Source organism: Rhinolophus hipposideros, assembly GCF_964194185.1.
Source record: "Rhinolophus hipposideros genome assembly, chromosome: 8".
Taxonomy (NCBI): domain Eukaryota; kingdom Metazoa; phylum Chordata; class Mammalia; order Chiroptera; family Rhinolophidae; genus Rhinolophus; species Rhinolophus hipposideros.
The window spans coordinates 2,082,672-2,154,760 of record NC_138054.1 but is presented as its reverse complement, the minus strand read 5'-3'; positions in this window follow the sequence as shown (position 1 = coordinate 2,154,760).

Here is a 72,089-nt window from a genome sequence, read left to right as displayed (position 1 = left end):
CAGGTTGTTCTCATCTTTTTCACATAGCCTTTCAGCACCACGCAGCATTTTCAGCACTTCCAAATAGTAAACTTGGTTAGCTGTTTGTCCAGTTGGTACAAATTCATAATGAATAATCACTGTGATATCATAAAAGGTTAGCTACATTGTTGCAACAAGAACGCAAACTTAATTGTTGGACCTTGTGTTATTGGCGGGGACTGTAAGCAGTGGAGCTTCAGCAGGCAGAGCAGGGAGGGCCAATGTGCCCAGGACCTAGATAAGAGCTTTGGAGAGCATCTGAGCTGGGGGAGAGAGATGCCCAAGAGGGCTTCCTGGAGTCTTTGCATCTGCACCTTAACCAGCACTTCACCAAAATGTGTTGATTTGGGGTTTCACATTGGTTTCCTTGGCCAATATCAATATCCGGAAATCTTTACTTCCTATAATTATTTTCTGGCATTTCAAAAATAAAAATTATTTTCTGGCATTTCAAAAATAAAAATTATTTTCTGGCATTTCAAAAATAAAAATCTAAATCATTCTGGCTGTAGTGGGGAGAACAGACAGGAAATGGGAATGAATAGATGTAGGGAGAAAAATTAGAAAGCCATTTCAGTTTTCCAGGCCAAAAAACAAAGAAACATACAAACAAACAAAAAAACAAGTTCTTTAGACTAGGGCCATCGCAGTGGCAATGGAGAGAAAACAATGGGTTGGAAAGTGAGGAGGGTCCAGTAATGTGCAAAGAGCAGCAAAAGATGAGTGACTCTATGGCCCAGGGCTGGTGGAAGAGACAGCAGACTTGGTTTCAGAGGTCTTACCAGTTGCTGGCTCCAGTCTTTTGAGACATCCAGCTGCTCTAGTCTCTGTTCTTGGCTTTCCTCCATTCCATTTGGATTTCTCTCTCCTGTTGCTTTAGAAAAATAGGCATGAGCTAGGTAAAGGAGGGAACAGATGGATCAATAAGGTGATCAGGGGCTGAGTGAACTGACCAAGGAGTGACAGAGTGACCACAACAATTAGTTCATGTCCTGAAATGTTGAAAGTGTGAAGAGAAACAAGACTGAACCAGAAGAAAAAGAAAGCCCTCCCCATGGGGTGTGCCTCAGAAGGATCCCTCCCTCCCCTACCAACACCAGGGGTTGGTAGGGAGCCAGTTCTTCCAGGGAGCCAGGACCAATTTCAGCTGGAACCCAGAAAGGGGGGTGGGTGGGAGAGGAAGGAGGGGAGAGGAAGGTGGAGGAAGGATGGACTCCATGGAAGCTCTACACCATCCTCTCCTCCCCTCCATGTGTCCTCTCTACACTTCCCTTTCAGTGTCTCAAACTTGACTTTCAGTGGTGGGAGGGCGTGGGGTTCACAAACACCCCAAAAGAGATTTTCTGTAGCAGCAGTAGCAACATCAGGAAATTTCCCAGGAACCTAGAGTCTGGGGTCCTCACACACACAGAAATCCCCAGATCATCCTCTGTTCTGGGCTGATTCCCAGCTGGAGAGACATGCTAAAGGCCCAACCACAGTATGTCAGAACTGAGGGGGTTCCAGAATTCCATCTTTGCCAATGCCTCGGTTTGCAGGTGGGAGAGCAGAAGCCCAGAGAGGGGACAGAATTCTCTCAGGACCGCACCGTGAGTGGCACAGTAGGACTGGAATCTTGCTCCAGGTGCTTACTCTGACAAAACTCCTTTTATTTGGAAGACTCCCAGGTGATGGCCACTCTCAGAATAATTACCAGTCCTGAAATTCACAGTTGCATGTCGTCGGTGCTCAGTGACATTGGTGGACTGAATGAACGATATGAAGGGATACCAAGAGCAGGCCTTGAAGCTGGGAGTGGACCCCAAATCTTGTCTTCTAACAGGAGGCTCACTCCTTTTTGGTCTGAGTGGAAAGGGCTTTGGGGAGGGAAGCGGTGCTTCCATGAATTGTTTTGTAAACAGGACACAGTGGGGTGTGAAAAGAGGACATGAGCAGGTACAATCCAGGAAATTAAGCCCAGGGGAACACAGTGCTGCACACTCAACCCTGCTGTCTTAGGCGTCATATTACCTCCCACCCTGAAAACAGAGGGAACATCTCACAAGTATCCTTGGAGAGGTTGGTCCCATGACCGTTATCTGGCCAGTCAGTGTCATCCATCCTCCACAGACACAGTAATTGGCTCATTCTGGGCATGTGACCAATCAGGTCCCAGGAGATAGGCCCTCGTGTTGGAATCATGGGACAAGTGAAGCTCAATTTCTGTTGGGGTCCTGAGGGGATATGACATCACCCTGTGTCCGTTGGTGGCCATCTTGCTTCCATAATGGGAAAGCCCACCTGAGAAGGACACCAGCACAGAGGGAAGGAAGCAAAGCCAAGAGGGCAGAAGAGAGTTGGTTCCTGCTGGGGTCAATGAACACCCAGGTGAAACCTTGCCTGAAGTTCTCAGCCTTCAGACTTCCTGGTACATAAATTATTTCCTTCTGCTTCGATAGCTTGCTTGTTTAAGGGATTCCTGTCACTGGCTATCAAAAAAATTCTGACCCTTCCTTCCAGCTGGCTAAATGGAGCCCCCTGGCACTGAAACAGTATGGATTAAGGCTAGCTTCAAGGAAGAACTTCCAGATAATACTGCAAGACTCCAGTCTAAAGTGGAGATCCAAATGGATTCAAGCAGGGTCTGGTGAGGGCCGGCTACAGGCTGGGCCACTCATGTTACCCAAATTAATCCTCATGAGATGTAACTGATGTTCCCATTTTAGAGGGTGAGACTGAGTCTCAGAGGAGGGACATAACTGGGTCATGGTGAGGAAGCGTGGATCCAGACTGCACCCCCAGATTCTGCTGCTCGTACTCTGAGAAGCCGCATGGTGTGGCTTGTCCGTGTGACCAGGGCTAAGGCTGCCAGCCCCGTGGCCGGGGAGCTGTGGGAGTCTGAGACTTGGTAACTGCCACCTGGCCCACAAGCAATCCGCACTGACGGGAGGAAAGAGACTTTCTTTCACCTGCACCACCACACCCTCCCATCTCCACCATGCCCGGCATCCCTTTCTTGCTTTGTTGTTAATTACAGGGTCATGCTCACGTGAACACATAGGCAGTCACCCATTCAGAGGCCGGCATTTGAAGCTCCTACAAGAGTCTTGGTCCTCACCCTACCTGGGGACAACTCCTTCCTTTGGGCCTTGGGGCTCACTTGCTTCCATAAAAGGAAAGCCCACCTGCATACCAGCTGTCTTTTGCAGAAAATGCAGAAACCTCAGTCAGTTTGGAACGGGATGTATTCATCACTGCCCTTTCCACAGCTCCCTTGAGACTCAGCTCATGGAGTCCTTTCTCGTCACGAGCGCAGCACTTGAAGGTACATGTCAGGTGAGATATGACAGCGGGGACCTCACACTTCTCAGAGAAGAGGCTGTAGAAGCCCCTGGGGTGCAGAAACAGTGCTTGGGCCACAGCGAATCAACAGGCTTTTGGATGGCGAGAGGCTTCTGGCCATAGTAGGGGTGTGAGTGGTGATGTTTCCTCAGGTGTCCTGAAGACCCATTGTGTGCAGGCTCATGGTGTAGAGAGTACAAAAGGCAGAGGCCTGCCCCAGGGGAGTTCACAGACCAAAGATGGAGAGCTAGCCAGCCAGCCAGAGCACCACAGCACATGAGCTGCTTTCATGGGTGGAGGGTCGGGGGGACAGGGGCAGAGACCCAATTCTACTGGGGAATTAGTTGAGGACAGATAATTTTCCACTGAGACTTGAAGGCTGTGTCATTCCGGTATGTGTTTGTCTGAAGTAACAGAAAACCCTGCCAAGAGTGGCTTAAACTACAAAGGCATCTCATGTTTAATGTTTAAAGATGTGAGAGATGGGAGGCCCAGAGGTGGTCTGGTGGCCCAAAAATGCCATCAGTGACTCAGAAGCCACCACATCTGTACTTACCATGCATGGAATAATAGTGTCACTCCCTCATGGTTGCAAGATGGCTGCCTCCATTCCAGCCATCACATCCCCATAGTTAGAGCTCAAGCCGGGAGCACGGGGGCCCCTCCTTCCCTGCCCATCTCTTTCTTTTCAGGAAGGAACATCTCTCACAGATCCTTCTGCCTCCTGAGTGATCCTGGTGCTTCCCTGTGTGACCCCGAAGGGTGTGGCATGGCCCCTCCTCTGGGAACAGTGAGTAACAAACTGTCTGTTCACTGGCAGTCATTTCCTGATCTGCTGACCTTACTGAACCTCAGATTTTCTTTTAGTACATTTTATTTGAAACCAGCCCTACAAGACACATTGCAGACTCTTAGAGTAAGCATATGAAGAATGAATGAACTTGATACCTTTCTTTTTACGATATCCTCAACAACTCAACAACATTTTAATATATATTAGAGTTCCTTTTCCCCGTAAAATTGTGGGCTCCATGAGAATGGAGTGCACATAGGAAATTATATGGACAAGACAACACACCTGTGGACTCCTAAATATCTGTCTCCCCACACTGAAAGCTCCGGCCAAGGCTTGACCGAGTCCACTTTCTGCCCTCATACCGTGAGTGGAATTTGGTTGGTTTTTGAAATTAGGCTTTTAAACTTATCCGCTTAGCAGGGAATTGCCAGTTCCAAACTCATATTTCTAGTAATAATCAAGTTACAGCAGGCGTGAGACAGCCTGTTCCCTGAGTTCTTCAGTCTCTGTAGATGTTAGCAGGGAAAGAGTCAGCAGTTTATTTCCAAAGCTGCTTCATCTTTGGGAAAGTGAGGGTGCACTAGTGTGGGCAGAGAGAACAAGTGACATCCCGGGAAGGACTCGCTCCAGACTCGTCTAGTTGGGAACATCCATCTTTCCAGGTTACATTTCCAGAGAAGCGCCAGGAGAGGAGAGTGGGCTGGAGCTGCTGTGGTTCTTGGAGCAGACTGCACCAAGGGAACCTCACAGAAAATCCCCTCCAATACTACCGTCCTGGTTGGGATAGGTTCAGTTTTCCTAAGAAAGGTTCCCACTTAAGAGTGGACGACAGAAGTTTGCATCTCTCTCCAGCTCGCTGTGAAGGCAGACAGTCCAGGGCTGGTTTGGCAGGGCTGCTCCAGGAAGCTCCTCTCCCTGATGCCCCGTCATCCCACGGGAGTTGCTTTCACCCATATGGGACAGAACGGAGCTCCAGCCTCAGAGCATGTGTTCTCAGCAGCAGGGCAGAGGGGGAAGCAGAAGGAAGGGTCTGCTTCTCTCTCCTAGGAACTCTCCTAGAAGTTGTGCAGATTGCTTCACTTCCCATCTTGGAGGGAGAGGGTGGTCTCTCTGCAAAAGAGGCTGGGAATTCTGCAGTGCTGGGCGACCATGTGCCCAGCTGTAAGTCAGGTGATACGTTGCTCTGAGAGAGAAATGGGCAAGGTTGTTGGGAGCCACCTGGGTGTCTCGGCCACACACCTTTCAATGTTCCCTCCTACAGTCCCCCACTCCCTATCCTGAATTCATGCTGTAGGAGAGGTTGTCCACCAGAGAACTGCATGAAGTAATTCCTAATTTATGAACCTCATGGTGAGCTAAAACTCATGGGCCAGTGAGTGCTTTCAGCACATTTGCTGGCAGGTCGCTGGTTGGACTTCATTGCTGACGCTGAGGCTCTCTCTCGCCCACGGCGAGCCCACTGTGCACAAGCACCCAGAGGAGTCTTGTCTCATGGCAGCTGATCGTGTCCCTCCCTGCTCGGGAGCTCCTGCTCCTCAGAACAGAACCCCAAGTCCTTCCTGTGGCACTGAGCTGGGGCTCATGAGGGACATCAGAGGCAGCTACTGGGCCAGAGCTCACAGGAGAAAGTCTCCTGAGCAGAGCGTTGCCATCGGAGCTGACTGCTTTCCAGGCCCTGAGCCGGGGGATGTTTAAGTTTGGAGACGCAGAGCCAAATGCACCAGTGGGGGTGGTCCTGGAAACAAGGGGTGCTGGCCAGTCTCCCTTTTCCCAGCCTCACCCTGCCCTACTGTCCTGTATGCAGCTAACATTCCAGCTTTCTCCTGCCCTCATGCCTCCTCTCACCTGCACATTGGGGCCCCACCCTCATGGGGAAATGGGAAGGCCTGCCTCATGTCTTATAATCAGGAAACTCAGCTGCACAGCTAAGTGACCCGGAAGCTGCTTTGTGGCCACACCCCTGCCACTTGTCTGACGCCCCACACAGACTGGTTCATGGGACTCTGCTATCCTATAGCGAACCTCCTGGTCCTAATTAACACAGGCCACAGGACCAACAGTCCCCCTCAGTCCTTCTGAAGACTTTAGGCAACATGAGTCTAGGGAGGTGATACACAATCTCTGCCTTTCGCTTTGCAGTCCAGCTCACAGCCTCTTCCCTCTGGAACCGCGTTCACTGCAACTGGGAGTTGCCGTGAGCATTGTCTTCAGTCACTTTTCCATTGGTTGTTCTGAAAGCCCAAGCACTACATCGCTACATGCTCCTTGGCGTGGAGGGTGCACAGCCCCAATTCTGTGCAGGGAGGTGCAAAACAGTCGGAGACATCTTTGTGGAGCATCCGTTTATTCCAAGATCTGGAAGAACCCAGTACTTTACTAAGAACCACCCACAGCCCACAAACATGGAAGAAGAGAAGAGCAGGGATGAGGAGAAGGGCCCCAGGAATGACAGTCCTGTCTCTGAAGTTTCACCCAGGTGGGGGTTGCGGGGTGGACCTGCAGTGAGGGCGGCTTGTCCTCTTGTTCCCCAGGGGCCTCCAGGCCATCCTCCAAGCTCACCAGGTATTTTGGGCACGATGCTTCTTAAGGGCCACAGACATGCCGGGTACCATCCTGATTTGAATCTTGTCCAGAGAATGCTGGGGCAGCTGGCACACCTCCACCATCCACTGGACCCAGTCCTTCACATGGTGGTTACTTCTTGCACTGCTCCCAGCTGCAGTTTGCGTTCAGCCTCTGGCCGATCTCACACACCATGTGGCCGGCCTCTCTGGTGCTCAGCATTTTCGAGTTCCACATTTAATATACAGGGAGAAAGGCTTGACCTTCCCAGAGTGTTTGACTGTGGCCCTGCCTTGGCTGTCCACCATTTAAGCATTACATTGGCTTTACTTGGTTCCATTTGCCATGTGGCTTCTTGGTGGACTGCCAACAGCAAAGGTGGCTTAAAATAAGGGTCAAGAACCTCCTAGCCACCCCCTGGCTGCCCTGGCTGTGTATGGCCCGAGGAAAAGGCTGGGGTCACACCATCAGGATGCCCAGCATGGAGGGAGTTTTCCATGTTTGTTCCCCTCTGGGGCTCCACTACTGCTGCGGAGGCTTTTGGTGCTATGGGTTGAGGAGGACCCCCAAGGGCCATGGTCAGGGGCTGAACTGGGGGTGGCAGTCTTCGACTCCAGGCTCAGTTGGAGAAAGCTGGTCCTCAACTCTGGGCTGGGTTATGGAGTGCTGGTCCTAGATTCCAGGCTGCATTGGGGAGACCTGGTGCCCGATTCCAGGCTGGGATGGTGAATGCTGTTCCTGGACTCCAGGATGGGTGGGGAGTTCTAGTCCTCGTTTCTGGCCTGGGGTGAGGAGTACTTGTCCTCATCTCTGGGTTGGGTTGGAGGTTGCTGGTCCTCCATTCCAGCCTGGGTTGAAGAGTGCTGGTCCTGGATTTCAGCCTGGGTTGGGGAATGCTGGTCCTCAATTCTGACCTGGATAGATGAGTGCTGGTCCTCAACTCTGGGCTGGGTTATGGGGTGCTGGTCCTAGACTCCGGGCTGCATTGGGGAGACCTGGTCCCCGATTCCAGGCTGGGATGGGGAATGCTGGTTCTCAACTCTGGGCTGGGTTGAAGAGCGCTGGTCCTAGATTCTGGGCTGCATTGGGGAGACCTAGTCCCCAATTCCAGGCTAGGATAGGGAATGCTGGTCCTGGACTCTGGGATGGGGTAGGGAGTGCTGGTCTTCAACTGGGCACTAGTTGAGGAGTGCTGGTCCTGGATTTCAGTCTGGGTTGGGGAGTGCCGGGCCTGGATTCTGGCCTGGTTTGGGGAGTGCTGGTCCTGGACTCCGGGATGGGGTAGGGAGTGCTGGTCCTGGATTCTGAGCTGGTTTGGGGAGTGCTGGTCCTGGACTCTGGGATGGGGTAGGGAGTGCTGGTCCTGGATTCTGGGCTGGTTTGGGGAGTGCTGATGCTCGATTCATGCCTGGGTGTGGGAGTGCTGTTCTCCGACAGCAGGCTGACTGGAGAGCTGTCTGGCTCATTGGCCTTCTGTCCTGATGGCTGAACCTTGTGAGTAGGGGAAGACCTGGGTTTGTTCAAGGCTGAGCAACAGAAGGGCCTTCCTTTGATGGTGGGGCCCTTTACCTGGGCTTTTAGTGCTGAGCCTCAGGTGCCTGCTCATCAGTCTGTCATAGCTCCTGGTGTCACTGACTCCTCAATACGCTCCCACTCAAACCCTATCTTCATTATTCTCTGGGTCACCCAGGGATCCATGTTGTCACAGGGTGACTCTATGTACGGCCTGAGTTCCTCCTTTTGGCCCCAGTTTAGCCATTGGTCCTTCATCAGGTTTTGTAACGTGGCTCTGTCGCTGGGGTTGATGCTCATCAACCTCTGTAAGATCCTGAGGCCCTCGTAGGACATGTAAGAGGGCTGTGGAAGTGCCTTCTCAGAACCCATCGCCGGAGCATGAACAAAGCATCATCCGACGAACGACACCATCCCCATGGTCATCTTATAGAGCAGCACTCCCAGGTTCCACAAGTTGATTCCGAGGCCGTCACAGTTTTTGCCCAGGAAAAGTTGCCCCAGAGCATGCTCGGCTTAAGGCCAGTGAATTTCTGATTGTGGCCAAAGCTGATCAGTTTGATCTTCAGTTCTGAATCCAGAAGCACGTTGTCTGGCTTCAGGTCCCTGTGGATGATGCCCCTCTTGTGGCAAGGCTGCATAGCGGATATATGCCTTGGGCCTCGTTCTCACTCAGGTGGCCAGGATGTTTCAGATAAAGGTGCATGTCCACTCTGGGCACATGCTCCATAACGAGGAAGTCTTTGCTTTGTTTCAATGACCTCAAATAACTTCACAATGTTTGGATGGTTCAACACGCTCATGCAGTGCACTTCTGTGTGCAGGAGCCCTGTTTATGCATGGCTTTGACAGCCACCTCTGTCCCGGTGAGAATGTGCCAGACCAACCTCATCTGGGCAAAGCTGCCCTGGCCAATGGTGTTCAGGAGCTTGTAGTGGCCAATATCGGGCTTTTTGTCAGTGAGATGGCTGTAAGGTCATGCAACATGGTGACTACTAACTACACTAACAGATAATACTACCAATGCTAACTATGCTACCAAACAGTACTAACTATGCTAAGGATGTTAACTGCTACTAACAATTCTTACTACGGCTATGTACTAGTACTAACTAAGCTTCCTAACAATGCTAATAAATGATACTAACTATACTATGCTGATACTAACAATGCTAACTCTGCTTACTAATAATACTAATAAGTCATAGTAAACAATGCTAACTGTACTAAATGTACTAACAAAATGCTAACGATACTAACTACAAAAACTTTTAAAGAAAAAAAATGAGAAAAAGAACAAGGAAAATAAAAAATAGTTAACAATGAGAAAAGAAGAAAAAAATTGAGAAAAAGCAAAGGAAAAAAGAAAACTGAGAAAACAGGACAAAGAAAAATAAAAAAATGGAAAGGTATACAGAAAAAAGAAAATGAAAAAAAGTGTAAAGACAAAAGAAAAAATTCACTAAACAACAATAAAAAAAAAAACCCCCAAGGAGAAAACAAGTTAAATGGTCCAAGTCCAATGGGTCACCACAAATCAGCTTCCTGGGCTACAAGGACAAAAACCTCAGCCCCACCAGGATCTTATATATGATTTTTTGTAATTCCATAACAATGGTGTGTTATAAGGTTGGAGCAAGATACGAACAATCATGACTGGGCATAAGCCACAGTGATTTTTCTCACTTATTGGTGTCAAGACCCCTTTACTCTGGAAAAAAAAACAAAGGACCCCAAAGACCTTTTTGTTTATGTGGAATATTAAAGGCTGATAGTTACTTTATTAGAAGTTAAAATTTGTAGGATGCTTCAGTGACCTTTTCATTTATAATTTGAAAATCTGTCATAATTTTTGTATTTTACAGACCTTATAGTGCCTACACTTAAAATATTCTGATTTGTCTCAAAATGATGCTACAACTTAACAGGTATCACGACATTATAGGAAAATGTTGTTACATAGGACCGAATAATGTACCTTACTAACATCTATAAAGCTGAGTGGAGGTATCTTTTATTCCATTTTTGCCAATAGTTCACGAGCAGATTCCTCATTAGAAACCATGGAGACCAGAGGGCAGTGGGTTAATGTATTCAAAGCATTCAAGGAAAAGAGCTGTCAACTAAGAATCCTATATCTGGCAAAACTGTCCTTTCAAAATGAGGGAGACACTTGGACATTCCCAGATAAACCACAGCTGAGAGAGTTCTTTACCACTAGACCTGCCCTGCATGAAGGGTGTTCCTCAGGTTGGAATGAGAGGACATGGGGCAGTCTCTCAAAGGCTTATGAGGAAATGGTGATCTCTGCTCAAAATAAATGCATGGACGATTATAAAAGCTGGTACTATTGTAACATTGGTCTACTTTGTGTTTTCGATTTAAGAGACTAATGTATAAAAATACAATTATGAGTCTATGTTTTGGGGCACACAATGCATAAAGATGTAATTTGGTGACATCGATAACCAGGTGGGGTCAGAGCTGGGAAGGAGCAGAGTTTTTATATGTTCTAGAAGGTAAACTGGTATAAATTCACATAAGAGGGCTCTAACTTGATGTTATATCATTCAGGTGACAAAAATATATTCTCATGTACGTTTGGTCTTTATTTGGGGTTCTTGGCTTGCAGCACCCTTGGAATTGCCTGAGTGATTTGAGCAATGGGAACATTTTTTTATATTTGGTCTCTTGTCCTCAGTTCCTGAAATCACTTCAGAGAAAGGTGAAATGAGTTTCTTGATAGTCATAAGTCCCTTTTACCACCATTGGGTTTGTGTCAATGGGGTGACTTTTGGAAAGCACCTAAGGATGACAGCTTGTTGCCAGGGAACCTGGTTATGAATAGAGGGTTGGAAATTTCAGTTCCGCCCCTGATTTCCAGGGAGGGGAGTGGGCCGCAGGTGGAATCAAGCTCCAGTTGTGAATGAGTTAATCAATCAGACCTATCTAAGGACGCCTCCAAGAAACCCAAAAGAAGAGCTTTCAAGGAGCTTCCATGTTGGGGAACCAGAACATTTCCATGTCCCACCATGTTAGGCTCCCAACTCCAGAGGGACTGAAGCTCCTTTATTTGTGATTTTGCCCCATGCATCTCTTCATCTGGCTGTTGCTTTGTATCCTTTAGTATCCTTTGTAATAAACTGGTAATCTAGTAATCTGGTTTCCGAGTCCCATGAGCTGCTATAACAAATTAATCAAACCCAAGGAGCAGGGGAGGATGTGAGAATCTATGATTTATAGCTACTCAGTCAGTAGCACAGGTGACACTATGGACTTGGGATTGGCCTCTGAACAGGGCGGGCAGTCTTGTGGGACTGAGCCCTTAATCTGTGGGTCTCAGGCTGTCTTCTGGTAGAGAATCTGATCAAAGCCATGGACCTCACTCCAGAAAAACACATATCCTCTACTGCAGACCCAGTCATGGAACCCCTGTGCACTGGCCACAAAGGAGCAAGCCACAGACAGTGGCATTTAGGACAGCTTGCCCCGACTTTTACATTTTTGTGTGCTTTCACCAAGTGTCTTAACTATTTGGAGTTGTGTTAGCCTGGAGAAAGAGCCTGCCAATATATGCTTCAAGGATGCAGAGATGTATATGGCCCAGGAGATGGTGTGCAACCTAAAAGGTGACAATGTTTTTTGCCACTCCTGGATGAGAGAAGATGAGGTCTGTGTAGACAGCAAGGGCCGTGAGGTGGGGGAAATGGGAAGATGTTGGTCAAAGGGTACAAAGTTGCAGTTATGAAGGATGAATAAGGCTAGAGATCTAATTACAGCATGGTGACTCTAGTTCACGATTCTGTAGTGTATACTGGAAATCTGCTAAGACTAGATTTCAGGGGTTTGCAACACACACACACACACACACACACACACACACACACACACACACACACAGTAACTATGTCAGAAGATGACATGTGAATTAGCTTGACTGCAGTAATCATATTATTATGTATGCAAAAACATCGTGTTGTTTTACATATCATTTGTACTACAAAAACCCCAAGTAGCTGTACCTGGGTTCTGTCACCTCTACTGTGGGAGAAATGACACTCCTGCCAGGGTGAGGCCTAACCTTTAAAACCCTGGCAATTTTTGCTCTTTTGCTTTCCAAATCGGCCACCATGCTGCGAGGAAGAAGCCCACATAGCCACACGAGGGCGGCCGCGGCCCCTGGGCGTCACCTCAGGTGAAGTCCCAGTGTCAGCCACTGTGAGCAGGGCCTCAGCAGAGATGAGCGGGTCCCTGGGCTCTGCCCAAACTGTGAAATCTTAGGTGAATAAATGAAGATTAATGTTTTAGAGCACTGAATGTCAGGGTGGTTTCTTGCACAGCAGGCGACCCAGACACTGCCTAACCTCTCTCCCGACGCGTGCTCCCGTTTCTCAGATGCCCCTCCCCTCCTGTTGGAGACTGAATGTTGGTCTCCTCCAATGAAGATCTCGAAGCCCTAACCCAGTGTGGCTGCCCTGGGAGACAGGGTCTGTGAGGACGTGCTGAGGTGAAATGAGGTTGTAGGGGTGGGGCCCTGATGCGGTCGGGCTACTGCCCTTACAGGAAGAGGAAGAGACCCTGGTGCTTGCTGACACCAGCCTCCAGAACTGTGAGAAAACACATTTCTGTTGTTTAAGCTGCCCCCTCTGTGGCACTTTGATCTAGTAGCTGGAGCCACGGAAACACCCCTCCAGACTCAGAGTCTTTGCACACACTGTTCCTCTTGCCTGCAACGTTTCCCACAGTTAACACCTCCTGACCAGTGTTGGCTCTCAGCAGCTGTCCCTAATGAGGGGGGCATCTCTGACCACCCTCCACAGACTCAGCCAGGCTGCCCCCGTTCATCCCTCTCAAAGCGGCCGGCCCTTACCACACACCATGGACTAGTCTGGGGCTTAGATAGCTTTGAAACATGCTTTGGTTCATGCTGCCCCCACCCACCTTGCAGCTCAGCGCAGGGCCTGGCACACAAAAGTGCTCCATTTTAGAAAAGACGGTGGCTTTGCTCAGGAAGGTCACAGTACCCTTTGACTCAGAAGTTCGCCAGTGGTATAACGCCAGTGGCCAGGGAAACGTGTGCCAGAGCCTGGGCCCTGTGCTCCCGGAGCCCGAGCTGGAATGGGCCTAGCGTGTCTGACAGGAGACTGGATGGATGTGGCCCATGCGCACAACACTAAACAGCCATGGGAATGCATGAGCCCTGGCCGCTCCCAGGAGCAGGGGGAGTCCCCCAGGCAGCCAGTCCCCAAACAGGGCCCGCATCATAATTCATCTGGATGTGGGAAAGCAGGCAAAGTCAATGCCTCAGCTGAGAGGTGCCTGGCAGGACAAGAATATCATAAAAGTCAGGGTACCAGTCACCCTGGGAAGAGGGTTTGTTGTTTGGAGGGACACCAGCGGCTTCTGGGTTACTGGAAATGTCCCATTTACTCACTAGGCTAGTGAATACCGGGGTCTATACTACAGCGATTTTTCAACAGTGTACATACACGTATATACACACATGTATGCATATATATTTTGCATTCATCTTCTGTGTGTGTAAGCCTGGGGTTGGGGTGAAAAGGAATTGATAACCATCTTTGAAGATAAGTCACCAGAAAGATTCCATGGTGACAGCTATATTTATAGGTCCTGGGTGCTGAGTCCCAACAGGGTCTCTCTGTGCTCTGGGAATTCCCAGACCAGCAAGTGACTGGTCACTGTGAGATGCTGTAACTCTTGCTGTACCCTGTTAATGCTGCCCTTGGAATCCCAGCCTGCAACATGGCTGGCTTTGGGGCATGCCTGGAAAGAGCAATGTATCCTGAGTAAGAGAAGGGAGACTAGTTTTGGGTCAGCATTGAAATATAGGAGACTTGGCTTTCCTCCGAGCACTTCCAGTTGTTTGGGGCAGTGATGCCACTGGTGACACCCTCGAGTGTTCACAAACTCCTGGGAACTCAGAATGTGCAGCCTGGTGGCTTTGCCTATGGAGCACTGGATGATGGGTCAGAAGACCCTGTCCACAGGAAGTTGGAGACCCAGGGTTCCAAAGCCTGCTAGTAAATGGAGCCTAGAGTGGCGGGACCATACATCATGGGCTTCTGGGGTACCTGGCCTCAGCTGCCGATGCTATATAACCACCCTGAAGTGCCTTGTTACTTCCCACCTCAGAAGCTAAGCATGGTTGGGCCTGGTGAGTACTTGGTTGGGACACCACCAGCGAATACCGAGTGCTGTGGGTTTTTGCGACCCAGGTCTCCTTTTCTCTCTCTCCTTGTGTCACGGTTATTCCCTTCTTTGGCCACTGGTGGGGGTGCCCACGGGTGGAGTCCCAGTCAGGGTTGGTGGTGTAGGGATTCCAAGAAATAGAGGTCTCAGGGATGACGACTGAGATGATCGCGGGATTCAAAATGAGGAAGCTGTCAGTCATTGGTCAAGTCTGGAGCTGCTGGGCTGATTGCTGTGGAGATGGTGGTCTGGCCTTCTTGGCTGATGCATGCTCTGGTTCAGGAGCTCACCTGCTGGAATGAGTGGTCCCGCAGCTGCCAGGCAGATGTAGAACATTCCATGTCTACATATAATATATTGTAGAATATAATGTAGAACCCTTCCTTTGTCACCTTCAATAAATCAGAGACTTTTTTGTAGATAAACTTTAGTCAGTTATTTTGTAAAAACAATTAAGGGCAAGAAATGGTAATAAATGTAATAGTGTGTAACGGTGGTAATTTTTATTACTATTACTATAAACCTCCAGAGGTTTTTTCCCTCAATAACTTTCATATCGCAATGAAAACTCTCAACTAATTCATTTCATTCTTTTATCACCCCCACCGATGTCTGGCCATCTCATCTACCTGGATTGACCTAAAAGCCGCTAGCCCAAGTGAGAACCGAAAAGTGCTGAGAAGGTCAAGGAGAAAAATGGGATAGACAGGCAAATGCAAACCGCTCCCACTTGCTGGATCTTCTTGTCAGGCCCACCGCTGGTCAATATTTTTCTTGACCTCAGGTGTCCTCTGAGGTGATCCGCGTGTGCAAAGGTTGTTCCCTCTCTCCTGAGGGAGAGAGGCATCTAACACTTCCCTTGAGGAGCCTCTGACCACCAGACCCCACACAGGGCCATGGCCAGGTTGGGCTGTCATCCTGGACCCTCACAGGATGGACCATGGCGGTCCTCTTTTATGAAAAGATTTTCCCAGAGTGCCTACAATGACTGGCTCTGCAAACTATGGCCAGGCCCTTTGCTCCCAACTCGCTAGCCCTCGATATTGAGGGTCTGTCCACGACTATCGGAAGACCCTTGTGTGTGTGTGTCAGCCCATAAGTGCCACGCTCAGGACGGGGTCAGAGGATGCCCTGTGTGGCTCTGAGTCCTCTCCACGGGGAGTCGATCCAGGCCTTTACAACAGCACTCACTCATTGTCTCATCATTGCTGTGGACACAGATCTAGTTGAGCTGGGTTTTCTGCTGCAGGGTCTCCCATGAGGCTGCATTGGAGGTGTCAGTCATGGCCATAGTCATCCTCCCAGCTCCCTCACACAGTGAGAGTGAGGATTTGGCTCCTGGAAGGCTGTTGGACTGAAGGTCTCTGTGTGTCACTGGTTGTTGCCCACAGGCCATCTGCAGGTCATTCCCCAACATGGCAGCTCGCTGGCCTAGGAGAAAATTGGGTCAGCTAGCAAGACTAATCACTCTTTTGTAACTTAATCACAGAAGTGACATCTTTGCTTCTCTTGGCTAGAAGCCAGTCACTGAGTTCATCCCACACTTGAGGAGAAGGGATTACATAAGAATGTCAGTCCAGGAGACAGGGGTCATCGGGCTGTTGTCAAGGGCTGTCTGTCATGTATGTTGTCGTGGAATTTGCATTTCTTATCATGAATGAGTGACATTGTACATCTTTAGATATTTCTGTTTATATTCCTTGTTCATATTTCTAAGGAGTGGGTATTTTTTTACTTATTGATACCTAAGCGCTCTATATATTAAAGAAATTGACCCCTTAATTGTGATATGGATTGTAAATATGTTTTTCAATTTTCTATTTGTCTTTTGGCTATGTTTTTGGTGGTTGTTTTAATATATGTGCACGTATATTGAGTATTACAATTTTAACAGCGTTTTCCTTTCTTAAAATGTGCACACAGTTTTTGGCACTGTATAACATATAATAATATATAATATATAATATACAATATACAATATATAATATATAATATACATGTATTGTAACACTACATATATGTATGTAGGTATATGTTTATACATACATATATACACACATATATATGTATATATATAAGTGGAATAAATTCTACCTAACCTTAATGGTCTGTCTCTATAAAGGATACCATTAGTAAGAGAACTGACTCTGGGTGGTTAACACAAAATATATAGATGATGTATTATAGAAATGTACACTTGAGACATATAATTTTACTAACCAATGTCACCCCAATAAATTTAATCTTTTAAAAAAGAATTCCATTACTAAGAAGACAAATTCAAGATAGGTGCTAGTTTTCAGTTTGAAATGTCGTGGTCTAGTTGTACCAAATTAGACATCTAATATAGTGTCCTGGTAAATGTTTAACAACAGCTGGGGAGGAGGGAGGTTGCTAAAAGGTTCTGATTTGTCGTTTTTGCTGATTTCTGTGGTGTAAATATGTCAACTTCCAGCTACAGATATGGTGTCATTGACGTGGAGCTGGGAACACACTGCTGCATCGAATGGAAATTGGATGTTTTATTTCCAGGGTAAGTATCAGGAAGAAGCCAGATTCCTATTGGTGCTAGCAGCCTGACCTCCCTAGACAAGTGGGCATTCCTGGATGTGGCGTGAAAATAACATGCACAACTCGATGGACAAGTTTCACAGATGCATTCCTGTGGTTTGGTAGTTGTTTTTTAGCAATTTAGTCACTACTTGAAGTTTCTAATTACAGGATTTTTATTTTTGAAAACACTGTGGTCTTGACATAGGTAATCTCCTTAGGGTACATGCTCTGCCTTTTCTGAACAAATCCAGTGCAGTCGTAGTCTTGCATATCCTGACACTTCAAAGAATTAAAATTTTAAGGCTGTAAAGATCAGGAAAAGTGATTTAGACTCCTTTCCTTATTTTACATGGTTAAAAGGAGTGCTGAAGGAATGAAGTATGTTGCTGAAGGACTGACAGCCAGTTATTCTCAGAGGTGGAGCCTAGAATGCATGCATTTTGAGTGGTTCTCTCATCATATTTACCAAAATTTAATATGATTTTATTTATATGGCTATTGGCTATTATTTCATACTGGGGAAAGATGTCGTCATCCAAATAGAAAAATATTGGTCTAGAAAAGTAGCTTCAAATGTCTTTCTGTGAAGTTTGAATTACATAGTTAAGAAAACAAGATTTAAGTGAGATCATGCTAAGAAAAATGTAGGGAATAGCTATTAAGTGCCTACTGTGCTGGGTACCATGCCAAGCATTGTCTCTTGCTGAACTCTCTGTACCACCTAATTCTCTGTGTAATCAAATGAGGGGTCAAGGAACAGTGAAATGATTTGCCCAAGGCTGGTCCCTCAGCCATTAAGTGTCTGAGACAAAATATGAGCCCTTATATGCTTCTTAACCACTCCAATACATGCAGCCTCAAAGAGCTTCATTAGAGATGTCACCAGCAGTAGTTGGAGCTCTAGTAACACTGGAGTCCAATACAGAGAAAGAGCCTCGGATCTAGGATGTGTAAGGGGAGGGGTCCTGTTCTCTGGACAGGTGACCTTTGCGCAGAGGCTGCGTGAGGAGGCAGCCTAGGCCCTGATGTCAGGGCAGGGAGACCGCAGGCCTCGTGCTTCCGGAAAACAGTCACTGAATTGCCAGTTACGCAGAGGTCGTGATGCATGGTGAAGTATGGGCACATGTGCAGTCTGCTTGATTCAACCCCTTCTTTAAAAAAAAGGTCGTTTATAAATTGAAAAGAATGGTTTCTTTTGTTGTTGTACTGAGTTGTATGAGTTCTTCGTATATTTTTGACTATTAACCCCTTGTTTGATATGTGATTTGCAAAATTCTTCTCCCATTCTATAGATTGCCTTTTCATTTTAATTGTTTCTTTTGTTGTGCAGAAGCTTTTAAGTTTGATGATTTTTACTTTCGTTGATTTTTACTTTTGTTTTTGTGCTTGTGGTGTCACATCCAAAAATATCATTGCCGAAGTCAATGTCTAGAAGTTTCTTCCCTACATCTGTCCTAGGAATTTTATAGTACCCGGTCTTACTATCTATTGAGAGTTAAGAAGAAAGGATAATGAAGTAATGTGATAGAGGTGTTAATTGCAGATACAATGACAATCACATTACAAAGTATAAATGTGTCAGATCAACAGGCTGTACACCTTAAATTTAAACAATGTTATATGTTCAATTAAAAAATGAGTATCAACAAGTAGATTGGACAAAAGGTTAAGTTGTTTAATTTATGGCTGGAGGCCTTTCTCCTATTTCTTATTCTTTGTTCCTCCCTCCCCCCTGTCCTATTCCCACATCAAATGGAATGTTAGGAATCAAATAATACTTTTGCCAAGTCCGTCTCTTCTTCTCAGACACAGGAAGTTCAGCAACCATTCAGCAGGGACACCTGGGGATGGGGATGGACTAGAAGTCATACGGAAGTCTCAGGTGCAGGAGGAGTGTGCTTTGGGCTTCTTTGTATCTTTGTTTTGTTTTGATTTTAATTTACTTTTACTAACTAATAAGAGCAAAGGAGCATGCATAAGATGTATATATATGTATGTTTATACATATATATATATATGTACACACACACACACACACACAGAACAAAGGATGATAATAAAACAGATACCTGCAGCACTTCTAATGGGAAAGTGCAGGATTTCAATATATTAAGAAGGACAGGTACAAATTGGGGCGTGGAAGTGGGCTGATATGAAAAGGTGATTAAAATAGAAAGTGGGAAGAAATAAACAAACAAGTGAATCAATAGCACCTATTATGTGATACCATCATTCTCTAGGGAAGAGATGTTGCCAGATACTTCCGAGTGGCTCTGAGGGAAAGTAAGAGGCAGGTCAGAATTGAGGGCGGTGGAGTGGGTGAAAGTCTGCAGGAGCCAGTCAGAGAAATGGGGGTGGCGTCATGAGGTGGCAATTCTAGGGGCTCCCAGGCCTGCCAATTAGGGAGCAAGTGCTGAGTCTCCAGAGGAAGTGAACCCCCTCACCCTCTCACCTGGCCCTCCAGAAGGCCAACGATAGGGTTTTAGGTGCCTTTGGAAACAGGTGGGGAAGAGGGTGAATGATTAAGAAAAACCATTTGAATGTTATACTAGGTCCTATGAACGGAATGTTCATAACTTCTGGGCCTTAATCCTTTAGTGTAGAAGTGTGATTGAGCAAACAGTACTAGTAGATTTAGCAAATAAAAATACAGGGCCTTCAGTTAAATTTGAACCTCAGATTTAAAAAAGATTTTTTTTTTTTAGTGTAATTATCTCCCATGTAGTACTTAGGACAGACTTATACTTAAAAAAAAAATACTCATTGTTTATCTGAAGTTCAAATTAAACTGGGTACTCTGTGTTTTATCGCACGACACTAAGTGTGTGTGTGTGAAAACTCTGCAATGTGAAGGAGGCCAAGAACACTTTGGGCAAGTTAATCTCTCTGAGGCCTGTTTTCCTGTAAAATGGTGTTAATCAGACCTAAGTCACAGGGTCGTGGTGAAGATTAAATAACAAGTGGTAAAGCAATCATTGTGTGTTGCCTTACAGCTGCCGAACCGCCTGTTCCCCCACGCCGATCCCAAAACAACACAAGGAAGTGTCTCAGAAAACTGAGACCCAATGGAATAATATCAGTAAAGCTTCCTTGAGGGAGTGTCCCGGAAAGCTGGGAACCGATGGAACGATACTGGTCACCCTCCCTTATCTGATGGTTTCAGTACAGTGATTCCATCCCCTGGGGTCGTGCATGTGTGTGAAGGCACAGTAAGTGTTGGAGCACAATGGGGACTTTTGGAAAAACAGCCAGTCAGGCACATAACTCATGGACCGTGGTTAAAACAAGCTTTACTTCCTTGTATGATTATTAATAAAAGCTATGCTTTGGCCCGATTCAGGGCTCAGTCCTTGAGACTTGAGTCCCTTGGCCCTGCTTGCACTCTACTCTTGTCTACTGTCTTTCTTAACCCTGCGCCACCCTTCTTGCTTCCCACTGCTCTTGTTGTGCTGCACGCAACATCTGGCGCCCAACCCAGGGCCCGAGAAGGAACGTCAACTCTGAGTCGAAACTCAACGAGGCTTCAAGGCACGGGCTCAGGGGAGCATCCGGACAACTACTGTAGGTCCAGAAGAATGACCTTTGCAGATACCTGGTCGGTGTGTTAAACCATACCATGAGCGGCAGCCCACAAAAGAGAAACCATACTTGGCTGAAACCCTTAGCAGGGTACACGGAGACGGTGGACCCCCCCCCAACAATTGAGGTGTACAACCTCTCCTTCCAACCTGCTCACACCATCACTCATCCAGTGCCCTCGACACCACCGCCCCCCGTTTGAACCGTGATTTGACAGACGATGACCTTACAGATGACCTGTGCCCAACCTCCCACTTGGGGCCAACTGAAAAGGCTGGCTCAAATGGCTGAAAGCAAGTTGATTGAAAAAGGAATTCCCAAAACTGACTTCAATTTGTTTTTATCCACGTTGGTGGTCGTCTGTGTTTCCTCAGATGTGGACAAGAAGACCTCCGACGGGCCATAAATGAAGAAACTTCCAGGTCCGTGTTTCTCCTGCTATAAAAACAAAAAGTGGGAGATGTTGCCTTACAGCTGCCGAACCTTCTGTTCCCCGTGCTTTCCCCATGACATCACCAGGAAGTGTCTCGGAAAGCTGAGACCCAATGGAATAATATCGGTAAAGCTTCCTTGAGGGAGTGTCCTGGAAAGCTGGGAACCGATGGAATGATACTGGTCATCCTCCCTTATCTGATGGTTTCAATACAGTGATTCCATCCCCTGGGGTCGTGCATGTGTGTGAAGGCACAGTAAGTGTTGGAGCTCAATGGGGACTTTCGGGAAAAACAGCAGTCAGGCACATAACTTATGGACCGTGGTTAAAACAAGTTTTACTTCCTTGTATGATTACTAATAAAAGCTATGCATTGGCCCAATTCGGGGCTCCATCCTTGAGACTTGAGTCCCTTGGCCCTGCTTGCACTCTACTCTTCGCTACTGTCTTTCTTAACTCTGAGCCGCGCTTCTTGAATCTCACAGCTCTTGTCGTGCTGGACGTGACAATTGTGGGGTCTAATACATGGGTGATAGTTAATAGGGCCACCACCGGCTGAGATGGCATTGGCTGCAAATTAGATAAGGAGCCTGATGGATTTCAGCTCCACTTGGGCTCTCGGGGGCCCCTGTGCAGGCCGAGTGTGCTCATCCACACCGGGCACCTGTGACAGGGGCTTGTTGCCACTGCTGCTGCTGTGTGTTACTCCAGAGGACAGAGGAGATGGCTGCAGAAGGTTCCCTTCCCTCCCTTCTTCCTCTGACAAGCGTTTATGGGCCAGGTTCTGTGCTAGGACTGAGATGTAGCAGATAACAATAGACAAGGCTCTTATCTTCATGCTTTGAGAGCCTAGGAGAAGGAAGAGGAGGAAGGCAGAGATTAAGCCAGTGAGTATTTAACTAGGAAATTGATCAATTTTATCTTGAAGCATTACAATGGGCTATGTGAGTATGTGACTCATGGGGGACTTGACCTAATGGGGTAGGTAGGTGGCAGGAAGGTTTATGACCCAATGTGAGAACAGAAGGGATAGGAGTTAGCCCTGGGAGCCTTCAGGCAGACAAGAGTTTCAGGGAGCGGGAACAGCCTGTGCAAAGTTCTGGTGCATGGAGGCTGTGACACTTTCTGGGGATGGAGGGGAGGCTGGACTGCCTGAGCTGGCCAGGGAGAGGGCAAGAGGAAGGCCCGGGGTGGAGCAGGCCTGTGCAGACAGTTTTCTCTGCTGAGGAATTGGAAACCAATTTCAAGGAAGGAAGTCAGTGGAGGATTTTCTTCAGGGCACCACGAAAGTTTCAAGTTGCTAACTGCTACATTTTACTTGGTGAATGGAGCTCCCTTTTCCGGCAACTACCACTCTCATTAGTGTCATAAGGAGAGCTATTTAGGGTTGCTCATGAACACCACTTGCTCCAAAGGGGTGGGAAGCAGATCAGCACAGTGGTTAAACATTGGGATTTGGAAGTCAGGCTCGTCTGGGTTTGCATCTTAACTCTATTCATCATAAAAATAAATGAGTAAAATGTACCTTCCTCATAGTTTGTGAAGGGAGTTAAATGAGATAATAAACGTGCAGGGCTTATCTTGGTGACTGACATTTAGGTATTTCATGATAAATGCTAGGGATCATTTGTGTGCAAAGGACAAAAGAGAATGCATATACTATGTATTGGTTTATTTTAAAAATCCATTCCCAAGACAATCAAATGTCCCATAGGTTCATGTAAAGCTCATTCCCAATTATGTAGTAAATATTATGAATGTGAATGAGAAAGTTTCAGTAGCAGTGAAAAAGAGAATCGGCACTTCTGAGATAATTAAGACTGGGGATATACTTGGCCTTGGCATTGACCTGATTCTTCAATGTTGTTAGGTATTCATATTCACCGGCAGGCAACATCAAGCCTATACTCCTGGAAGACATATCATAATCTGATTAATTTAAATTCTGGTTGCCAGCATTCCATTGTTTCAAACCATATGGGGTTCTTTTGTGCTGCCTCTGGCTTGTCCTCAGATGATGACTCTTGATAGAACAGAAATACTCAGGGTTGAGGGGTGGGCAAGGAAACACTTCTGACTCTTTTTGGTTAAGCAAACACATGAGAACAGGGACGCTTAGCCCTCTCACTGTCATATATGGGGACCTGAAGGGGAGAGGAGCTGCAAGTCAGGTGTGGAGGTTGAAGTGGGGGGCGAGCCTTGTGCAAAATTATATCCTCAGGTATGCTGGGACAACCAAGCAGAGGGGCTGCCCAAAGCTCATGTTGGCCCTTTCCCAGACTCACCACCTGATTCCAGGGAAGCCCCTCTTGCACTTTTCACTTGGTATCTTTCATCTTCTGCACTCTACACCCTCCCTTGTCTCTTGCTGTCTTCCATTCTGGTGCTGTTAATGCAGCTTCCCTGCCGTTCACATTCATTTTCCCAAGATCTGTGTTAAACTGTGTGCTCTGCTCCGGAAGTGAGACCTCCCGTGCAGACCAGCTGGTACTAGGCCTCACACGTTCCCTCCATGTTGGCAGGCTTGGCCAGCTCCTCCTGTGGTCTCCTGTTTGCTCCTCCTCAGTCTCTTGTCCCTAAAATGTTTGCACTCCCTCCAACTCCATCCTCTGCTTCTTCCTTTGTCACCTTCCCCTCTCCCCCTGGGTGGCTACATCTTACCATGTGGTTTCAGGTAGCTCCCACATGATCATGGCTCCCACATCTAAACCCTGACCCTAAATGTAGTCCTTAGCTCTAGGCTCAGGCATCCGATTGCCTGTTGGACATCTCCTATCAAATGCCCACAGCCATAAAATACTGACCACTCTCTGAGATGCTTCTCCTCTAGTCATTTGGCCTCAGTGCATGACATCATCATGTAGACAGCTGACTAGGCCAGAAGATCAAAAGACATTATGGAATCTTCCTTCTTCTTTTCCCCCACACCCAAATCAGGTATTCTTGAGAATCAATTGGCCTCTCTGTATTTCCATGCCCCGATCTTAGTTCTGGCAGGACTTACCTCTCAGTGGATGCCTGCACTGTTTCCTGTCTCCTTGCCTCCCTCCAGTATTCCTGCCCTGGTGGTCATTCCTCACAGCATGTCCTAAAACACATAACTGAGCATCTTCAATGGCCCCTGCTGGCATTTGGAATAAAGGCTCCCCTCCTGACAGTGGTGCCATGGCCTTAGGATCTCACTTCTTATTACCTGTTCTACTCACATTCATTCCTCTGAAATACTGAGCTCTTACTTGGTTAACGTCAGACTTTCAACTTCCACCTCTAGATGCGTGTCACAAAGTTTTATAATTTTTAAATCAGTATTAGTATGTGCTGCACATTATTCTTGATTATAGGAATGAGCCCAGTGATCGCATTTATGGAAATGCACTCTGATAATATGTTTTTAACTGACACCTTATAGGAGGCAGTGGATAATAAATGAGCCCTGAAAGTCATGTTGGGGGACTTCCCATGTACGTGGGCACATCCAGTTTCCACACGTGACTGAGCAACATATCAAGGACATGCCCCTGGCTGAGACCTCAGTTGGGACTCGAAGGGGGTGTGGAAATGATAGCATACCCAGCCCCAAGCAGTTTGCAGCCTAGGGAGGGAATATGGCCAAATTCGGACATAGCCAGTCTATACCGGACCCTGGGAGGGCTGTAAAGGAGGTACCATGTTTTCCCGAAAATAAGACCTAGCTGGACCATCAACTCTAATGCATCTTTTGGAGCAAAAATTAATATAAGACCTAATCTTATTTTAATATAATAATAGACTGGGTCTAATAAGACCCAACCTTATGTAATATAATATATAATATTATATAAGACTGGGTTTTATATAAGACCAGATATATAATATAATATAATAATATAATATGATATGATATGATATGATATGATATGATATGATATAATATAATATAATATAATATAATATCATATCATATAATATAATATAATATAATATAATATACCAGGTCTTATAGTAATTTTTGCTCCAAAAGACACATTAGAGCTGATGGTCTGGCTAGATCCTATTTTCGGGGAAACACAGTACCAATAAGCTGGCTCATGTGTGTGGGGAGGTTGGAAGCACAGGGGGCTCAGGAGGGGCTTTGTGGGGAGGGAGCTCCTGGATGTGGTCTTGGAGGCTTCTCCAGTAGGTTTCCCTCTGGGCAAGCCCAAGTCCCCTGGGGGAACTTTTGTGAAATCCTGGTACCCTCACCCCAGAGATGTTGCATCAGTTGAACAGGTGTGATGATAAGCATGCACCTGTTTAAAAATGTCTCAGGTGATTCCAGTGGGTGTCCAGGGCTGAGAACCACAGGATCCTAACAGGGGAAATGAGGGAGAAAGCATACAAAACTGAAGGAACTGAATGAGCTAAGGCTTGGCACTTGTTTCGGAAGAAATGAGTAATGAAGTTTGACTGGAGGAGAGCTGTGTGAGGTGATTCTGAGAGGTAGCTGGGAGTTGTGTGCACCAGGGAAAGAAACCGTATTTACTTTGTCTGAGTGGAGAACCATTGGTGGTAAGTGACTGGAACTCTAACTGAGGAACACTGCCCTGGTCCAGTGACTTTGATGATTGGATGAAGCTGGAGAGCATATTGGCACCTGCTGCATGAAGGTCCAGGTGAGAGAGGTGATGAGAAGCTCACCTGGGAGGATGCTGGGAGTGGAGCCTTGGGGAGGCTGTGGGGAGGGTGTAGAGACACAATTGACATCAACAGTCTTTACGTCTTAATGTGGCTGTTAAATAAGCCAACGATTAAGAGATATCACAGACGATACCTTTACAATGAGCCACTAATCACTGGGGAGACTTATAGGGAGTATGAGATTAAAAGGTTCTTAGGTAAAGGTTAAAGGGTTCGCCAACCACAGGGTTTCAAAAGGACAGAAGACTGACATTCAGCAGGTTGTTGTTTAGAGTATTGTTATCATTAAGAAATGATCACTTCCCCTTACACATGTGACTTACATGTTTTTCTCTTTATTCTTAAAAATTTCATTTAGGGACCTCTCTTTTGCAAAAGTTCTCTGCTATAGTTTCAGTTCTGCTCCCAAACACAAACCCGTGGGAAGATGTGTGTGTTGCCAGTTTTCATGTGGGATCTAACATTGGTCTATCTTCGGATGCCTCAGGCCCACGGCCACCACCAGCATTTCTCCAGAGTGGGGGAATTGATTCCCAAGAGCAATGTTGCCAGGAAATGCCAGGGAAAGCCATGCTTCTAGCAGGGGTGTCATGCTGGGCTGGGCTTTGCGGGGCTTGGAGGAATCTTCCAGAAGCAGTAAGCATGTCCAGTGCCATGGGTGTGGGAACATAGTCACCCTCCCTCATGACTTACTGCTCTTGCCCCTTGGAACTCCTTAGACATCTGTTAGCACGTATTGGAAGAGGCGGAGGGGGCTGGGCAAGTCTCCATCCTGCTTTGCCCTGGGCACCAACACCCTCCCAGTGACATCACTGCAGTCTCTCCATGCCACTCTTCCAGCTCCCTCTGCCTGACCCCAGGCAGCACAGCAGAAGAGTTCAGCACTTTGGCACCAACTGTATATGGGCTTGCCCCTCTCCTTTGCCACTCGCTCACTGATATGATGCCCCAGCAAGGCACATAGCTTCTCTGAACCTCAGCTTCTTTATCTCCCTTGTGTTTCATAGACCCTCAGTGGATTGTAACTTTTATTATTAGCACTCTCCTTTTCTGGAACTTCATGTTTAAAGTGGATAAAAGACAAAACTCCAATTCAAAAATCTGTATGCACTCCTATGTTTATTGCAGCACTTTACACAATAGCCAAGATATGGAAACAACCAAAATGCCCATCGGTAGATGACTGGATTAAGAAGCTGTGGTACATTTATACAATGGAGTATTACGCAGCCATAAAGAAGAAAGAAATCTTATCATTTGCAGCAACATGGATGGATCTAGAGAACATTATGTTAAGTGAAATAAGTCAGAAAGAGAAAGACAAGTACCATATGATCTCACTTATATATGGAATCTAAAGAAAAGACTATGTGAATGAACTAATCAGAGTCAGTTTTGGGGACGCAGAGAAAAAACCGAGAGTGGTTAGATGGGTGTGTGGGAGGGGGTTGGGGATAAGGGGAAAGGTGAAGGGATTTGGAAGCAGCTGGTAACCACAAGATGGCCTCAGGGTTTTTCTTTTGAAAATTAATTTGGGGAAGGTATTCTATAATGTTGTAAAGATTTTGTTGGGTATCCGATGGACATGCGTCCTATTTGGAAGACCACCTCAGGGATACTGTGGATACCTGATCATGGCATTGTACATCAGAAGCTAAACATTAATGAATGCCAACTATAATTTTATATATATAATGTGATGGTTCAGTGTGAGGTCGGAGGGATAGTGGATGGGGGGAGGGGGGTTCACAGTATGAGGGATATAAATGATGAACGTCTAAGTATTACCTTGTTTTGTACACCTGAAACTAATAAATAAATTAATTAATAAAAAAATAAAAAATAAAAAAATAAAGTGGATAAAAGACTATACTTAAAATCTTTGCTGCTTCAGAGTAGTGTAGTCCCACTGGGGGGACCCAGTAGCTTCCTTCCTTCTCCTCCTAACACCAGTGTGGCAGGTCACAGTGACTCCACATCCAGGGACATGGGACACGGAAGCACAGGAGTACAAGGAGAATCCAGACGGAAGTTTCCTGGTCAACATAGAACAACAAAGATGAACCCATTGGGAACGAGGCTACCATGTGGTCATTTGCTTGTGGGTGACCCATTATCAGTCCAGTATTCTGAACAGACACTTGGCCATCACCATGCCTGAGAATGCATCAAAGTCAGAGGGGAGCTGCACACAGTTTATAAAAACACAGGGCTTTTTGAGTTATAAGTTTCCTTGGGAGCCCGAGGCAACAGGTATTGATCATAAAACAACTAAAACTAGTTACAGAGTTGAACTTGTTCCAAGTTTGTGTGTTGTGCAATTTCATATGCGTGCTGGCAAACATCCAAGGGGAATGCAGGAAGGAGTGAGAGTGCATGGGGCAGCAGGTGAGGGGCTGGGTGAGCTTAGGGGTAACGAGGGCTCTGAAGGAGAGATCCACGACTTGTTCCACAAGGCTGGGACTAATTTTACAAGTGCTCCCAAGAGAGGACAGGATGTTCCTCAAGCTGCACAGTGAACAGTCGGAGGGGCTCTGTTCCCTTTATTTCCTTGGTTGACTGTGACCACTGATGTTTTCATAACTTGCTCCTGCCCATCTAGCTGAGCAGCAGAAGGGAGAGTAGACACTCCGGCAGGTTGCGCCAACCTGTCGTGCACAGGACATCCATTGTGTCCTTACGCCAGCACTCGCAGAGGCCTTCAGAGAGCGTATACAGGAAGAAAAGGGCCCGGACACAAACCTTCCTTTGCGTGGAGGAAACAAAGGAGATTTCAGCTTCTGAATTGTTGAAAGGACTGCAATCCTGTTCGTAAAGCCAACTAACTATGGAAAAATATCTACAGGTTGATGCCGTGGAAGCATATTTATGAAGCAGAAATGCATTTTATACCACCACAGTCCACAAGGAAAATCAGAATATTTTCCTAAATCAAAATTTATTGGATGCTGACTCCTCACTTAGCCAGGGTGGTCAGACATTCTACCTGCTGTAGCATGGTGCTGCCTGCACAGTCAGGTGAGGTCCCAGGATCTGATTTCTCAGGCCTAGTCACCATCAGCCATCTGGGTTTGCACTTCTCCTCTGCCACTTACTAGTTGGTAGTGGGGAGAGTTCCCGGTCTTCAGCACACATTGGGCAATATCTGTGTGGTCACCTGTCTGGGCTGGGAGCCCCACACCCAGGACACATTCTCCTAGGTGGTCCTTGCAGTCATGCGTCCTTGAGGTTCTTCCTACCTCCACAGAGGAGATCCCGCCCCCAAGTCCTTTCTCCTAAAGGAACCCCAAAGCACTGTTCTCTTCCCCAGTCATACATATATACATCAAATAGGATATCAATTCTTCAGGAATTCATAGTGTATATTAACACATAACCTCTGGATCAAGGAATAGATAGGTCTTTTCTCACACAGCAACTTGTGTTAGTTCCCCACACCTCAATTCACCACAGGATGATGTGCCGAGAGCCACCAGATGTACCTATGCATGTGGGCTTTAGTGTTATGAAACACAGAGGTTACATAGGAGCTGCTGGCATACCACCTGTCCTCTTCTCTGGGTAAAGGCAGGGGGATGGGGGGGAGAGAGAGAGAGAGAGAGAGAGAGAGAGAGAGAGAGAGAGAGAGAGAGAGAGAGAGAGAGAGAGAGAGAGCAACAGACAAACTGACTGAGAGACCTTTGCTTGGAAAGGTCTCCAGGTTTATAACTCTTGGAATGTAAACAGATGTCTCTGGAGGAGATGTCTCTAACTCTCTCCAGAAGTTTCTATCTTTAACTTCCAAAACTTGTTTGCCATTCAATCATTCTTTAACCCAGCCAGTAACTTTTGCTCAAACAACTCTGACCATGCAGAAACATGAGACTATTCATGCAACAATATCTCTCAACAGGAAGTGGGAAATTTGTTACAAGAGTTAGATAAAACATGGGTGACAGATTAGGGTCAAGAATAGGAGGCACAATTAGAAAAAAGTTGACCTGGATGAAGGCAGGGAAGGAGACGAGATAATGTGCATTCAGATAATTAAAAGTGAGCATTTAGGCATCCTAAATAGATTCTGTGATCTGAGAACTTTCTAAATCAGTTGGATAATGCCTCATGAATCAGGTTTAAAAGACCTCCCCTTCCCCACGGCAACAATAACAACAAATAAAAGGGTATTGACGTGCTCTGAGGAATTCTCGTGGAAGGTGTAATTTGGTAGTCAGAGGTTAAACATGCACATGTATGTATTTCCATACTAGCACTTCCTGAGTGCTTTGTATATGTCAGCAATTGTTTTAAGTACTTTACATTTGCAACTCAATTTAATTCTCTAAATGCCTTATAAAGGGTACCATAATTATTCCCCTTTAAAGATTAGGAAATGGAAGCAAAGAAAGTTTCAGTAACTTGACAAAGATCATACACCTAGGTAAGTAACAGAGTCATGCTTTGGACCCAGGCAATCTGAGTCCTTACTTTTTACCTTCTATCTCTTGGGTAGCCTAGTATCCAGCAGGACTCTTTGGAGGTGGGGTGGGGAAGTGTTTCAGATCATAGATACTATTTTCCTTCCCATTACATGTATTAATTTCTACAGGTTTCCCCATAAGCCTCATCAACAAAAACTTGGTTGTCATCTGAGGTTAGTCTCAGCTGTCTTTCTTTCTGGTGTAAATACTGAAGCTTCCTTCTGTGTTCCATCCAGGTGCTCCTAAGGGAACTAGAACTTCAGCAGAGAATTTGCTGAGCAGGGGAGATTCAGGAGCAAGGTCCTTACCCTAGAGGGAATCCCACGGTCATTGTCAGAGGCCTCAGCATTGCAGTTCTTATTCAGCTTTCCAGGTGGCAAAACACAAGGAAACTATTCAAAGATGCCTGACCACTGCTTGGCGGCTCCATGTGAAAAACCAGGTCTAGTTATGAACCCATTCCCCCATCCTGAGCACTGTACCCCTCAGAAAGGAGGTATATCTGCAGTTGTGGTGGTTGCTCCCTAACCTTCTGTAGGAAGACTGAGTTGTATGTTTGCTTTGCTCTTCTGAATCCTAAGAGCATTAAGTGAAAGAAATAAGCAAGATATCTAAAGAATGCTCATTTATTTTAGTTGGCTTAATTACCTCCATTAAGCTTAATTGCCATAATTGTTGCTTCCCTATCATCATTGTTGTTCCTGCGGTCTTTATAAGGATCACCAAAGGCATTGTGAGCTTTGTGCAGTTGTTTACCTGGTGTTTGATGCTATTTGTGTTTCGTAATATTTACTTCCTGCTCCTCAGGGATTGCATAGTTTGCTCAGGAACCTGCTTTTGTTTCCTACTCTTTGAGAATAGGGCAAAGAAATGCAACAGTTCTCAGCCTATGATAGCATGAGGAAACTAACCGTAAGATACAGTAAATCATAGAAAACACACAAATACTCCTTGGAAACTTGATTACTAAAAATAGCTAACACTTTTAATACTTCTTGAGATTTACTGTATGTCAGGTGCTTTACGTACAGTCTCATTTCTCACTTGATCTCTGAACAACTCAGTGAGGCAGAAATTATTATCATGGTTTTGCAGATAAGAAAGCAGAGGCCCAATGAAACAAAGAGACCAAGGTTACAGAGTTAGGAAATGGCAGTGCTGGCTTATAAACCTAAGTGTATTTTGAGTCCAGAGACATCCTGTTAATTCAGTCACTATAGTAATTAGGGTGCTAGGCCTCATTTTCTTTTCTTTTTAAATTATTATTATTATTATTTTCAGATATGGGAAGCAGGAGAGGAAAAAATCCATATCTTGGGTGGCCCAAAATATTTCTCATACGGTTCCTGATGGTTTCACCATCAGAAGTCTTTCTTTTAAAAAAATTATTATAGACAGGTTTTTTTCTATATATTTTTTGTTAACATGCTTTTATTTCTTAGATTTTTCTATTACATAAAAATATTAATGCAAATACACTTAAAAAAAAACAGTTATTGTTGGGTAGCCCCAACAAGTCAAACTAATTTCATTTAACACACTCATTTTTTAACAAGGCCCCTGTTGAAATGCTCATGGGTTACCTGGGGATGGTAATGCCCTATGTTTCCTAGAGTCAGTTACCCAATTATTTCATTTTCTCTTAGCAGATTTTTAGGCCCATAGAGAATGGCATCTAGGAAGAGGTGAGTCTGGTGTGATAAGAGGGTCAGGTGGTCCACCTATGATCAGATAAGGTTTCTTAATGGGTGACATTTGGCACAAAAATGGGGAAAGAAGCATTTGATCATGTCTCAAAGGATATTCACTATATTTTTCTCCTACAAAGCCTTCTTCTACTTTCCTTATTTCATTGATTTCTTTATTTCCCAATCTCCTCTGTTGTCTTAGCTGGATATTTGGGGGTTAACCTTGACTTTCTCTCTCATGGCTCCCAGTCCCCAATCGAAACTGTGACCAAGTGCCATTTATTTAATTGACATGCTTCAATCAAACCATCTCTTCTTCCTTTCCACATTTCCCCATCTCCAATTTATTTTCCACAGACCTCCAGCATATAGAATACAAGTTTGCCTAAGTCACTCCCTGCTTAAAAATTTTTTGATTCCAAAGGTCTGCTAGATGAAGTCCAAACTCCTTATCATGGCACACAAGGCTTCCTGATCTTGCTTCTCTCACCTACTCTGCATCTTATTTTTTCCTTCCTGCATCCTGTGTTCTGGCCATACCCAATGACTGGCAAATTCCCAATGGGCCATTCTCTTTTATTCTTTTAATTTTCCTATGTTGTTTCCTATAACTAGATTATTTTTCTCATTTTTCATCCAATCTACTTACATATACCAACTTATATTTTAAAGACAGTCAACCCTCACCTTTTGCAGAAAGTCTTTCTTCTTGAGTATCCACTTAAAAGACTAGAAAAGGCTACCTCTCTTTTGCCTCATTTTGTTCTGTGCATATTCATTCAACCACCGCCATCACCACTACCACTACCACCGCCCTCCTCCTCCTCCTTCTCCTGCTCCTCCTTCTGCTCCTCTTTCTCCTCCTGTTCCTCCTGCTTCTCCTGCTCCTTCTCCTTCCCCTCTCCTCCTCCTCTTCCTTCCTCTGCTCATTCTCTTCTTCCTTCAAGCTCTCACCATTGAGCAATTACTCTCCTGTCATTGATTCACCAAATGTTTATTGAATGCCTCCTATGTATCAAAAGCTGTCCTGGGTACTGTATATATAATGATGAGAAAACTGGATATGGTTCCTGCTCTCCTGGAGTCTAGACTATGAGAGAGAAATCCTTTTTTTTTTTTTTTTAATTTATTGGGGTGACAATTGTTAGTGAAATTACATAGATTTCAGGTGTACAATTCTGTATTACGTCATCTATAAATACCATTATGTGTTCACCACCCCGAGTCAGTTCTCCTTCCATCACCATATATTTGATCCCCTTTACCCTCATCTCCCACCCCCCAACCCACTTACCCTCTGGTAACCACTAAACTATTGTCTGTGTCTATGAGTTTTTGTTTCCCATTTGTTTGTCTTGTCTTTTGTTGTTTTTGGTTTATATACCACATATCAGTGAAATCATATGGTTCAATAAGTCAGACAGAAAACAGACTTTTTGTTTCATTAACTTTCCATATTGCTTTCTGTTTTCTATTTCACTGATGTCCTCTCTGATCTTTATTATTTCCTCTCTTCTGTTTATTTTGAGTTTCATTTCTCTTCCTTTTCTAGTTTCTTAAGTAGGAAGCTGAGATCTTAAATTTGAGAGCTTTCTTCTTTCTAATATAGGCATTTTGGTGCTCTAGATATTCCTCTAAATACTGTTTTGTCTGTATCCCACAATTTCTGATGTGTGTTCTTTTTCATTCAGTTCAAAATATTTTCCATTTTCTTTTCTTCTTTGATCTATGGGTTATTTAAACATATGTTATTGTGTTTCTAAGTATTTGATGACTTTCTGGATAGCTCTCCATTATTTGTTTCTAATCTAATTTCATTGTAGTCTGAAATATACTTTGTTTGAAACTTATGACTCAGAATATTGTTTATCATGGTAAATGTTCTGTGTGTATTTGAAAAGTACGTATTCTGCTGAAGTTGAGTGGAGTGTTCTCTATCAATTATGTCAAGTAGGTTTATAGTGTTATTCAATTCTATGTCCTTACTGGTTTTCTAATTCTATTGATTATTGAGAGCGGTGCTGAAATCTCTGAGTATAATTGTAGATTTGTCTGTTTCTCCTTGTAGTTCTACTAGTTTTTACTTTGTGTATTTTGAAGCTCTCTTATCAGGGATCTACATATTTAGGATTATTAGACAATGTTGGTGATATCCAGAGGTTAAACTCTTCCTTCTTCTGCATTCTCTGGCTAATACGATCATATTCAGGACTTCAATTCTAATCAATACTTCATATTTCCAACTGCTTTCTGGATAAATGTAATTGGATATCATATAGGGGCCTCAAATATAACATAACACAAACCAATCTTGGCATCTCCCTAAACATGCTCCATTTCCTGTGTTCTTCGTATTAGTCAATGATGACTAAATTAGCCCTTAACAGAATCTAAATAAAATTTAAACAAAATGAGTATTTATTTTTAATACAAATGACATTTAGATAAAGGCAGCACAGGACTAGTGTGGAAGCTTAGTGTTCTTTAGAAAGTCAGTATACTTCTATTTTTTTGTTCCATCAGTTTAAAATGTGATTTCATCACAATATTATCTCATGATTCAAGGTGGCTTTTGGAGCTCTGGCCATCACATCCAGTTTCCAAGTAAGATGTATGAGAAAGAAGTAGAGGGGTAAAATAATGTGCATTCCAGTTGTCCTTTTAAGGAACTTCTCTGCACAGCCCACCTAGCAACTTCCACTTATTTTTGATTGACAATGCTCATGGTAACACTGAGGTGCAAGAGAGGCTGGGAAATGTAGTCTTTTAGCTGGGCACAATGCTGCCTTGAATGAAATTGGGGGTCTGTGACTAAGGAAGATAGGGAGAGTGAATAATGGTTTGGTAGTACCCCAAGCCCAATGATTTTCTTTAGCAAGAAATCTAAGATTCATCATCATTTCCTCTCTCTCCTTTTACATACAAGCAGCCATTCATTTTCACACTCACAAATTTAGCATATCCTCTCTAGTTATGGTGTCTTCAATCCATCTCTCATTGTCTTTCCTGAATTATTCAACACTTATTAATTTCCTCCTTCCATTTATGTCTTTATTCCACATTTTTGCTAGAAATACTTTGCTAGAGACAAACGACCAAAATGTTTCCCTGATTTAAAAAGCTTCCTTTAGCTCCCACTGATTATAGAAGAAAGTCCAAATTCTCTAAATTTACTTTATATTATAAATTCTTCTTTGTCTTGCATAGAAATTCTTAGGATTTTCCCCAAGCACATGTTCCATTCACGACACTGAGCCCAAGGTCAAAGGAGCAAGAAAGCTTGGTTCTATCCAAGAATTGTGACACTCTAAATCTTGAGCTCTTTGCATATAGCTCTCTATGCAAAAACAAAGAGAACGGGAAGTGGGAGAGGTAGTTAACGTGATTGTTAGTCAAGCAATAACTTACACTAGAGAGAGACTCTCTAGAGAGGCACCTAAACCATAGATTGGGTGGAAATAAGACTCTCAACTGAATGATTGACTAATCTTGATTTCCAATTTGTTTTTTTAACTTTTATTTATTTTAAGTGTGTTTTTCCAGGATCCATAAGCTCCTGGTCAAGTAGTTGTTTCAATCTAGTGGAGGGCGCAGCTCACAGTGTCCCATGTGGGGATCAAATCGGCAACCTTGTTGTTAAGACCATCACGCTCTAACCAGCTGAGCTAACCAGCCGCCCCCTTGATTTCCAATTTGACATAAAAATATTAGCTTGGAAAGTAACATTGAGATGAGGATGAAAGCTATCTCAGGGGCTATTAGAATAATATTCATTGCACCTTTCTAATAAGAAGTGATACACATACATAGTGGAAATTTTGGAAAATAAAGACACAAAGAAAACATAAAAAAAAAACCCACTAGCATTTCAACCACCCAGATCTAAGCAGTATATTTATTTCTGTTTCACATATATACAGGTACATTTATTTATGTAGGTCTGTTTATATAATTTAAAATATATAATTTTTAAAAATTGAGATAAACTCAAAAACAGAGCTGTAAGTTACTTTTTTTCATTGAAAAATTGTGAACATTTTTACATGCTTCTAAATATTTTTCTACAATTTGATTTTCAATGACTATGTAGAACACCATTGAATAATGAAAAAAATTCCTTTGTTGGACCTGAAATTGTTTCTGATATTTGTTAATACAATGAAAAATCTCGATATATTTTTCTTTTGCACATATCTGGTTGTTTCCTTAGATACAATTCTAAAAGTAGAATTGTCAGGTAAAGTGTAAAGTGATGTAAGTATTATTTTATATCATTTTGATACTTTCTGATAAATGGTCCTCTAGGAAGACTGTACCAATTTTCACTTTTACCAACAAAGAGAGGTAATTCTCCTCACACTCCATATGTTTTCATTTAAACATATTTCTGTTTTTTTTTCTTTGAAGCAATTTTTAAATTAAATTTATTGGGGTGACATTGGTTAATAAAATTATGTATATTTCAAGTGTACAATTCTGTAATTCATCACCTGTATATTGTATTATGTCTTTACCATCCAAAGTCAAGTCTCCTTCTGTCACCATATGTTTAACCCCTTTACCATTTTATACCTCCCCTCTTCCACCTTTTCCCTCTGGTAACCACCATACTGTTGTCTGTATCTATGAGTTTTTGTTTATTTGTTTGTCTTATTTGCTCAATTGTTGCTTTCAGTTTATTTTCTACATATGAGTGAAATCATATGGTTCTTGACGTCTTCCGTCTATTTACTTCGCTTAGCATGATATTCTCAAAATCCATCCATGTGTCACAAATGGCAGTATTTCATCTTTTCTTCTGTCTGAGTAGTATTCCATTGTGGATATGTACCACATCTTCTTTATCTAATCATTTATGAAAGGACACTTCAGTTGTTTCCATATCTTATCCACCCTTAATAATTCTGCAGTTAACATAGGGGACATATATCTTTATGAATAAATGTTTTCAGACTTTTTGGGTTGATACCCAGAAAAGGGATTCCTGGGTCATTGTGTAACTTTATTCTTAATTTTTTAAGGGACCTCCATAGTGTTTTCCATAGTGGCTGTACCAATTTGCATTCCCACCAACAGTGTATGAGGGTCCCTTTTTCTCCACAACCTCTACAACACTTGTATAACTGGTCTTGTTGATAATAGTCATTCTAACAGGTGTGAGGTTGTGTCTCATTGTGATTTTGATTTGCATTTCCCTAATAGCTAGTAAAGTTGAGCATCTTTTCATATATCTATTGGCCATTTATGTGTCTTATTGGGAGAAGTGTCTGTTCAGGTCTTCTGCCCACTTTTATTTTTATTTTTTTCTTATTTTTTAAATCAGTCAGGTGTACAAAACAATGCAATAGTTAGACATTTCACCCCTCACAAAGTGATAACTTCCCATCCCCCAATCTATTGCCCCTCTGACATCATATACATCTGCTACAATTCCATTCAATCTATTCCTTATGCTATACTCCATATCCTGTCACTATATATATTAAATTATAGTTGACATACAACATTATTCAAATTCAGCTTCAAGTGTACAGTGCAGTGGCCAAGCGCTCTACACCATCCATGAAGTGGTCTCCCTAATAAGACGTGTTCCCATCTGACACCCTTCAAAACCTTTATAACATTATTGATTATATTCTCCAAACTGTCTTTCATATCCCCATTGCAATATTGCAGTTAGCAATTTATGCTGTCTAATCCCTTTCCCTTCTTCCTCATCCCCACCGCCCTCCTTCTGGCAACCATCAGTTTTTCCTCTATATCTCTAAGACTATTTCTGTTTACTTTGCTCATTTATTCAGATCTTTAGATTCCACATATAAGTGAGATCATATGGTATTTGTCTTTCTCTGACTGACTTATTTCACTTAGCATAATGTTCTCTAGGCCCATCCATATCATTGCAAATGGTAACATTTCATTCTTCTTTATAGCCGAGTAATACTCTATTGCATAAATGTACCACAGTTTCTTAATCTAGTAGTCTACTTATGGGCATTTCAATTGTTTCCAAATTTTGGCTATTGTAAATAGCACTGCAATAAACATAAGAGTCCATATATTTTTTTCGAATTAGCATCTTGGATTCTCTGGATGGATACCTAAGAGTGGAATTGCTGGGTCATAAGGTAGTTCCATTTCTAATTTTTTGGGATACCTCCATACTGATTTCCATAGTGGCTGCACCAATCTGGAATCCCACCAACAGTGCACCAGTGTTCCCTTTTCTCCACAAACTCGTCAGCACTTGTTGTTTGCTGATTCATTGATGATAACCATTCTGACCGAGTGAGGTGGTATCTCATTGTGGTTTTTATTTGCATTTCTCTAATGATTAGTGAGGTTGAGCATTTTTTCATATGTCTGTTGGCCATCTGAATGTCCTCTTTAGAGAAATGTCTCTTCATATCCTCTGCCTGTTTTTTATGTGGGTTGCTTGTTTTTTTTGGTGTTGAGCTAAACGAGTGTTTTATAAATTTTGGATATTAATCCCTTATCAATGTATCATTGACAATTATCTTCTCCCATTCAGTAGGTTGCCTTTTTGTTTTATTGATGGTTTCCTCTGTTTGTGAAAAAACTTTTAAGCTTGATGTAATCCCATATGTTTATTTTTTCTTTTACTTCCCTTGCCTGTATCAAGGGGATATATCAGTAAAAATATTACTCAGAGTAATGTGTGCAAATTTACTCCCTATATTTTCTTCTAGGAGTTTTATGGTTTCGAGTCTTACATTAAAGTCTTTAATCCATTTTGAATTTGTTTTTGTATATGGTGTAAGGAGATGGTCCAGTTTTATCAGTCCAGTTTTCCCAGCACCATTTATTAAACAGATTGTCTTTACCTCTATGTAAATTCTTGCTTCCATTGCCATAAATTAAATGACCATATATGAATGGATTTATTTCTGGGTTCTCTATTTTGTTCCATTGATCTATGTGTCTGTTTTTATGTCAGTACCATACTGTTTTGATTACTATAGCCTTATAGAATGATTGGATGTTAGGTAGCATGATACCTCACACTTTGTTCTTATATCTCAAGATTTCCATGGCTATTCGGGGTCTTTTAATGTTCTATTTCTGAGAAAAATGTCATTGGTAGTTTGATAAGAATTGCAGTGAATCTATATGTTGCCTTAGGTAGTATTGACATTTTAACTGTATTAATTCTTCCTATCCATGAACATGATATGTGTTTCCATTTATTTGTATCTTCTTTGATTTCTCTCTTCAGTGTCTTACAGGTCTTTTATTTCTTTGGTTAAATTCATTCCTAGTTATTTTATTGTTTTTGAAGCAATTGTAAATGGGAATGATTTCTTGATTTCTCCTTCTGATAGTTTATTATTGGTGTATACAAATGCAACTGATTTCTGAGTATTAATTTTGTATCCTGCAACTTTACTAAATTCATTTATCAGTTCTAATAATTTTTTGGTAGAGTCTTTGGGATTCTCTCTATATAGTATCAGGTCATCTGCATATAAGGACAATTTTAGTTCCTTTTTTCAAATTTGGATACCTTTTATTTCTTTTTCTTGTCTGATTGCTGTGGCTAGAACTTCCAGAACTATGTTGAATAAAATTGGTGAAAGTGGGCAGCCTTGTTCCTGATCTTAAGGGGAAAGGTTTTAGCCTTTCCCTATTAGTAAGATGTTAGCTGTGGGTTTATCATATATTCCTTTTATTATGTTGAGATATGATCCTTCTATTCCTACTTTGCTAAGAGCATTTATCGTAAATGGTTGCTGGATTTTGCTATGCCCACTTTTAAATTGGATTTTTTTTTTGTTGTTGTTGTTGTTGTTGCTGAGTTGTATGAGTTCTTCATATATTTTGGATATTAACACCTTATTGGAGATGTTATTTGCAAATGTCTTCTATTCAGTTGCTTGCCTTTTTGTTCTGTGGTTTATTTTGCTGTACAGAAGCTTTTTAATTCGATATAGTCTCATTCATTTATTTTTGCTTTTACTTTCCTTGCTTTTATGTCAAATTCATACAATCTTCTGTAAGACCAAGGTCCCTAAGTTTGGCATTAGTATTTTCTGCTACATATTTTATGGTTTCAGGTCTCATACTTAGGTGTGATCCATTTTGTGTTATTAGGTTGGTGCAAAAGTAATTACAGTTTAACAGATTAAAAATAATTGCAAAAACTGCAATTACTTTTGTACCAACCTAATAATTTTTGTGTTTGGTGACAAACAGCAGACTAGTTTCATTTTTTTGCACATGGCTTTCCAATTTCCCAGCACCATGTATTGAAGAGGCTTTCTTGTCTCTGTTTTATACTTTTGGCTCTTTTGTAGAAAATTATTTTCCTGTGTATGTTTGGATTTATTTCTGGGATCTCAATTATGTTATTTTTTTGTTTAAATGTATTGGGGAATATTGGGGAACAGTGTGTTTCTCCAGGGCCGATCAGCTCCAAGTAAAATCATTGTCCTTCAATCTAGTTGTAGAGGGCACAGCTCAGCTCCAAGTCCAGTCACCATTTTCAATCTTTAGTTGCGGGTGGTGGGAATTGAACTGGCAACCCTGCTGTTAAGAGCCCATGCTCTAACCAATCGAACCATCTGGCTGCCCCCTCAATTTTGTTCTATTGATCTATCTGTTTTTCTGCTAATACCATGCTGTTTTGATTATTGTCACTTTGTAGTATAATATGAAGTCAGCGAGTGTGATGTCTTCAGCTTTGTTCTTTTTTCTCAGGATTGCTTTGGGTATTCAGTGTCTTTTTTGCATCCATACAAATCTGATGATATTTTTGTTCTATTTATTTGAAAAATGCCATTGGAATTTTGATGGGGATTACATTAAATATACACATATGTACCGGGGGTGCCAAAAAGTGTATACACATGACATGTATTCATCTTTTGTTATCAGTTTATATTATTACAATTTTAATACAGTTTTTTTCCTTTTTAAAAATGTGTATACATTTTTTGGCACCTCTGTATATATTTTGTGTGTCATATGACCATTTTAACTATGTTGATTCTTCCAATTTATTAACATGGAATATCTTTCCATTTTTTTGTGTCTTCTTCAATTTCTTTTAATACTGTATTGTAGTTTTCAATGTATAGGTCTTCTACAGCCTTTGTTAAGTTTATTCCTAGGTGATCATACTGTTTTTATTGCAATTTCAGAAGGAATTTTTTCCCTGAAATTTCACTGTTAGTATAGAGTAAGCAATGGATTTTTGTACATTGAGTTTATATCATGCAGTTTTACTGTATTTGTTTATTGTTTCTAATAGTTATTTTGATGGAGTCCTTAGGGTTTTCTATACAAAGAATCATGTTATCTGTAGAGTGACAATTTAACTTCTTCATTCCCAATTTGGATGCCTTTTATTTCCTTTCCTTTTTCCTTTTTTTTTTTTTTGCCTGATTGCTCTAGCTAGGACTTACACTACTATGTTGAATAAGAATGGTGAGAGTGGGCATCCTTGTCTTTTTCCTGATCTTAGAGAAAAAGCTTTTAGTTTTTCACTACTGAGTTTGATATAAGTTGAGAGTTTGTCATATATAGCCTTTATTATGTTGAGCTACTTTCTTTCTCTACCTATTTTATTAGATGTTTATCTTGTCAAATGCTTTTAATACAGCTAATTGATATGATCATCTGATTTTATTCTTTATTTTGTTAAGGTCAATTTGCATATGTTGAACTATCCTTGGGTCCGTGGAATGAACTCACTTGATTGCATTGTATGATACTGTAATGTATTGTTGTATTTGATTTGCTTGCATTTTGCTTATGACGTTTGCATCTGTATTAATGAGAGATATTGGTCTGTATTTTGCTTTTTGTGTGTGTGTGTGTGAACATTGCCAAGTTTTGTACCTGGGTAATATTGACCTTGTAAAATGAATTAGGAAGTATTGACTCTTCTTCAATTTTCTAGAAAACTTTGAGAATGATAGACATTAAATCTTCTTTGAATGTTTGGTAGAATTCACTAGTGAAGCCATCTGATTCTGGACTTTTGCTTTGGAGAGGTTTGTTGATGGTTGTTTCAATTTCCTTACTGTTGATCTGTCTTCAGATTTTACTCTTCTTTGTGATTCAGTCTAGGATAGTTATATATTTCTAAGAATTTGTCCATCTCTTCTAGGTTTCAATTTCATGACATATAGTTTTTATAGTATTTTTATGTAGTCCTTTGTTTTTCTGTGGGGTCCATCGTAATTTCTCTTTCATTTCTGATTTTGTTTATTTGAATCTTTTATCTTTTTTCCATAATGAGTCTAGCCAGGGTTTGTCAATTTTACTAATCTTTTCAAAGAACCAGCTCTTGGTTGCATTAGTTTTTTCTATTGTCTCCTTAGCCTCTATTTAATTTAATTCTGCTCTAATTTTTATTTTCTTCATTCTACTGACTTTAGACTACATTTGTTCTTCTTTTTCTAGGTTTTTTCTTTTGTAATCATAGGTTGTTTATTTGGGATTCTTCTTGTTTCTTGAGATATGCCTGTAATGATATAACCTTTTCTCTTATTACCACTTTTGCTATTAATATATTTCAAAAGTTTTGATATGCCGTATTGTCATTTGTCTGTATTTATGTTTTGATCCCTCCTTTTATTTCTTTTTTTACTCAGTTGTTCTTTAGTAGCATGTTGTTTATCTCCATATATTTGCAGTGTTTTGCCCTTTCTTTTTGCAATTGATTTCTAGTTTCAAAGCATTGTGGTCAGAGAATATACGTGGTATGATTTCAATCTTCTTAAATTTGTCCAGGCTAGTTTTGTATCTCAACATAGTCTATCCTTGAGAATGTTCCATGTGCACTAGAGAAGAATGTATGATCTTGTGGCCTGGGATAAAGGACTCTGTAAATGTTTATTATATCCATTTAGTTTAAAGTGTCTTTTTAAAAAATTTTTTTCAAAATTTATTGGGGTGACAATTGTTAGTAAAATTACATAGATTTCAGGTGTACAATTCTGTATTACATCATCTATAAATCCCATTGTATGTTCACCACTCAGAGTCAGTTCTCCTTCCATCACCATATATTTGATCCCCCTTACCCTCATCTCCCTCCCCCCACCCCCTTACTCTCTGGTAACCACTAAACTATTGTCTGTGTCTATGAGATTTTGTTTCTCATTTGTTTGTCTTATTCTTTTGTTATTATTGGTTTATATACCACATATCAGTAAAATCATATGTTTCTCTGCTTTTTATGTCTGACTTATTTCTCTTAGCATTATACTCTCAAGATCGATCCAAGTTGTCACAAATATTCCTATATCATCTTTTCTTACAGCCAAAGAATATTCCATTGTGTATATATACCAGAACTTCTTTATCCATTCATCTATCAAAGGACATTTTGGTTGTTTCCATGTCTTGGCCGCCGTAAACAAAGCTTCAATGAACATTGGAGCACATTGGTGTCTATATGTATAAATGTTTTCAGATTTTTTTGGTAGATACCCAGGAGAGGCATTGCTCGGTCATATGGTAATTCTATTCATAACTTTTTGAGGAACCTCCACACTGCCTTCCATAACGGCTGCACCAGTCTGCATTCCCACCAATAGTGTATGAGGGTTCCTTTTTCTCCACAGCCTCTCCAACACTTGTTACTATTTGTCTTGGTGATGATAGCCACTCTGACTGGGGGGGGGGGGAAGTGATATCTCATTGTGGTTTTTATTTGCATTTCTCTGATGATTAGTGATGTTGAGCATTTTTTCATATGTCTATTTGCCATTTGTATGTCCTCTTTGGAGAAATGTCTCTTAAGTTCCTCTGCTCATTTTTCAATTGGGTTGTTTGCTTTTTTGTAGTCGAGCTTCATGAGTTCCTTTTATATTTTGGATATTAGCCCCTTATTGGAGGCACTGTTTGCAAAAATCTTCTCCTATTCAGTTGGTTGCCTCTTTATTTTGTCGATGGTTTCTTTTGCTGTGCAGAAGCTTTTTTTTTTTTTTTATTAATTTTATTGGGGTGACAATTGTTAGTAAATTTACATAGATTTCAGGTGTACAATTCTGTATTACATCGTCTATAAATCCCATTGTGTGTTCACCACCCAGAGTCAGTTCTCCTTCCATCACCATATATTTGATCCCCTTTACCCTCATCACCCACCCCCCACCCCCTTACCCTCTGGTAACCACTAAATTATTGTCTGTGTCTATGAGTTTTTGTTTCTCATTTGTTTGTCTTGTTCTTTTTGGTTTATATACCACATATCAGTGAAATCATAGGGTTCTCTGCTTTTTCTGTCTGACTTATTTCACTTAGCATTATTCTCTCGAGATCCATCCATGTTGTCACAAATGCTCCTATATCATCTTTCCTTAACGCCGAATAATATTCCATTGTGTATATGTACCACAACTTCTTTATCCATTCATCTATCGAAGGACATTTTGGTTGTTTCCATGTCTTGGCCACCGTAAACAAAGCTGCAATGTGCAGAAGCTTTTAACTTTCATATAGTCCCATTCGTTTATTTTAGCTTTTACTTCCATTGCCTTTGGAGTCAAATTCATAAAATGCTCTTTGAACCCAAGGTCCATAAGTTTAGTACCTATGTTTTCTTCTATGCAGTTTATTGTGTCAGGTCTTATGCTTAAGTCTTTGATCCATTTTGAATTAATTTTGGTACATGGTGACAGATAGCAGTCCAGTTTCATTCTTTTGCACGTGGCTATCCAATTCTCCCAGTGCCATTAAAGTGTCTTTTAATGCCAGTATTTCTGTACTGATTTTCTTTTTGAATCATCTATCCATTGCTGTTAATGGGGTATTTAGGTTCCGTACTATAATTATGTTTTTTGTCAGTTTCTCTCTTTATTTATTTTATTTATTTATTTTTTTAAGAACTCACTTTCTTCATTTATTTCTTAGTTCAGTGTGATTTGATTGGAAGGCAAATTAGATTAAACTAAAGAAAAGTCACATTGAAGAATGTAAGAAATATAAAGTGGCAGTAGAGTTTAGAGCAGACATAATGATATTAATTAATGAATCTTCATGAACTGTTTTGTTTTTTGTAGGAACTTTGTATCATAGAGGTGTAAAGTTTTTTTTTTTTTTTTTACTCCCACCGTATTTTATTTTATTTTATTTATTTATTTATTTATTTATTTTTCAGTTTAAAGCAGGATTTTTTTTTTTTTTTTTTAGTTTCAGGTGTACAAGACAAGGTAATACTTAGACGTTCATCATTTATATCCCTCACTCTGTGAACCCCCCTCCCCCCATCCACTATCCCTCCGACCTCACACTGAACCATCACATTATATATATAAAATTACAGTTGGCATTCATTAATGTTTAGCTTCTGGTGTACAATGCCATGATCAGGTATCCACAGTATCCCTGAGGTGGTCTCCCAAATAGGACGCATGTCCATCGGATACCCAACAAAATCTTTACAACATTATTGAATACCTTCCCCAAATTAATTTTCAAAAAAACCCTGAGGCCATCTTGTGGTTACCAGCTGCTTCCAAATCCCTTCACCTTTCCCCTTATCCCCACCCCCCCCACACCCATCTAACAAGTCTCGGTTTTTTCTTTGTGTCCCCAAAACTGTTTCTGATTAGTTCATTCACATAGTCTTTTCTTTAGATTCCATATATAAGTGAGATCATATGGTACTTGTCTTTCTCTTTCTGACTTATTTCACTTAACATAATGTTCTCTAGATCCATCCATGTTGCTGCAAATGATAAGATTTCTTTCTTCTTTATGGCTGCGTAATACTCCATTGTATAAATGTACCACAGCTTCTTAATCCAGTCATCTACTGATGGGCATTTCGGTTGTTTCCATATCTTGGCTATTGTGTAAAGTGCTGCAATAAACATAGGAGTGCATACTGATTTTTGAATTGGAGTTTTAGATTTCTCCGGGTAGATGCCTAGGAGTGGAATTACTGGATCATAGGGTAGTTCCATTTTCAGATTCCTGAGATACCTCCATACTGTTTTCCATAGTGGCTGCACTAATCTGCAATCCCACCAACAGTGCACTAGCGTTCCCTTTTCTCCACATCCGCGCTAGCATTTGTTGTTTGTTGATTTATTGATGATAGCCATTTTGACTGGAGTGAGGTGGTATCTCATTGTGGTTTTTATTTGCATTTCTCCGATGGTTAGTGAGGTTGAGCATTTCTTCATGTCTTCTTGCCTTCTGTATGTCCTTTTTAGAAAAATGTCTCCTCAAGTCCTCTGCCCATTTTTTAATTGGGTTGTTTGTTTTTTTGGAGTTGAGTTGAGTAAGTTTTTTATATGTGATATTATATATGTGATTTTATATGTGATATTAATCCCTTATCAGATATATCATTGGCAAATATCTTTTCCCATTTAGTAGGATCCCTTTTTGTTTTATTTATGGTTTCCTTTGCTGTGAAAAAACTTTTTAGTTTGATGTAATCCCACATGTTTATTTTTTCTCTTACTTCCCTTGCGCAAGGGGATATATCAGTGAAAATCTTACTCCGGGTAATGTCCATGAAGTTTCTTCCTATATTTTCTTCTAGATATTTTATGGTTTCAGATCTTACATTTAAGTCTTTAAGCCATTTTGAATTTATTTTTGTATATGGTGTAAGGAGGTGGTCCAGCTTCATTTTCTTGCATGTGTCTGTCCAGGTTTCCCAACAGCACTTATTGAACAGACTGTCTTTACCCCATCGTACATTCTTGCTTCCATTGTCGTAGATTAGATGGGCATATAGACATGGATTTACGTCTGGACTCTCTATTCTGTTCCATTGATCTATGTGTCTATTTTTATGCCAGTACTGTAACCTTGTAGTATAGTTTGAAATCAGGTATCGTTATACCTCCCACTTTGTTCTTATTTCTCAAGATGGCTGAGGCTATCCGGGGTCTTTTATGGTCCCATATAAATTTCAGGATTATATGTTCTAACCAATCTGTATTTCTTAATACCTTCGCCTTTTTCATCCTGGTCCCAATCCATTCCCATCTATCACCCTGATAGATTTAGTACTTATCTGGCACCATACCTAGTTATTACAATATTATTGACTATATTCCTTATACAATACCCTACATTTCCATGACTACTGTGTAACAACCAATGTGTACTTCTTAATCCCTTCCCATTTCACCCATCCATAACCCTCTCCCATTTTAAAGACGTCCGTCTAAGATTCCTTGTGATACTGAGTTGGTGGTGATGAACTCCTTCAGCTTTTTCTTGTCTCAGAAGCTCCTTATCGGTTCTTCAATTCTAAATAATAGCTTTGCTGGGTAGAGTAACCTTGGTTGTATGTCATTGCTTTTCATCACTTGAAATATTCACTGCCACTCCCTTCTTGCCTGAAAAGTTTCTGTTGAGAAATCAGCTACCAATCTTATGGGGGTTCCCTTGTAGGTAACTAATTGTTTTTCTCTTGTGCTTTTAAGATTTTCTTTTTGTCTTTAACCTTTGATGTCTTGATTATGATGTTTCTTGGTATTGGCTTCTTTGGGTTTATCTTGTTTGGGATTCTCTGCACTTTCTGGGCTTGTATGTCTATTTCCTTCACCAGATTAGGGATGTTTTCTGTTATTATTTTTTCAAATATGTTTTTAATTTCTTGCTCCCACTCTTCTTCCAGTGCCCCTGTAATGCGAATGTTGGTATGCTTCATATCATTCCACAGGCCCCTTTATGCTCCTTTTTCTTTGCTGTTCTGGTTGGACGTTTTCTGCTACCTTATCTTCTACATCACTGGTTGGATCCTCTGCTTCTTCTAATCTACTGTTGATTCCCTGTAATATATTCTTCATTTCCATTGTTGTATCCTTTGTTTCTGACTGGTTCTTTTTCATGGTTCCCATATCCATTTTTTTTCTTCCTATCTCTCTGTTGAAGTTCTCTGTGAGATCATTGAGCATTCTTATAACCAGTGTTTGGAACTCTGAGTCTGATAGATTGCTTATCTCCGTTTTGCTTAATTCTTTTTCTGGAACTGTGTTCTGTTCTTTTATTTCAGACATGTTTTCTTGTCTCCCCATTTTGGCTGCTTCCCTGTGTTTGTTTCTATGTATTAGGTAGGGCTGCTATGTCTTCTGGTCTTAGTAGAGTGGCCTTATGTAGTAAGTATGCTGTGGGATTCAGTGGCACAGTCTTTCTGGTCACCTGAGCCATGCACTCCAGGTGTGTCCCTTGTGTGGGCTGTGTGTGCCCTCTTCTAATAGTGGAGACTTGGTTGATAATTGCACATCAGTGTAAAGGACTGACCCTCGGGCTCACTGGTTGTGAGGACTGGACTTGACTGCAATGGAAAGTTGTGCAGGGGCTGATCCTAAAGAGCAGGATCTGCCTCAGCAGGACTTTGGTGCTTTACCAATCTGCCCCTTGGGTGTGTCATACTTAAAGTCAGCTGGGTAATACTCCAGCTCGTTTTGAAGCTGACCTCGGGGGTGCCAGTCCCAGGATTACCTTGGAGGGGCTCTGCTGTAGGTCAAGTTCAGTAACAGCCCATATCCCATCCAAGGCCACCCAGCAGGAGCCAGAAAGAAATATGCAGATGGATGCCACCTGTACTGTGCTTGGAAGCGCCTTGAGAGACCAAGACGCAAACCACAGCCGGTTGCTTCTAGTGCCGAGCTTAGGGCTGCTCAGCTGGAAGTATAGAACAAACTCAAGCCAGATGCTGCTTGTCTGGGTTCTGCAAAACTTTGAGAGACCCTAGGAAAGTCTGCAGCTTGAGCTAAGGCAGGTGGTCTGCATGAAAAAGCCACTGGAAACAGCCTGGGTGTGCCCCAAAGTTGGGCAGGGCAGGGTCTTGAATTGTCAGGGTGAAGTGAAGTAATGATCGAGACTCAGATATGGTGGCTGCCTGTGTCTGTAAGCAGGGAAGGGGAAGGGCTCAGCAAAGAAGAATGACCTCCACCAGCTTCCTCGTCCAAAAGAAAGCTGCCTCTCCGTCCCCCGTACCAATATAAACAACTCAGTCCTCTCCAGCTCCCCCACCCCATATGTCCCTGCCACCTCTCCAGCTGTTGCCCCAGCTCTGGAGCTCAGAGTGAGAGATTCCATTGGTGGGTAAGTCCACACACAGTCCCTTTAAGAGGAGCACCTGAGAGTGCAGCCACACTGTCTCACTCAGTTACAATCTCCGTTGGTTTTCATAACCAGAAATTATGGGGACTTCTCTCCCCAGCACTGGAACTCTGGGCTGGGGTGAGGCTGGGACCTCTCACTCTCTGAGAGATGGTGGGGACCCCCCGCAGCCGAAATATCCCTCCTGATCTTTAATGGTTGCATGTGGGTGTGGGACCAGCCCGTTCTGCATCTCTGCTCTTCCTACCAGTCTGGAGGTGGCTTCTTCTGTATGTCCTTTGTTGAAAGGCTTCAGTTCACCTTGATTTTAGGTGATTGTCAATAATGGTTGTTTTGTAGATTAGTTGTAATTTTGATGTGGTTTTGAGAGAAGGTAAGCCCAGCGTTTACGTACTACACCATCTTGGTTGTGTCCCAGAATATCTTCTATTTCTCCTAAAAGAAGAATGATAGAAGAGACAATTGGGTGTCATTTACCCAATGACACAATGATAATGATTAGGAAATAATGTTTTGAAAAGTGACATGTACAACTAATTTTTTCAACATAAGTTTTCTGAGCATCTACTACAAGCTAGACACTTTTGTAGGTGCTTGGCGGATAAATTAGTGAGCAAAAGAAGGATCCCTGCCCTCATGTAGCATGAATTTCAATGAGGGAAATTAAAGAATAAACAACAAGTTAGATTGGTGCATTTTATAATACGTTAGAAGGTTATAAGTATTATGGAGAAAGAAAAATAGCGGGGGAAGGGAATTGGGAAAAACTGACATTTGAGCAAAGACTTGAAGAGGGTAAGAAAGTTATCTTTGTATATGTGTAGGGGAGGCTGTACCAGACAGAGGGATTTTGTTATCTTTGAATATATGTGTACACCTACATAGTACGTCCATATGTACACCCTACACAGCAAAATTTCTCCTTGCCTACTGAAGAGTACTGAGTACATACCACAAACACACACCACATCTCTTTCTTTGAAGAAAGAAATAAGAAAGAATAACATGTAGGGATTAAAAATTGTTTTGCAAACAAACAAACTCTCGGACACGGACAAAAGAAGAATAGTTACCAGAGGGTAAGGGGGTGTGGGGAGGATGAAGAGGGTGAAAGGGGTCAAATATATGGTAACAGGAGGAGACTAGACTTTGAGTGGTGAGTATACTGTAATGTACAGGTGATGTGTTGTGGAATTGTACACTTGAAACTTATATAATGTTATTAACCAATGTCACTGCAATAAATTTAATAAACAACAAAAACAATTGTTTTGCATGGAAACAATAGGTATGTGGGGAAATTACAGACACATATACCTTTGTGCACATGCTAATGGTTGATGGGAAACTAAACATTTCAATCTACCTCTCCCTTAGCTAAATGAAGGATTTACATGTTAATTTCTCATAGTTGCATGATTCTATTTGTTCTTTCTGAATTTAAATGCAAAGAAACAAATTTTGGGAGAAAAATCCAAGAAAGGAAGTAACAGGAAGAGGTACATAAGAGGGGAAAAGAGGCATAAGCCTGAGAAGACCTTCCTTCCTGCCTTCCTGTGTCAGGAATGTGGTCCCAAATAGACAGGGCTGCAGGGCCGGGGAGCAGGAGTGTGCAGCAAAGAGCTATGGGAGTACTTGGTGCAGACCAGGCTCCTGCTTGGCTCTTGGCCATTCTCCAGAGGTTGTCTCATCTGATGGGCATCTTGGGGAAGCAACCCCAGGCAGTGGCTGCTCTACTGTGCCTGCCAGTTCCACTGCCAGTTGGCCATGGGGGAAACCCTGTGGAAGAATTCTCTGACTGAATTTTTCTCTACCATCCTGCTCTACACTCTACCAGTGACAAAGTGTGACAACCTGTGGTAAATCATCACCGTTTTACCTTTAATTTGCCATGGAGACATCTCCATACCATAACTGGAAGATCATGTGGTAGGAAATCAATTAACCTGTGCAAATGGGCATTTCTCATCCATATTTGTTATTGTTAATGATGGTTATTGTTAATGTTGTTAGTTCTCATGGATTTCTCTGAGACTTATGAAAAAAATGAGCAATGAATTAGGAGGAGGAGCAAGACATGTGCTATGTAGGGTTGCACGATTCCTCTAGAGCAATGTGTATTAGACTTCTACACTGAAATGAAAAGGTAGGGCTGGTATAACAGGAGGGCTAGAGTTGCCCCAAAAGACCCACCACAAAGTAAAATACCATGAAGTCTTGTGTTTTATATTTGGATTTCTTACAAATTATGCATAGCCCTGTAAGTCATCAATACTTTAATATAAAAATCTTAAACCAAAAGGAAATTTTGTAACTCCATGTTTCCCTGAATCATCTAGTGAAACTTGTTCAGGAAAAGATGTTCTAGGTTTATTGCATGGATTTAAATATGCTGGTGTGTCTCTGCTATCTCCAGTGGTAAAGCCCACTCTAATTGGAGAAGCATATCTGAATCTTTGAAAAAACTAAATTCTGGGCACCAAAGTGAAGGGAGGTTTGGGTGAGAGTTATTAAACTTCATCTGCTGGTTGTCCCTGATTCTGCTTAGGTTTGACTAAGTTCCCAGGATTTGGTTATGCTATGGGCAAAGATAGAGGAAGTAAAAATTGAGAGCCCTGAAGATAAACTAATTCCAGCCATTTGTCTTCTCAACATTCCAGCCTTCACTGGCAACTTTATATTTATTAGACATTTTACAAAAGTCTGTTTATTTAAATGCCCAAATGTTTGAGGATTGTCAGGTTACTGTCAGTATATTACTAGAATGGTGTTTTTTCTTAGATTTAAGGTTGATATTTATCAGTCTTGTCATCCCAAGACAACACCTGACAGTAACAAATTTGACTTTTTCCCTGCATCTATTACTGACACTTGAACTTTGCCCCATGAATGTAGATGCTCCCTATGTGAAATTGTTAAGTTCTAGTTCCCATTTTACTAAAAGGAACAGAGGGATCTAAAGTATTGTTAGTGGCTGACAAGATGCCACTTTTTTGGCTATTTTCCATAGCATTCAGATTCATATCTGAGCTCATCATGCTTTGTATGTTTTTCCCCACATGCTGGGACAGGTCTGTTTTCAGAGACAAGCTTCCGGACTGGAGAAAAGAGGCTTGTTTTTACACATGGTCATCAGCGCAGTGCAATCTCTCTTCAAAATGGGAAAGGTCCCCTGTCTGGGGACGTGCTTCCCTATGGCCGGTCTTCATCCCTGGCCACAGAAGCCTACTCTAAGTGATTTTCACTCCATCCCCAACCTTGGACTTGCCCTTCAACAGAAAGAAAGACATCTTCCTCCCCCCTTTGGATGTGTTATTTGAATCCTTGGCAAAATGTAGCTTATAATTTTTTAAATTAAGATGACTGTATTTGAAAAGGTGGTGACAACTGAGCTCCAGGCTCATCTAGTTTACCACATGCTCCAGGACAGGTTTAGGTCTGGATTTCAATCAGGTCATAACATGAAGTCAGGATCTGTGATAATCTAATTATTCACAAGAACAGAGCCCTGTTGAAATAAAGGGAGACACTCTAGTCACCAACATCTCCAGTGTCCTTTTACACTGTGCTCTTGGATTGAAATTTTTCACCAGTAGATTGAAACTTTAAGGTTTCTTTCATGAGACTTGTTTCTTACTTTGCAAGAGATTATCTTTCTCTTTGGCAATACTAATATTTTGGGTCACTTGGGCAAATAATGTAGGGTATGTGAGGATTCCATCTGGCAGAGAATTGGGCAATATTTAGTCAAAAGGAAGCCACCAGAACTGTACAACTTGCATGCTGTCCTGAAAGATGAGCTTCACCTGCCCTCAGAGGGTGCCTGACACCTTCACATTTGAAATTCCTGGTCTAAGGCCTTACCTTCAGAAGGTCACATGGAAGATACAACTGTCTTACCAAAGAGCTTAAGTAGTAGGCAGTAAGGTCTTGTAGGGCAGAGATACAAGTGAACTAAACTGGATCAAAGGACTATAGAATCTGAGCCAGGGACTCTCAGTGGAAAAGTCAGACATGACATAGCAGAGAGAGGTCACACTCAGTCATGGAGAAAAGTGGAGAATCCTACAGAAGACAAACTAATTTCAAACAGATTCTGGCATGCATTAGTTTGGATGGCTTGCTTTCCAAAAAAGCTGAAGGTCATCTCTTTAAGTACAGGAATTTGTAGTGTTAATTGTTTATGACAGTCATGTACTACACATTCCCTTACCGTGAGTTTAATCTTGCCAAGATTTCAAAGAAAATTCTTGCCTCATTATATATCACAATTAATCTTGGGCAGTCTCAGTTTGTGCTTGTGATTCCAAAGTAATTCATTGTTCGCCTTTCACTCTCAAAAGTGTACTTCTTTGGACAATAAATGGTATGATAATTTTAGATAATCCAAGCAAATATTGCTGCTTTGCTCTACATTCATAGAGATACCTCTAGCTTTGAGGTGCTCCTCTCCTACATTTATAACTGTCCTTTAATACCTTCCAGGTGACTCTTTAGTATGCTTATACGCTCTTCTATCTGCTGGAATGTGTAAAATATAGTTATAACTGTTTTAAGGTCTTTCTCTACTAATTCTTTCATGGATGTTATTTTTGAGTCTGTTTATGTTGGTCAACATCCCCCAATCCTCCTCCCAACCCCAATATGAAATGCATTTCCCTGCTACTTGCATGTCTGGTCATTTTTTTTTATTGGGGTGACAATTGTTAGTAAAATTACGTAGATTTCAGGTGTAAAATTCTGTATTACATCATCAATAAATCCCATTGTGTGTTCACCACCTAGAGTCAGTGCTTTTTCCATCACCATATATTTGATCCCCCTTACCCTCATCTCCCACCCCCCATCCCCCCTACCCTCTGGTAACCACTAAACTATTGTCCGTGTCTATGAGTTTTTGTTTCCCATTTATTTGTCTTGTCTTTTGCTGTTTTTTGGTTTATATAACACATATCAGTGAAATCATATGGTTCTCTGCTTTTTCTGTCTGACTTATTTTGCTTAGCATTATACTCTCAAGATCCATCCATGTTGTCACAAATGTTCCTATATCATCTTTTGTTACCACCAAAGAGCATTCCATTGTGTATATATACCACAACTTCTTTATCCAATCATCTATCCAAGGACATTTTGGTTGTTTCCATGTCTTGGCCACTGTAAACAAAGCTGCAATGAACATTGGAATGAACATTGGAGCACACGTGTCTTTATGGATAAATGTTTTCAGACTTTTTTGGTAGATACCTAGGAGTGGGATTGCTGGATCATATGGTAATTCTATTCATAATTTCTTGAGGAACCTCCACACTGTCTTCCATAATGGCTGCAAAAGTCTGCATTCCCACCAACAGTGTATGAGGGATCCTTTTTCTCCAGATTCACCAACACTTGTTACTTTTTGTCTTGTTCAGGATAGCCATTCTGACTGGGGTGATGTGACATCTTATTGTGGTTTTTATTTGCATTTCTCTGATGATTAGTGATGTTGAGCATTCTTTCATGTTTATTTGCCATTTGTATGTCCTCTTTGGAGAAATGTCTCTTAAGTTCCTCTGCCCATTTTTCAATTGGATTGTTTGTTTTTTTGTTGTTGAGTTCCATGAGTTCCTTGCATATTTTGGATATTATCCCCTTATCGGAGGCACTGTTTGCAAAAATCTTCTCCCACTCAGTTGGTTGCCTCTTTATTTTGTCGATGGTTTCTTTTGCTGTGCAGAGCTTTTAAGTTTGATATAGTCTCATTCATTTGTTTTAGCTTTTACTTCCTTTGCCTTTGGAATCAAATTCATAAAACGCTCTTTGAACCCAAGGTCCATAAGTTTAGTACCTATGTTTTCTTCTATGCAGATTACTGTTTCAAGTCTTATGCTTAAGTCATTGATCCATTTTGAGTTAATTTTGGTACATGGTGACAGATAGCAGTCCAGTTTCATTCTTTTGAATGTGGCTTTCCAATTCAGCCAGCACCATTTATTGAAGAGGGTGTCTTTTCTCCATTGTATGGTTTTTGCTTGTCAAAAATTGTCTGTTCATATATATGTGGATTTATTTCTGAGTTCTCAGTTCTATTCCATTGGTCTATATGTCTGTTTTTCTGCCAACACCATGCTGTTTTGATTATTGTAGCCCTGTAGTACAAGCTAAAGTCAGGGAGTGTGATACCTGTAGTATTATTCTTTTTCCTTAAGATTTCTTTGGCTCTTCGGTGTCTTTGGTGGTTCCAAACAAATCTGACAATTTTTTGCTCTATTTCTTTAAAAAATGCCATTGGGATTTTGATGGGAATTGCATTAACTCTGTACATTGCTTTGGGTAATGTGGCCATTTTAACTATGTTGATTCTTCCATCCATGAACACAATATGTTTTTCCATTTCTTTGTGTCTTCTTCAATTTCTTTCAAAAATGTCTTATAGTTTTCAGCATATAGGTCTTTCATATCCTTGGTTAACTTTATTCCTAGTTATTTTATTCTTTTTGCTGCAATTGCAAAAGGAATTGTTTTTTGTATTTCTTTTTCTGAGATTTCATTGTTAGTATATAGGAATGCAATGGACTTTTGTACGTTGATTTTGTAGCCAGCAACTTTACTGTATTCGTTGATTGTTTCTAACAACATTTTGGTGGAGTCTTTAGGGTTTTCTATATATAGCATCATGTCATCTGCAAAGAGTGATAATTTAACTTCTTCATTCCCAATTTGGATGCCTTTTATTTCTTTCTCTTGCCTGATTGCTCTGGCAATTACTTGCAACACTACGTTGAAAAGCAGAGGTGACAGGGGAAAGCCCTGTCATGTTCCTGAATGTAGAGCAAAGGGTTTCAGTTTTTGATCATTAATTATGACATTAGCTGAAGGTTGGTCATATATGGCCTTTATTATGTTAAGGTATTTTCCTTCTATACCTAGTTTATTAAGTGTTTTAATCATAAATGGATGTTGTATCTTGTCAAATGCTTTTTCTACATCAATTGATGTAATCATATGATTTTTTTCCTTTATTTTGTTTATGTGATGTATCACATTGATGGATTTGCGGATGTTGAACCATCCTTGTGCCCCAGGGATGAACCCCACTTGGTCGTGATGAATAATCTTTTTAATGCATTGTTGTATTCGATTTGCTAGAATTTTGTTTAGGATTTTAGCATCTGTATTCATCAGAGATATAAGTCTGTAGTTTTCTTTTTTTGTGTTGTCATTACCAGGTTTTGGTATCAGGGTAATGTTGGCTTCATAAAATGAGTTAGGGAGTACTGTCTGTTCTTTGATTTTTTGGAAGAGTTTGAGCAGGATTGGTATTAGATCCTGTTTGAAGGTTTGGTAGAATTCACTAGTGAAGCCATCTGGTCGTGGACTTTTGCTTTTGGGAAGGTTTTGGATGACTGATTCAATTTCGTTATTGGTGATCGGTCTGTCTAGATTTTCCAGTTCTTCATGGTTGAGCCTAGGAAGCATATATGTTTTTAAGAACTTGTCCATTTCTTCGAGGTTATTAGATTTGGTGGCATATAGTCTTTTATACTATTCTTGGATGATCCTTTGTATTTGTGTGGTGTCCGTGATAACTTCCCCTTTTTCATTTCTGATTTTGTTAATTAGTGTCTTCTCTCTTTTTATCTTAGTGAGTCTAGCCAAGGGTTTGTCAATTTTCTTAATCTTTTCAAAGAACCAGCTCTGTCACATTTATTTTTTCTATTTTCTTTTTGTTCTCTATTTCATTTAGTTCTGCTCTGATTTTAATTATTTCTTTTCTTCTGCTGACCTTGGGTTTCATTTGTTCTTCTTTTGCTAGTTCTTTATGGTGTAACATGAGGTAATTTATATGGGGTTTTTCTTGTTTCTTGAGATAGGCCTGTAATGATATCAATTTCCCTCTTAAAACTGCTTTCACTGCATCCCCCAAATTTTGGTAGGATGTATTTTCATTGTCATTTGTTTGTCTGTATCTTTTGATTTCCCCTCTAATTTCTTCTTTGTCCCGGTTGTTCTTTAAAAGTATGTTGTTTAATCTCCATGTATTTGTGTTTTTTTCCTGCTTTCTTTTTGCAGTTGATATCCAATTTCAAAGACTTGTGGTTAGAGAATGTGCTTGATATGATTTCAATCTTCTTAAATTTGCTGAGACTAGTTTTATGTCCCAATATATGGTCTATCCTTGAGAATGTTCCATGTACACTCGAAAAGAATGTATAGTCTGATGTTTTAGGATGTAGTGCTCTACATATATCAATTATGTCCATTTCATCTAATGTGTCATTTAGGGCTGTCATTTCCTTATTTATTTTCTGTTTGGATGATCTATCCATACCTGTCAATGATGTAATTAAGTTTCCTAGTATAATTGTGTTTTGGTCAATTTCTCCCTTTAGTTCTGTTAGTAGTTGCTTGGTATATTTCGGTGCTCCCTGATTGGGGACATAAAAATTGATGATTGTTATGTCTTCTTGTTGTATAGTCCCCTTTACGATTATGCAATGTACATCTTTGTCTCTTGTTACCTTTTTCACCGTGAAGTCTGTTTCATCTGATATCAGTATGGCTACACCTGATTTTCTCTGGATACGATTTGCTTTGAGTGTCAATTTCCACCCTTTCACTTTGAGTCTATGCTTGTCCTTGTAGCTGAGATGTGTTTCTTGGGGACAGCATATGGTTGGGTTTAGTTTTTTGATCCAATCTGCTACTCTGTGTCTCTTTATTGGTGAGTTCAGTCCATTTACATTTAGGGTGATTATTGATAGGTGAGGATTTCCTGTCATTCTATCTTTAGTTTTCTGGTAAGACTGTGTCTCCATTGTTTCTTTGCCTTTTTGTTGTTGTCTATTATTTCTGTGTGGTGGTATTCTATGATGTTTCCCTTTGTTTCTTCTTTCATTACAGTATATTTCAGTTCTGGAGTTTTTTGAGTGGTTACCCTTAAGTTTATGTAAAAGAAAGTTTGATATCTAGAGTATTCCATTTTCTTCAGCACGCTTACTTTCTATGTTCCCATATTCCAGTTCAGACCTTTACTGTCCCCCCCTTTTTATTTTGCCACAAATTGTCTCTGTTGATGGTGGTCGAATAGCCTCCTTTAGTATTTCTTGTAGTGCAGTTCGTATATTAGAAATTTCCCTCAGCTTCTGTATGTCTGGAAAGGTCTTCATTCCTCCTTCATATCTAAAGGATATGTTTGCTGGATATATTATTCTTGCCTCATAATTTCTCTCTTTCAATAGTTTGAATATTTGGTTCCACTCCCTCCTGGCTTGTAGAGTTTCTGCTGAGAAATCTGATGATAATCTAATGCGCTTTTCTTTGTAGGTTACTGTCTTTTTTCCCCTGGCTGCCTTGAGGGTTCTTTCTTTGTCGTTGATTTTAGACAGCTTCAGTACAATGTGCCTTGGAGAAGGCCTGTTGTGATTGTGGTAATTAGGTGTTCTATTTGCTTCTTGGATTCAAGGATCCAGTTCTGCCCACAAGTTTGGGACGTCCTCATTGACAATTTGTTTGAATATATTCTCTGTTCCCTTCTCTCTTTCTTCTCCTTCTGGTATGCCGATTATTCTTATATTGCTCTCTCTGATGGAGTCAGAAAGTTCTTGTAGAGTTCTTTTATTTCTTTTAAGTCTCAAGTCTCTTTCTTCTTTCATCCATGTCATTTTCAGGTTTCTATCTTCGATGTCACTGATTCTTTCCTCCATCTTGTCAACTCTACCACCTAAGCTGGTTATTTCATGCTTCATTTCTTCTGTTGAGTTCTTAATCTCCAGAAATTCTATTTGGTTCTTTATTGGTTCCCTAAAATTTCCATCTCTTTGGTATAATGCTCATGTTGTTCTTTGATTTTGTTTCTGCATTCATTAACTGCCTTTCTGTGTTTTCTTGCATCTTGTTGAGTTTTTTCAGATCTGAAATCTTGAGTTTTCCATCATTTAAGTCACATATTTCCACATCTTTAAGTTTCTTTTCTGGAAACTTTTCACTTTCTTTCTGAGCTGTTGTTGTTGCCTTGGTTATTCATGGCAATTGCTGATTTATTATTTCCCTTCCTAGACATCTACAGGAGTGGCTTCTGCAACAGGTTGATAGGTAGACGTCTTTCTTTTGTTTTCCAGTATTTGTTGGTAGGATGTTTTATTTTCTCTCCGACTGCAGCCTTTTTTTGTCTCTCACACAGTAGTGCTGTGTTTTCTCTGCACCATTCCAGCTTCTCACACATCGGGGGCGGGGGATTCCCTGTGAGACGGGCTTCTCCTCTGTTAATCGTTCATCTGGTCACAGGGCGCAGTGTCCCTGTGGGGATGCGGAGAGCTTTTGAAGTTCCAAAGCTCTTCTTGCACCAGATTCAGAGCCGGTATGTTTCAGCAGTTCTGTTTACTCCTGCCGGAATCCACCCAGATAGGTGGGGCCAAGGGCGGGGTGAGTTGTGAGAGGTGTCCCGGAGCAATGGGGGTGACCACCACCACAGCTGGTCCCGCTTTTACAGCTCCCTCCCTTTTGCGGGAACTAGTTGGACTGCGAATCTGTATCTCTAGTCCACAGTTCTCAGAACAGCAAATATTCTTTTCTTTTGATCCCATACTGCTACTGTTATGCTTCTAGCACCAGTAGGTGGGGGCAGGGCGAGCTCTGTGAGGGTAGGGAAGGGGCTGATCGTCTCTGTGCCTAAGGCTTCAGTTCTATGCTCGGCAGTGAGGGCTTAAACCACCGTTTTCAGCCTTCTTCCCTCAGTCTTTTCTCCAAGGTCTCTGCCGTGAACGTTAGGTTCAGCCGTGTTATATGCTGTGCCCTCAGCCCTGTGGGCCATAAGTGGAGCCTTAGCAGTCTGAGTTCTTCCCTCTCCCACAGCTGTGGTAGTTCTGGGATGCAGCGAGCTCAGAGCACTGAGCTGGGTCTGCCGTCCTGCACTCGCCGTCCATCTCTGCACTTCTCCCTTCCCTCATCCCTCACTCACGGGATTCTCCCACTTTAGGTGAATTCAGTAGTGGGCCTCTTTTTCTGTCCTGTCTGCTTTGCAGGGATTCCTTTGTGGAATTATTGTTTTATGATTAGTTGTAAATTTCATGAGAGATTTACAGAGAGTTACCTCACGCAGCCATTTTGATCTCAAAAATCCATGTCTGGTCATTTTTGAGTTGATGTCAGACGTGGTAACTTTTATCTTGTTGGGTGTTGGGTATTTTTGTATTCATTTAAATATTATTAGGCTTTGTTCTGGAACACAGTAAGTTACTTGGAAATAGCTTATTCTTTTGAAGTTTTCTTTCAAGCATGGTTAGATGGGAGCAAAGCAACCTCTGTTTTAGGGATATTTTTTTCTCTTGTAAGGGCACCAAATGCCTCAGGTATTACAAGTTTTCTTTTTTCCCACTCTGGTTGTGAAAACGTCAACTATGCTTTGTCTTATATAAACTCTGGGATGGTTATGCCTGCTCATTTTTAATACGTCTCCCTCCCATCATAAGTAGTTTCTGCACATCCATGCCCTGACCAATACTCCACTGAAGAGAAGAGAGGAAACCCCTTCAGATCTCTCGAGCTCTCCCTCTGGGTACGTCTCTCTCTGTGTAGCTTTCTATTTTCTGTGAAGTTCTCCTTTATTACTCTACTCTGTAAATTTAGACCCCTTGGTTTCTTTGAATTCTCAACTGTGTCTCCTTGACTTAGGGAGACTTTCAGCCTTTGCTTAGGTTCTGTCTTCCTGCACTGTTACTTAACTGAGAACTCTCCAGTCAGTAAGCTGGAACAATCCTAAAGCGTATCTTGTTCATTTCTCTTCTCTCAGGGATGACTGACTCATGCTGCCTATTGTCCAATGTCTGAAAATCATATTTTTCTCTTTTGTGGTTTTTGTTGAAGGCAGGAGAGTGAATCCGAATCTGATCCCTGTTACTCCATCACAGCCAAAAGTGCACATCCTGAATTTAGAGATGCTGTCCTTTCCATTTCTTTAGTACTGATGTATTCTCTTCTCCACTTTCAGTGTGAATGTATCTTTTATTTCTGTTTTGCTACTGTTTTCCTATATCTTCATCTCCTGTTTTGTCCTCATCTTCTATTTCGCATCTTCTGTTTTTTCTTCACTTATTTAGTTCTTAACTAGCTTTTATTTTACTGTTCCCAGCTTTTGCACTAGGAGGCTGGTCTTTTCTCCAGACACTTCTGTAAAAAGTTCAGAAGTTTTCACATGATGTGCAATATCTTTCATAATCTGTCACTATGTCATCTCTCTATTTTTGACTCTTATCATGCCTACCTTATCCTTCTATAATCTAGTCAAAACAAAACCCATACCTTATTTCAAATTAACCTCACCATCTAAGGGATCAGACCATAACTTTCTTTTCTGTGATGGACTGACTTCTCTGTCAGTCAATTGACTTCTACCTTCCCATTGTCCACAGTTGTTGCACAGTTCTCCACTGCTGCAACTTTACCAGCAAGACATTTTGTGTTCCTTTTCTCCTTCCGTCTTTCCTTCCTTCCTTCTTCCCTCCCTCCATCTCCCCATCTTCCCTATCTGTTATCTATCTATCTATCATCTATCCATCTTTCTTTCTACTTATTATCTTTCTATCTGTCAATCAATCTATCTATTCATCTATTATCTATGTGGGGACAGAGCCCCAGAGAGCAGTTTCCAAGCTCTCAGCCTCATGTGTAGGGGTGCTAGCTCGGGTAGTAGATGGCCTTCAACTGTGGCTAGTTGGCTGTTAGCTGTAACCATTGAGTCATTGGCCACTAATATAACTCCCGTGGCTATGTTAGGGAGTCAAGTTGAGAAGAGTCAAGAAGAGTTGAGGAGAGTCGAGGAGATTCAGTCGGTTGGCAGCAAAGTGGACAGCAGGTCGCACGTCATGTGAACCCAGCCTCCAGTGAGACCATAGTGGTATGACTCCCCTACCTATGGCTCCGTGGGTGTTCCTTTTTGGCCTCACCCCATCCTGCGTTCTTACGTGGGGAGCGGGAGCAAAGACCCTGCTTGACACCCCACACGACAATCTATCATCTATTTATCTATCAATCAATCAATGAATCATCTATCAGCTAATGAATCCATTTGTCTCTTTAGGAAATTAAATACTTCAATTTTATATTTACTTTGTTTAAATCTTAACAATTAGCATTCTCTTTATTCTTCTTAGTTCCCTGTTGAAATCCTGAATTCTGAAAATGTATTGGATCATCTTTGTCTTACAATCGCTAATATGTGTCTGAAAAGAACTCTTTCCAACATATGGAAAGTCTTTTTCCCTCCTTTTCTTCTTTTTCTAATTTAATTTATTGCACAAACTTTTATTGCCCACCTATTATTTTTAATATATTCTTTTTGTTGAAAAGCTTACACCATAGTTGGGAAGATGACTATAATACAATATGGTAAGTACCATGACAGAGCACAGGGTACCATGAGAGGGCAGAAGATGGATGCCAAGTCTAAATTTCCTAGAAGAGACTTTTCCAGAGATAGGAGTAAAAGGGGTTAGCAGGCACAGTATGAAAGGTATGAAAGGATTTCTATTGTTTTGTTGTTTGTTTGTTTCTAAAAGGGCAACCTTTAGAAAAATGATACATATGAGAGTAAAACCATTTGAAATAAGATACAGAGTTTGTTTAGACTGCATTATAGAAGGATAAGGTAGGAATGATAAGTATCAAAAATGGAGAGATGACGTAGTGACAGATTATGAAGGATATTGCATGGCATGTGAAAACTTTTGGGCATTTTACAGAAGTGTCTGGAGAAAAAGTTAAAGCTTTTTGCTAATGAGGTAATAGGACCAGATTAAATTTTATGATGATCATTCTGGATGCAATGTGGAGAATGGATTATGTCAGAACAAGCCTACAGGAAAAATGATAGGGAGACTTGGTTTATTTCAGATAAGAAATAATGATGCCCTAAGAGTGGCACTGGGAATGAAGACAGAGAGAGAGAGAGAGAGAGAGAGAGAGAGAGAGAGAGAGAGAGAGAGAGAGAGAGAGACAGAGAGAGAGACAGAGAGAGAGAGACAGAGAGAGAGACTAAATCATAAAATATACAAAGAAGAAGCTGGCAGAACTTGGTGGCTGGTTGGATGCAGAGCGAGAAAGAAAGAGAGGAGTCAAAGGTCTAGTGGCTGTGAGATTACCTGGGCTATTCACTGGAATGGAGGGTACCAAAGAAAGAACATATTTGGAGTATAAGATAATAAGTTCAATTTGAACTGCTTGTGACATATAACTGTAGTTATCTGGAAGCTAACCAGATATATGACTTTGCAGCACAGTAGAGATATTTGGAGGTGATATAGGGGTCTTCACTTTATATATAATAGGTCTAGATGGTGGTGGATACCCTGGAGTGGAGGCAGGTAACTCTTGTGGGACAAAATTGTACTTGTATTTGCTATTTATGTACTTTCAATAACTATATTCCATTATTTTCTACTTCTAAAGAGTTATGAAAACAAGATCTCTATCATCGTCTCTCTTTCCCATTACATCTGACATCTAGAAGAACATTTAACAATGAATCAAACAATTTTCCATTTATAATTGCAACTTGCACATCCACATTATTTTTACTAGCTGAAAAACTACAGCTCTGCATAAGGCTGCATGCGGTTTAAAACTATATAGACGTAAACCCTGCCCCTCTGGTGGAAATATGGGGGCTGAATTAAATACAGTCTTCAGTGACTTTTTGGAATGTTTTTACTTTAAACCTCATGACACTGAACTTCTTTGTTACATAGAGTGTCCTGTGATTTCCCAATACAATTGATATCTTTCTGAGTTTCTTGACCTGTATTCTTTTTTTTTTTTTAATGTGTCAAATCTTTTTTTTTTTTTTTCACTTTTTACAGCCTGCTTTATTTTATTTTATTTTTTCATAAATTTATTTATTTATTAGTTTCAGGTGTACAAAACAAGGTAATACTTAGACGTTCATCATCCATATCCCTCACACTGTGAACCCCCCTCCCCCCATCCACCATCCCTCCGACCCCACACCGAACCATCACATTATATATATAAAATTATAGTTTTGACCTGTATTCTTATATTGGTCGGTATTCACGTATTGCTTAAGCTTAATCTTATCCATTGATTTTTTTTTTTTTTGGTTACCTATTCATGTAAAGGTGGAATTTTTAGAACTTTGCCCAAGTCTCTCAGTGCGGTAGTAGAACACAACCTTTGAATTCAGACAGACCTTGTTTTGAGCCCAGCTCTGTTACTCACTAGCTCTGTGATTACAGGTAAACTCTTTCACCTTTCTAATACTGGAGTTCTGTATCTAAAAAAATGAGGATGAAATAAAGTTCTCATAGGATTGTTGCAAGGATTTAATTTTATAATACACTTGAAGTCCTAAACACTAAAACATACATGTGCTCAGTAAATTGGACTTTGTTGTTTATGTTGTTCTTGGGTGCTTAGCATCTTTGCTAGTAATCAGTCTATTTCAGTCCTACCAGTCCTTAGAGGCTACAGCCCTGGTACTTTGCATAGGGCCCACACTGGGGGCATATTCAAAGATGAGGAAACCCTAATTACCATCCTCAAAGAATTCACCCTAAGGTTTAATCACTATCATTTCCTACTTTACATTTGCCTGTGGTACTCACCCTCTCTCTCCATCCAGAGGAAATGTTTTTAAAACTTTTTCGAGGCTTCTTTGGACTTTGAGAGACTTCTGGTCTGTGATGAGGGGGCTTTCTCACTCCATGTTGCCATGGATCGCTTTGTTCAGGTCTCCATCAGGGGAAAAAGAAAAAAAACAAACAAAAAAACAAACACTAACTTAGGAAAATAACATTTTGCAGGAACTTGGCAATAATAACCCCTTTGTTGCCAGAATTCTTGTTCATAGTGTGTTTGGCTCAGAAGGCACTTGATTAAATGCATTTTCCTATAAATTCTCAGTAGTATGCTTATTTTTACTGGTGGTTAATAACTCCCCTATCTCTAAGGAAACCAAATTTCACAGTTTGCAGAATAGGGAAATCAGCATGTGTAAATAACATGTTGCTTTGTTGGTATACAGCCCCCCATTTCTCATCATTCTTGAGTGACAATGGACTTATCTATATGTTTTTTTCACTTAGTGATTTGTCATTTAGTATTTTTCTCTTACCTGATAAACCAATATACCCATTTAATAAAAACAATACCTATTTTTTTTTTTAATGCCGCTATGAGTCATACACTATACTCAGAACTTCAGATTCATTATCTTATTTAATCTTCATAGCTCTTTGAAGTAGGTATTAATATTATCATTTAAAAGATGGAGAAAAAGAAGACTCAAAGAGGTTAAATGCTTTTTTTAAAGTAATTGAGCTGGAAAGTTATTGATGTGAAGAGTCATCTGAAAGGTGTTTGATGCAAAAGCTCGTGATCTTTTCTTCATACTCTGTACACTTTATTAAGGAAAGGTGCTATCGTTTTCAGATATTCTCTACATAGCTCTCACAAGACAATGCATATCTAGAAAATTATTTATGTATCTGTTCAGCACAACACATCACACTTGAGCATTTTCTGTTTAATCAGTGCAGGTACATTAGGAATATAATTCAGAAAGAGAGAGGAAAAGTTACTTCCCCTCTCTTCCTCACCAACTGTGTGGTGCTAAGTAAAATATTTGAATTCATTTTTCTCATGTTTTTGAATTACCAAATATATTTACTTATATAGATACATAGTTTCTTAGCCACAACTTTTTATATATTTGAAAGAAAAAGTAAAAATAGACTGAAAGTTGTGAATTGGAGTAAGGAAAAACATGAGATGCATGAGTTGGTTGCTCTTAAATATAACTTATGGTTCAGAGATAAAAATGTGGAGAGGAGAGGATCCAAAATGGGTGAATAGATAAACATTGTGCTTGCCTCCTCCCATGATCATATTAAAATTACAACTAAATTATAGAACAATCAACCTAGAGAGCCATTTGAGGTCTAACTAAACAGAAGTCCTATAACTAAGGATATAAAGAAGAAGCCTTTATATTGAGACTGCGGGGGCAGGGGGTGCGTGGAGACATGGAATGGATGGCCACACACCAGTGGAAGGAAAGTGAGAATTGGGAGGGATTTCTTAGCCCCAGAGGTTTTCACCTAGAGGAGTGAGAGACCCCAGCCTCACAATGGGCTCCCCAGCTCAGGATACTGGTGATTGGCAGAGGAGCCACCATAACATCTGGCTGTGAAAAACAGTGGGGATTCCATCCATCTGGATGAGACGGAAAGCTGAGGGGAACCCAGGCATCTTTTTAAAGCATCTGTACACAGACTCACTTATTAGCAGGCACTCACCCTGGGCTTCAGCAGGGGCCAGTGACTCAGGAGGAGTCAGAGATATACAGGGAGAGACTGAGTAATGTGGCTACAGAGTGAGGACTAGAGGCATCAGTTGCAATTTTCCCTGTGTAGACATTTTCTTCTGTGTAGCTGGCAGGCAAGTGCAATCTTTCCTGTGTTGAGCCCTCCCCAACATGGCCAAATATGAATCTGCATGGGCCTGGAGAACTCTGCTGACTCCACTCTGGTGACTTCCTCATCCTGCCTTACACAACTTGCATACTACATGAGGATTTATCAGTAACTGAGCCTTATGAAACCTGGCATGTGGCAGCAGGTGTTGAGAGGCCCTGGGCAATTTTCGGAGCTACCTCAGGCCCAGTAATGATGGCAGCCCACCTCAGTTGACAGCGTGGCCTGTCTTAAGGGCCTCCAGGTCAAGTACAGGGAATAAGCAACAGCAGATTAATTTGTAGCTCGTACCAGCTAGTTCACAGCTGGTCTCATGAGTGGCTGATCTGTGCCTGCACTGGAGCCCCTCCCAAGAAACCCCAGAACTAACATACCTTGAGATTAGCTCCAAACCATAGCAGAATACCACACAATTAGCCCCACAAGCAGCACACCAGAGAGTGCTGGGGTGAGTCCCGCTCTGCAGGATACCCCCCTGCACCACAACCCATAAGCTATAGATGTGGCCAAACCCTAGAGTCAGTCAGCCTGAGGGTCAGTCCCTCCCACTGACATGCTAATAGCAATCAAGGCTCAAGTACAATAGAAGGGCACACAAAAGACACATGAGGGACACTCCTGTAGTACCTGGCACAGATGATCAGGGAGACTGTGCCACTAGGCCTCACAGAGTACCAACTACATAAGACCACATGGCCAAGACTGAGAGATGTAGCAGATCTACCTAATACATAGAAACAAACACATAGAGGCAACCAAATGAGGAAACAAAGAAATATGCCCCAAATTAAAGAACAGGAGATAATTCCCTCAAATAAGTAAATGAAATGGAGACAAGCAATCTACTAGATACAGAATTCAAAACACTGGTTATAAGGATACTCAATGAACTTAGGGGAAGAATGGAGGAACTCAGTAGAATTTCAACAAAGAAATAGTAAGCATAAAAAAGGACATAGAAACCGTAAAAAAACAAATCAGAAATGAATACGATAACTGAAATGAAGATTGCACTGGAAGGAATCAACAGCAGACTAGATGAAGGAGAGAATCAAATCAGTGTTTTGGAAGACAAAGTAGCAGAAAACACCCAATTGGAACAGCAAAAAGAAAAAGAATCCAAAAAAATGAGGATAGTTTAAGAGACCTCTGGACAATATCAAGTGTGTCAACATTTGCATCATAGAGATACCAAAAAAAGAAGAGAGAAAGCAAGGGATTGAAAATCTATTTGAAGAAATAATGACAGAAAACTTTCCTAACTTCATGAAGGAAACAGACATACAAGTCCAGGAAGCACAGAGAGTCCCAAACAAGATGAACCCAAACAGGTCCATACAAAGACACATTATAATTAAAATGGCAAATGTTAAAGACAAAGATAGAACCTTAAAAGCAGCAAGAAAATGGCACTAGTTACTTACAGAGGAGCTCCCATTAGATTATCAGCTGATTTCTCAATGGAAACTCTTCAGGCCAGAAGGGATTGGCACAAAATACTCAACGTGATGAAAAGCAAGGACCTACAGCAAGACTACTCTACCCAGCAAGGCTAACATTTAAAATTGAAGGAGAAATAAAGAGCTTTCCAGACAAAGGATTTCATTCATCACCACCAAAGCAGTATTACAAGACATGTTAAAGGGACTTTTTTAAAGAAGAAGGTCGAAAACAAACAAACAAAAGAAGATAAAAGGTGTGAATTATAAAATGGCAATAACTATGTATCTATCAACAATAGATTTAAATGTAAACAGATGAAGTGCTCCAATCAAAAAACATAGGGTAGCTGATGGGTAAGAAAACAAGTCCCATACATACATATGTTGCCTATGAGAGACCCACTTCAGATTGAAAAACACACATAGACTGTAAATAAAGAAATGGAAAAAGATATTTTATGCAAATGGAAACAAAAAAACAAAAAAGCTAGAGTAGCAATACATATATCAGACAAAATAGACTATAAAACAAAGGCTATACAAAGAGAAAAAGAGGGACATTACATAATGATAAAGGGATTAATTCAACAAGAGGGTATAACTCTTTAAACCATTTATACACCCAACATAGGAGCACCTAAGTACCGTGTTTCCCTGAAAATATGACCTAGCCGGACCATTGGCTCTAATGCATCTTTTGGAGCAATTAAAATAAGACCGGGTCTTATATTATTTTTTGCTCCAAAAGACGCATTAGAGCGGATGGTCCAGCTAGGCATTATTTTCAGGGAAACACGGTATATAAAGCAAACATTGACTGACATAAAGGGAGAGATTGACAGTAATGCAGTTATAATACAGTGGACTTTAACACTCCATTGACACCAATGGATAGATCTTCCAGACAGAAAATCAACAAGGAAACAGCAGCCTTAAATGACACACTAGATCAGGTGGATTTAATTGATATTTTCAGAGCATTTTTTCCAAGATAGATCACGTTAGGCCACAAAGCAAGTCTCAATAACTTTAAGAAGGTTGAAATCATATCAAGCATTTTCTCTGACCACGATGGTATGAAACTAGAAATCAATTATAAGACAAAAACTGAAAAACACAAAACACATGGAGGCTAAATAACTAGTTACTAAATAATGAATGGGTCAACAAGGAAATCAATCAAAACATACCTTGAGAAAAATGAAAATGAAAGCACAACAACCCAAGATCTATTGGACATGGGGAAAGCAGTTCTGAGAGGGAACTTCATAGCAATACAGGCCTACCTCAAAAAAACAAAAACAAAAACAAAAATAAACAACAAAAAAATCCAAGAAAAATCTCAAATAAACAATCTCACCTTACACTTAAAAGAACTAGAGAAAGAAGAGCAAACAAAGCCCAAAGTGAGTAGAAGGAAGAAAATAATAAAGGTCCGAATGGAAATAAACAAAATAGAGGCTAAAACAAAAACAAAAGATCAGTGAAACCAAGAGCTGTTTTTTTTATATAGAAGATTAACAAAATTGATGAATATTTAACCAGACTCATCAAGGAAAAAATGAGAGGGCCCCCCAAAATAAAATCAGAAATGAAAGAGAAGAAGTGACAACTGACACCACAGAAATACAAAGGATTATAAGAATATATTATAAACAATTAGGTGCCACCAAATTGAAAATATGGAAGGAATGGATAAATTCCTAGAAACATACAATCTTCCAAGACTGAATCAAGCTGAAACAGAAACTCTGAACTGACAGATTACTACTAATGAAATAAAATCAGTAATCAAAAAAGTCCCCCCCCCAAAAAAAATTCTGGACCAGATGGGTTGATAAGTGTCTTTTACCAAACATTCAAAGAAGAATTAACAGCTATCCTTTTCAAACTACTCCAGAAATTTGAAGAGGATGGAATGTTAACATGATCATTCTATGAGACCACAATTACTCTGATTCAAAAGCCAGACAAAGACATTTTAAAAAAGAAAATTATTGTCTGTGTCTGTGACAATAGTTTAGTGGTTACCAGAGGGTAAAGGGGGTGGGGGGAGGGAGATGAGGGTAAGGGGGATCAAATATATGGTGATGGAAGGAGAACTGACTCTGGGTGGTGAACACACAATGGGATTTATAGATGATGTATTACAGAATTGTACACCTGAAATCTATGTAATTTCACTAACAATTGTCACCCCAATAAATTTTAAAAAAAGAAAATTATAGGCCAATATTCTGATAAACACATATGCAAAAATCCTCAACAAAATATTAGTAAACCGAATTCACAATACATTAAAAAGATCATGCACCATGATCAAGTGGGATTCATTCATTGTATGTAAGGTTGGTTCAATATTCACATCAATTAAAGGGATACACCACATAAACAAAAACAAAGATAAAAAACATATAAGCCTATCAATAGATGCAGAAAAAGCATTTGACAAAGTCTAGCATCCATTTATGATAAAAACTCTCAGCAAAGTGGGAATAGAGAGAACATACCTCAACATAATAAAGGCCATATACAACAAACCCACAGCTAACATCATACTCAATAATGAAAAGTTAAAAGCATTCTCCTTAAGATCAGGAACAAGACAAGGATGTCCACTTTCTCCACTTTTATCCAACATAGTGCTGGAAGTTTTAGCCACAGTAATTCTACAAGAAAAAGAAATAAAAGACATCCAAATAGGAAAGGAGGAAGTAAAATTGTCATTATATGCAGATGACATGATACTATATAGAGATAATCCCAAAGACTCCACCAAAAAACTATTAGAACTGATACAAGAATTCAATAAAGCAGCAGAATACAAAATTAATATTCAGAAATTGGTTGTATTTTTATACATCAATAATGAAAGGTCAGAAAGAGAAATGAAAAAAGAACAATTTCATTTACAATTGCATAAACAAAAATACTGAGGAATAAACTTAACCAAGGAGGCAAAAGACCAGTGCTCAGAAAACTGAAAAATGCTGAAGAAAGAAATTGAAGAAGATACAAATAAATAAAAGCATACACTGTGTTCATAGATAGGAAGAATTAACATCATTAAAATGTCCACACTACACAAAGCAATCTATAGATTCAATCAATCCCTATCAAAATACCAATGGCATTTTTCATAGAACTGGAATAAGTAATCTTAAAATTTATATGGAACCACAAAAGACCCAAAATAACCACAGCAATCTTGAGAAAGAACAAAATTGGTGGTATCATGCTACGTGATATCAAACTAGACTACAAGGCTATAGTAATCAAAACAGCATGGTATTGGCATAAAAAGAGAAACATAAATCGATGGAACAAAATAGAGAGCTCAAATGGTCATTTAATCTATGACAAAGCAGGCAAGAATATACAATGGGGTAAAGACAGCCTATTCAATAAATGGTGTTGGGAAAACGGAACAGATACATGCAGAAAATGAAACTGGACTATCTTCTTACACCATATACAAGAATAAACTCAAAATGAATTAAAGACTTAAATATAAGACTTGAAATCATAAAACTCCTAGAAGAAAACATAAGTAGTAAATTCTCTGACATTGCTGTTGGTAATATTCTTTGTGATCTATCTCTGGGGCAAGGGACACAAAAGAAAAAAATAAATGGGACTACATCAAACTAAAACGTTTTTGCACAGCAAAGGAAACCATCAACAAAATGAAAAGACATCCTACTTAATGGGAGAAGATACTTGCCAATGATATATTCGAGAAGGGGTTATTATCCAAAATTTATAAAGAACTCATACAATTCAATGTCCAAAATTTATAAACAGCTCATACAATTCAACCCCAAATAAATAAATAAACAAACAAATAAATAAATAAATAAATAAATAAATAAATAATCTAATTAAAAAATGGACAGAGGACTTGAGTAGACATTTCTTCAAAGAGGACATACAGATGGCCAATAGACATCTGAAAAGATGTTCAACATCACTAATCATCAGAGTAGTGAAAATTAAAACCAGAAGGATGAAACACCTCACCTCTGACAGAATGGCTATCATCAATAAGTCAGAAAACAAGTGTTGGTGAGGATGTGGAGAAAAAGAAAACACCCTTGTACACTATTTGTGGTATTGCACGTTGGAGCAGCCACTATGGAGAAGAGTTTGGAGGTTACTCAAAAAATTAAAAATAGAACTACCTTATGAACCAGCAATTCCACTTCTGGGTATTTATCTTAAGAAAACCAAAACACTCTTTGGAAAAGATACATGCACCCCTATGTTCACTGCATCACTATTTACAATAGTGAAGATATAGAAGCAACCCACGTGCCTA